The sequence below is a fragment of the Solanum dulcamara genome, chromosome 4 (genome assembly GCF_947179165.1).
Source record: "Solanum dulcamara chromosome 4, daSolDulc1.2, whole genome shotgun sequence".
Taxonomy (NCBI): domain Eukaryota; kingdom Viridiplantae; phylum Streptophyta; class Magnoliopsida; order Solanales; family Solanaceae; genus Solanum; species Solanum dulcamara.
Window position 1 is genome coordinate 73,026,637 of NC_077240.1, and position 72,089 is coordinate 73,098,725.

At 31.9% G+C, this 72,089-nt stretch overlaps 2 protein-coding genes, 1 non-coding gene and 1 pseudogene across 4 annotated transcripts; 1 reads left to right on the plus strand and 3 right to left on the minus strand.

The window, feature by feature from the left end:
* Positions 1-14,521: 14,521 nt before the first annotated feature.
* On the minus strand, positions 14,522-18,582 carry LOC129887574 (uncharacterized; annotated as a pseudogene).
* Positions 18,583-22,974: 4,392 nt separating this feature from the next.
* On the minus strand, positions 22,975-26,816 carry LOC129887575 (uncharacterized). The gene is made up of 2 exons (XM_055962730.1): positions 24,544-26,816; positions 22,975-23,106 (listed from the first exon to the last, which is right to left on the minus strand). The coding sequence occupies exon 1, from the start codon at positions 26,326-26,328 to the stop codon at positions 24,577-24,579; it is 1,752 nt and encodes a 583-aa protein (XP_055818705.1). The 5' UTR covers positions 26,329-26,816; the 3' UTR covers positions 22,975-23,106; positions 24,544-24,576.
* An 11,223-nt stretch (positions 26,817-38,039) lies between these two features.
* On the plus strand, positions 38,040-38,112 carry TRNAE-CUC (transfer RNA glutamic acid (anticodon CUC)). The gene has a single exon. It is a non-coding gene; the product is annotated as a tRNA-Glu (tRNA).
* Positions 38,113-39,157: 1,045 nt separating this feature from the next.
* LOC129887576 (beta-glucosidase 40) lies at positions 39,158-46,427 on the minus strand. 2 transcript variants are annotated; one of them, XM_055962732.1, is made up of 13 exons: positions 45,999-46,427; positions 43,237-43,303; positions 42,881-42,939; positions 42,678-42,753; positions 41,945-42,016; positions 41,538-41,625; positions 41,197-41,452; positions 40,841-40,956; positions 40,332-40,555; positions 40,160-40,191; positions 39,920-40,022; positions 39,591-39,699; positions 39,158-39,475 (listed from the first exon to the last, which is right to left on the minus strand). In XM_055962732.1, the coding sequence occupies exons 1-13, from the start codon at positions 46,137-46,139 to the stop codon at positions 39,301-39,303; spliced, it is 1,518 nt and encodes a 505-aa protein (XP_055818707.1). In that variant the 5' UTR covers positions 46,140-46,427; the 3' UTR covers positions 39,158-39,300. The 2 variants fall into 2 exon arrangements, with proteins under 2 accessions (XP_055818707.1, XP_055818706.1); XM_055962731.1 differs by having other exon boundaries at positions 41,945-42,025.
* Positions 46,428-72,089: the final 25,662 nt, after the last annotated feature.

Here is a 72,089-nt window from a genome sequence, read left to right on the forward strand (position 1 = left end):
TAGTACCCATGGTCGGGAGAGGCGACGGTAGAGGACGTCCACAAGGTGGGCGAAGAGAAAATCCAAAAGGCCATGAGGACCGAGGTAATGGTAATGTAGGTCGAGGAGTAGCCCAGCTAGGAAGGGAGATGGCCTGTCAGGATGACCGGACTCAATTTTATGCATTTCCAATCAAGACCGAGGTAGAGGCGTCTGAACAATGATCACAGGTACTATTCTTGTCTGTGACAAGATGACTACTATTTTGTTTGATCTAAGTTTTACTTATTCTTATATGTCTGTGAAATATGCCTTTGGTTTTGATATACTGTATGATACTTAATTGGTATATGGAATATCAGACTTGGGTTGACTTAGTGATTTTAGACATGATCGATTTTGATGTGATCTTAGGCATGACGTGTTGTCCCCCTATTTTATTATACTTAATTGTAATGCAAAAGTTGTGGCTCTAGAGATCTCGGGTATGGGCACTATGATTTTTTGGTGATGTCTTTTGGGCTGACAATGCACCTGCAGCCTTCATCGTTTGATGAATAAGGTGTTCAAGCCGTTCCTGAATTCATTTTTGATCATGTTTATATATGATATTTTGGTATATTCAAGGAGTGAACAGGAACTTACAGACCATCTCTGAATTATCTTAGGTGTTTTAGAAAAACAAAAGTTACATGCAAAACTATCTAAGTGTATTCAGTTGCCTTTTTAAGCCATGTTATTTCAAAGGAAGAGGTGATGGTAGACCCACAAAAGATTGAGGTAGTTAAAAACTGGTCTCGACTTAGTTTCGTGACCGAGGTTAGAATTTTTGTGGGACTGACTAGTTATTATCGTCAGTTTGTGAAGAACTTTGCTTCTATCGCTAGTCATTTGACTATGATGAATAAAAAGGAGGTGCTATTCGAGTGACTGACAAGTGCAAAGAGAGCTTCCAAAAGCTTAAGACTCTTCTGACCACAACACCAATTTTTACCCTGCAGGTCGAAGGTAAAGATTTCATTATTTATTATGATGCTTCACATTCAGGTTTGGGTACTGTGTTGTTACACGATAAGAAAGTTATAACTTATGCTTCTCGGAAGTTGAAGGTGTATGAGAGGAACTACCCGACTCATGACTTGGAGTTGGCAGCGATAGTATTTGCACTGAAAATTTTGAGGCATTATCTATATGGCATCAAGTGTAAGCTGTTTATGATCACCGCAACTTACAACATGTGTTCACCTAGAAAGAATTGAATTTGAGACAACAGAGGTGGATGGATTTGCTCAAAGACTATGATGTCACTATCCAGTATCATCTATGTAAGGATAATGTAGTAGAAGATGCATTAAGCCATAAATCGGTTAACATGGGCAGTCTAGCATGTTTGGGAGCCCACAAATGGCCCCGTACTAAAGAAATTCAGGCCTTGAAGGTCAGGTTCATGAGGCTATGCATCTCATAGAAGGGTAGGGTGATGGACATTGTTGATCTAAGGACCACTTTTATATAAGAGATTAAGATCAAACAGTTTGAAGATGTAACTTTGAATGAAATTAGAGAAAAGATGTTTATGGGAAAGGCCAAGACTCAACACTTGATGCAGATGGAGTGCTCCACTTTAAGGATTTGTGTTCCTCGAGTAGATGGCTTAATTTAGGAAATTATGTCTGAATCTTATGGTTCGCGATACTCTATTCACCTGGAGTAACTAAGATGTATCAAGACTTGAAACGTCTATACTGGTGGTCGGATATGAAGAAAGACATAGCTGAATATGTATCTAAGTGCTAGAATTGTCAATAGGTGAAGAATGAGCACCAAAGACCTGCGGGTTTACTTCAAAGAATGTCCATTCCTAAATGGAAGTGGGAGAGAATAGCCATGGACTTCGTGGTGGAATTTTCCTAGACCTTGGGAAAGTATGACTCTATTTGGGTGGTGGTTGACAGGTTGACAAAGCTAGCGCACTTCATTCCAGTTAGAGTGGACTATAATGCACAATAATTGACAAAGATTTATGTGAAAGAGATAGTAAGGCTGCATGGAGTGCCCCTCTCTATCATTTCAGACCGTGGTACGTAGTTCACTTCTAAATTTTGCGAAAAGTTGCATGAAGAGTTAGGAACTCAACTCACTTTCAACACAGTTTTCCATCCACAAACAGATGGGCAATCAGAGAGGACCATCCAAGTACTAGAAGATATGTTAAGGGCATGTGTGATCGACTTTGGGGGATATTGGGACAAGTTCTTGCCTTTGTGTAAGTTCTCCTACAACAATAGCTACCAGTCCAGCATTGGGATGTCACCATTCAAAGCCCTTTATGGGAGGGGATGAAGGTCTCCCATAGGATGGTTTGAAGTTGGAGAAGTGGAGCCATTGGGGGTGGACATGGTGAGGGATGCTCAGGATAAGGTAAGGAGCATCCAAACTAAGCTTCTAGCAGCTCAAATTCGTCAAAAAAAGTATGATGCTCGTAAGGTAAGGGATATGACATTCGAGGTTGGTGAAAAAGTGCTTCTAAAATTGTCACACATTAAGGGGGTAATGAGGTTTGGTAAAAAGGACAAACTCAGTCCTCGCTATATTGTCCCTTTTAAAAATTTTGACTGTGTTGGGCTAGTGATGTACAAATTGGCCTTACCACCTAGCATGTCTAGAGTACACCCGGTGTTTCATGTGTCAATGTTGAAAAATTACCATGGAGATGGATATTATATTATTAAATAGGACTCAATTTTGTTAAACAAAGATCTTCAGTATGAGGAAGAGCCAATTTCAATTCTTGGTCGTGATGTCTGAAAGTTGAGTACTAAGAAGATTAACACGGTAAAGGCGGTGGAGAAAGCTACTTGAGAGACTGAGAAGGACATGCAAAACAAGTATCATCAGTTGTTCATCGAAACAGGTACTACTCTATCTCTACTTTAGCCCTGTTTTTCCTAGTTGGTCACTCGGGGAAGAGTGATGGGTAAATTGATATCTAATATAACGACCTATTCTTGTCTTTATGGATAGACCAATGGGGAAAGATTTGAGGCCAAAAAACTCCGGGTAGTAACTTTGAAAAAATTTAGCCTAGGCCAGACTTAGACAAATTCTTAGTTAAATAAGGTCTAGGATGACCTTGTGAATGGTGGTGGATTGAATCCCTTATTTAATTGGGTAAGATGATATCCAAGACTATATGGAGCATTTACAGCTTCACAAAATCACATTCGAGCAAGGAAAACTCTTGAAATTAGACTTGGCGTAAAGGGTATAATTTAATACGTCTTGGAAAGGGATTATGTTGTGAAATGGGGGTTTGGATCTCAAGTTTCAAACTCTCTATTTCGGTGCAACCCGCCAGAGCAGGGCCTCCAAAGTAGAATGGTCCCGCCAGAGTGCGATAGTCGAGATTTAAAGACAGGAAAAACCCCAAAAATAGCTTTATTTTGAAAATACTGTTCCTAAAACGTTAGGAGGCGACCCATGGCGATTTTCATCATTTTTTCATGGATTTCCATGCTTAAGGTAAGGATTCTACTACTTAAACTCATCATTCGATTCCTAAAACTCATAAACTAGGATGGGTGATCATTGTGGGAGGGTTTTGGACTGTAGGTAAAGGTGGAAAATAGCCTTAGAGTGGGGTTAGGATCATGGGTTTTGGTCTAGGAAGGGAATTATGTTATAATTCATGTGAATTATGCCACTGTATTGATCCTTTGTATATATGTGACTTGTTTTAGATCAATAACAAGCTGAACGAATCTGGAAAGGGAAAGCTCTTGCACTTTAGAGTTGTTGAAGCTCAAATTCAAGGTAGGTGATGATTTTGTTTCCCGTATGTATTTCACGTACTTGATAAATTACTTCATGGTATGCATATTTGTATATGAATAGGAAAACATATTAGATTTTATGTGAAATGATCATTTGCTAACCTGTTTTGTAATGAACTTGTTCTTGGTGACATAATGTTGAATATTGAGTGTAATTGTGGTTGTTTTGTATGTTGGGATCGGGTGTCATGTTTCACATAAATTGGATCAAGTGTCACGTTCCAACACATATTTGGATTGGGTGTCACGTTTCAACACAAACTTTGAATCGGGTGTCACGTTCCGACACAAGCTAAGTGTTTGCAGATTCCATGAGAGGACCCTTATGTGAAATTGCATGATATTGAGATTGTTGAACTGTGATCTTGTTGGGTACTGTTTGAGGTGAAAGTGGTTAAGTTATTATATATATGTGTGTGTGTGTGCGCACTTATTATGTTGAATTTACTTGTCCATGAACCGCTTACTAGCTAGACGCATGATCCTACCAGTCTACTGTTGATTTTGTGTGTTGATACTACACTTGCTCTGTCTTTGTTGAGTACAGGGCATATTCAGACGGCTGCGGAGAGACCTCTAGAGGAGTGACACTTGTTCGAGTTCAAGGGTGAGTCGTTTCTTTCAAGATGCCGTGGACTCTTTTATTTCTAGAGCCCGTTTGGATTGGCTTTAAGTTGGTCAAAACCAACTTAAAGCCCCTTTTTAGCTTTTGGACGTGTTTGCCTAATGCTGACTTTAAGCCATAAAGTTCTTAAAGTCAGTCAAAAATGAAAAGTTAGGATTCCTAACTTTTTTTTCCAAAGTGCTTAAAGTCATTTTCTTTGACCATGGAAATTACTTTTATATCCCTTGTATTTTAACTAAATTCCCAAACTACTTTTTTTATTCTTTTAACCCTAAAATTCACATCATAAGCACTTTTATCCAAACACTCAACTGCTTATTTATAAAAATAACTTTCAGCACTTCAAAGTTCTAAAAGCACTTCATACATAAAAGTTACTTTTTAAGCCAATCCAAACGGGCTCCTAGTCTTTCTTTCGGGACTTAGACGTTTAACTCTGGTTTATTTTTAAATTAAATGACTTTATTTGGGATTGCATTCCCTTTTTCCAGACTAGATGACTTGTTAAAGTTTTGGTATGATAGACTTTCAGTTCCAAGGTATTTTCGCATGTTTTGGGGCTATTGACTAGATTTTATTGAGTTTATGGGAACTCAGCCTTGTTGTTATTTACTAAGCTGCTTCCGCATCTTTTATATTTCTTGCATCTCGTGAATATGATAGTTGGACTGTATTAATGGTTCTCCCACAGGAGAATTAGTGTGAGTGTCAGTCACGGCGGATCGGAGTCGCGATAACTTAATTGCAAGCCACAATTAGGAACAATGAGCTAGTTTAACATGTATTTTGTTCATGTTTAATTGATCTTTATTTTAAAATAAATTTTAATTTTTACTTGTCAGTTTTCACATATAAAAAAAGACATTCTTTTTGTTTGCCCTTAGTATTATTTACTTAAATTATTTTCTAACATCTAATAGTAAATATCAATTATTAGGGATAGTGTAATAAAATAATCATGTCAATCATTATTTTCTTAATAGGTGTGCCAAGTCAGGTGTCGTTTCGCCCCAAGTTCCCAAATATTTTTGGTAAGTTATTCTTGGGAGAAATTTTGGTGAAGTTTCACCATGCGTTTGACCACAAATTTTCTCAAGTTTTGGTGAAATTTAAAAAAATATTATTTTTTACCTATAAGTTCTACAAATTATTAAAAATACCCATAAGTTTGTGTTATACGACAAAATTTTCCCAAGCTTTGATTTTTACGCAAAAAATTATGTAATACAGCACAAACAACTATTATTTTTACCTGCATGTCTAAGTCATAGTTGTTCATGCCTTGTCGTAATATTCTGAATCTTCTTTTCCATGCACCAAATGTTCTTTCAATCACACTATGCAAAGAGGTATGTCTATAATTAAATAGTTCTTTGTCATTCTTAGGCTCTCTTTCACTTTCCCTGTAGTCTTGCAAATGATATCGCACTTCTTTAATAGAAATATGGTTGTTGGTTGATTGAGAGAAGTTTCATTAAAGAGGATCGGTGAACATTTTTATAAATAAGTTTTATTTAAAAGAGATTAATAGTATTGATTGATCATATTAATAGAATAAGTTGGTAGATAAATATTTAGTTGAAATTAATAAATGATTGATGTTTTTATAAAATATAAAAATTTGGGGTTATTTTTAAATTTTTAAAACTTCCCAAGTTCCAAGTTCTAGTTTTTCTTAGAACTTGAGAATTTTGCCAAATATACTCCCTCTGTTCCCTTTTACTTGTCAAAAATTTCCTAGTTTAAGTTTTCTTTTTACTTGTCAAATTTGACAAATCAAGAAAATGTATTTTTTTTACTTATTATACCCTCAATTTATTGAGAGAGTTAATATCTTTGGTATCAAAATATTTTGGAATTTGGATTATGGCTTTAGTGATTAATAAGGGTAAAATGGTAAACTCACCATATCAATAAGTGATTTCTTAATGGGTGTGCCAAGTCAAAAATTGACTAGTAAAAAAAATGGAGGGAGTATTTGCCAAGTAATGGCATATTGTATGAACAAACACAAGTTTCTAAATATTTTTCAAGTTTTTTCCAAAAACTATCTGGAGCTAAACGCTCACTAAAGGTGAACGACGAGATAGTTACAAAGGTTTCACTGAATACATGATTAGCACTTTAAATGGGACAATAATGAGGTTAATGTATTAGTTTTCAATTCTAAAGTTTTACGGGACACGCGAGTAAAGAGCCACAAAAGTCAAAACTACCCTTCCAAATAAATTAAATGACATGAAGCAACTCATGATACCCCTTGATATTCTGAATAACCGACTCTTCTAATGTAGTAGAATATCTGAAGAATCGTTATCTTCTTTTAATAATAAATAGTTTAATTTAAAAGGATTTTTTTTTAATAAAATAATTTACAGCTATAAATACCTAAGTTTTATTTGAGATCACAAATTTCAATTTTTTTTTATTAAATTTTATAATTAAATTAAATGATATCATATAAATTAAAATTGATAGAAGTAATAAAATGGACAAAAATTGATGATGTGATTGTACTTAACGCGTTTAATTTTGCCTAAAAATTGTCCCCATCATTATTATTAGTACGTATTTTCCGTGTTTGTGCAGTATGTGGTCAAATAACTGGACTTGTAATACGAGTAACTTATAAGTAGTCATTTTAGAGCTTGTTTGGATGGGCTTTAAGTTGGTCAAACCAACTTATAAGTCTCTTTTTAGCTTTTGAACGTATTTGTCTAATGCTAACTTTAAGCCATAAAATTCTTAAAGTCAGTCAAAAATGAAAAGTGCTTAAAGCCATTTTGTTTGACCATGAAAATTACTTTTATATCCCTTATATTTTAACTAAATTCCCAAATTACCCTTTTTATTCTTTTAACCCTAAAATTCAAACACTTATTTTCAACATAAGCACTTTTATCCAAAGAGATAATACTAAACTTTTCTGCGTTGTTCGTGAAAAAAGTTATATACCTATGTAAATTTCTTATCCATAACCTAATATGTGATAGTGAACCTTGTAATAAAACCACAATAATTTCTTGAAATAACAAGAACTACACTTTCAGCCCAACAATTGCGGTGCAATGTAACATATGTTGAAAACTTGAAATGAAGAGTATTTATTATTGACTATTTTTACGATAATTACTATTTCTAAATAAGTGATATTTTTAATTTGGGGATAACTCTTAAAAAAATTATTAATTTTCAAAAAATAAAGTGTTTTTACTAACTGATTCCTAATAAAAAAAGTTAATTAATAGTTCTTGATTATGTAAACAAGTAATTTTAAAAAAATAATATCAATTACTTCTTGAAATCCAAAACATTATTTATTTTAGAATAAAATAAAAAGACTAAAACATCACCAAAAAAGTAGTACGACATACACTCACAACACTGGTCATTTATATGTGCCTAGTCATTTGCCATTGTTGTATGTATTTATATAGAGAACTATAATAATTTAAAATTTGAGAGAAACACATTTTAGAAATTAAAGTAGTGTCAGGCGGCATACCATAAAAAATTCTATGTATGAGTTCTAGCAACATATAATCTTAAAAATGACTTGGGTATACTATTGTTGAATTACAATTGTGACGTTCAACGGTCCAACTAAGACTTATTTTACCAAAAAATAATTTCAAAGTAATATGAAAAGTATTATAAATTTTAAAATAGTTGTTATGGTGTGCTTTTTGAAAATTAATTTGATTAAATTTTAAAGATAAATTAGATTACATTAATTCGATATTTTAAAATTAAAATTTAGATATATGGACACTTTTAAAATTAAAATTTTCAACATAAGCACTTTTCAACAACCCTAAAATATTTAAATTATGGACATCTCAATGGATCTTTCACATTAGATTTGCTAGGAGAAAAAAGAGAAGATTTCCTACCACACAAATATATATATATATATATATATATATATATATATACCACTTAAAATCTATCAATATTAGTAATATTTATTAAATATTTATTTTACACTTAATGAGATGATTTAATATTATTTATTAGTATCACTTAAAAAAATAAATTCATATGTAAATATTGGACCTGTATACAGCACAGAATCTTCGTAACTAGTTTTAAAATAAGTGATGATTACAAAATCAAAAGGCATTCATTTTTTTCTTCTTCTTTTGCCTTTAATTAAATAAATAAACTTTTACATAACCTTAAAACCATTAAAACACTATTTTTTTCTAAAAAATATTTGATTAAGAATTAGTTAATTAAATAAAAATATTTTTAACTTTGTTAGAGTACATATTTTTCTTAAGTAACATGGTCAAACTAAAATATCACTTATTATGAAACAGAGGAAATATGAAATTTTTGACCATTTACGGTGTTGATAAATTCTTTTTACTTTGACAATAGCAGCTGCTAGTAATTTGAAAGGAACCTTCACTCTAATTAATCTTTACTTTTCCAGATGTATTTTCCAGAAGGAATTGAAAACTAGGTATACAATCATATTCAGTGCGACTCAATATTATTGGAGGCCTAAAATGAAATTTTAATTAGAGGCATAAAATTTATCAATTCAAAGTTGAAAAATATCATTTCACTAAGCCAATCATTATATGAATTGTTAACATAATTTTAACTAATCATTTGAAAATTTTTAGATAAAAATAAGAGTTATAACCATAGAATTTGATCAAGAAGTTGATAATTTGGTATACCCCCACTTTAACATGCTTATTGTAATGCTTGAAAATCTACGAAGATTTTTTTTTAAAAAAAATAAATTGCAATTCACTTGTTCAATACTTTTCGACTATTGATTCTTATTTTGACAGAGTATTACGTTATCTTATTAAAGATTTGAAAAAAAAACCCTACAAAAAGACAAAATGAAAAAGGCAAAATAATGTTTTCTTAATTTCTTCTATTTGAAAAGGGTTAAAAGAGAATAAACTAATATAAAAGTTATATATTTTTTTTATCATAAAGAATACTTTTTTTATGAAAATACTAAACATAATTCATTTTTGATAAAAAATTGAGGGCCTAAAGCATATGTCATATTTCTTTAAACATAGAGGCGGCACTATCTATACTAGATACACGTATATACAAGTGTATATATTTGTAAGTTGTATAATGTTGTGTGAGTGTAATGCGAAAATATAGACTTGTAAATGTAATTATTTTTATTAGGTTTGTATATTCTTATTAAAAAATTCCCTTTCTTTTATTTGCTGCAACATATACATTGACCATCCGTTGAAGTCCTTAACTTTTAGGCCTTAACCTAATTGTGTGATTTATTTCGTGTTTTTTTGTGTAATTTTGAGATTTTATCCTTAATTTTAGTTTAAATTGCTTTATAGTTTTTAATTTTCATAATTTATGTTCACTATTATTTCTGACCTCATCCTGAAGAATGAGTATGAAAATTTCGTAGCTATTTTGACTTTCACCTTTTTCTCCTTTTGTAGAATATAACAAAATTATTTTATAAATCTTCTTTAATTATATTTGATCTCCATTCCTTTTGTTTATGAACTAGGTACAACACCAATTTAAAGCAAGGTTTACCAAATAATAATAGTATTTTGCAAGAGTAGTTGCAGTAAATATAAATAAGATAAAGGAATGTAAAAATGAAATATATTCTAAACAAATTAAATTGCAAACATTTTTGTTACACTTTTTTCTAACAAATGAAAACTCTCAATATTCTTTTATATATTAAATTATTTCACTACTAAATAAGCATGAATTATCAACAAAAAAATTAAAAAAAAAAATTTATCGCTAATTCTATTAGCTTTGATAACGAATTATTAAAAAAAAATTCTTAACTACTAGTAATTTAGCAATAGATAAACAATGAAAAAGCATTTTCTTATTTGGCACAAAAAAGGAAACAAGAGAGGAAGTTTAAATCAAATCTTAAAGGTAGGTGTGTAAGGTAAGTGCATATATTTATTATTAGATGTGTCATGTGACCACTAATTAGAGCTACTAATTAGAGCTTTAAATTAATTAATCCCCATTCTAGTAAGTAGGATGTATTAATATTAGTGATAACAACGTCCGTGCCGCCGCGTTGAATTTTCCGCAAGAAATTGAGAAAGATCATAATCATAATTTAGTCGTTTTTTAGTATATAAAGAAATTGCTATAAATAGTCATCTATTAAAAAAATATATATTTTCGTATATTATTGATATATAATATTAATAAAATATAGTTTTGATACAAAATAGTACTCCCCGCATTTCAATTTGATTATCTCTTTGAATTGGCACGTAGTCTAAAAAGGTAAAAAGAAAGAGAGAACTTTTGAATTTTGTGGTTTTAAACTAAAGATATGTAGAATTTATCAAGTAACTTTTAATTTGTGATCTTAAATATGTGAAGTAAAAAGTTAGAATAAAGAGTTGTCAAAAAGGAAAAGAGACACTCTTTTCTACACAGATCAAAAAGAAAAGTAAGACAAACAAATTGAAACAAGGGGGAAACTATTAGTATTTCTAAGCTCAAACTAGTAAACCAAGAAATTGAAACAGACTGAAGAACATAAACTTTAATAAAATGTATCTGAGACAATATAATTTATTTTGTGTTCTTGAAGAATTTAATTCACTCACTGTATTCGAGGCGTTTGAATACATCCTCTGAGAATAAAAAAAATATTTTTCATAGATGTAGTGGTACCTCAAATGCCTATGTTTTCGTGGAACTCAGCTGCAATCTCAAATCATACGAAGACACTATTTCACAAAATCTAACGAATGGATACTATATAACTCTCGCCCTAAAGACAAAACATAGCTTAGGGGTTCAAAAAAATAATGCATGCCTCAGGTGTAACAATTTACATTAACTATTTATAACTTAAGGATACTCTATAACTCTTGTCTTAGAGGCATAACATAGCCGAGCAACTTTTTTTTTTTAAAAAAAAGTTATGCTTCATAGGGAACACTTTCAAAACTAGGATTATTTTCTCTATAGACTGCTCTATCAATTAGATGCTAACATACATCATTTTCCTACATTAGATACAATATAAATTCCTATCATAGATGGCATTAACTAACTTGAAAATAGAAGCCTTTAAGTTTACTTCCATGTCAAAGAAAGAAGATCCTCTTTGCTGATTACCCAACTTTCTGTTCATTAGGAAAAAGTAATATAGGTTGAGAGGCAAATGAGCATGAAGAATTGTTTAAAAACATCTAAGGTGTAGAGGGACAAAAACATATTTGTTTTGTTCATAAAGAGGAAGAAATGTTAGGCTTTAAAGACTTTTCTTATGGGACAAAAATCAAGACGACATTGGGGAACACCTTATATAATTTGTTGACTCTAGTTTGCATTAATAGCCTTTTTTTGCCTTGTAATAATGGAAAAGGGTCAAATATACTCATTTAATATTGAAAATAGTTTAAATATACTCTTTATTATACTTTCGGGCTAAATATAATCCTCTTGTTATACTTTCGGTTCAAATGTACCCCTCTCTTATACTTTGATATAAATTCGCCCTTAATTTTAATGGAATAACACTTGAAAAGCTCAAAATTAAATAATTCATTCCCAATTTTAAATATCTAATTTTTTAAAAAATAAAAAAATAATTCAAGTACTAATTTGAGTTTTTTTTTCTTAGAATTGACAATGCAGTACTAATCCATGAAATTTTTCAAAAAATTTATTTACTCCTAAAAATATCAGATATTTAAAATTGAGAATGAATTATTTAATTTTGAGTTTTTCAAGTATGATTCTGTTAAAATTAAGGGCGAATTTGTACCAAAATATAATGAGACGGATATATTTGAACTGAAAGTATAACAAGAAGGGTATATTTAGCCCAAAAATATAACGAGGGATATATTTAAACTATTTTCAATAATACAGCGGTATATTTGATCCTTCTCCGTTGTAATAAACCGTAAATCTCAACTACTTTCTCTGGCCCCAAAATGACATCCTTAACAAATTTCTTAGAAAAAGAACCTCTCAATTGGGTGGTAAAATGGTTAAAATTAGATAAGTGTCAAAAATACATCTAATTTTTTTTTTTGAGTTTCATATCTAAATTATTGGGAGTGTGAGTTTCATACATAAACTATCACTTATTAGTTTGAGAAACACATCTCTCTTTTGGGGATAGAAATACTTTAGTCTTTAACTTTTAATTAATATTTAATAGTTTATTTAATTTTTGTCAAAGTAGAATGTTTTATCCATGTGGAATGCCATGTGACAAGGTTTTTTCAAAAAATAGAGAGAGTGTATTATAACACCACCAAGGTGTGTTTCTCAAACTAATAAGTGATAGTTTAGGTATAAAACTCAGACTTTTAATCGTTTAGGTATGAAACTCAAAAAAGATGATAGTTTAACTGTGTTTTTGACACTTATCTCTAAAATTTATATTTATAGTTACTCATTCGATCCAATTCATGTAAATGAGTTGGGTATCCAATCATTTAACCTTTTTTTTTTGCCTTGTAATAAACTGTAAATCTCAACCCACCAATTGCATCTCCTTAGAGTAAGTAATGGTGTACACTTATTAAGGGTGTGTTTGGTATAAATTTTTTTAATTTTATTTTTCTCATATTTAATTGATTTAAATGTTTTGAAAACTATTTTTCAAAAGGATTTATTTTCATTTAATTTAAGGAAAATGATTTCCTACATAAAGTAGGAATTTTTTTTAAAAAAACTTCTCTTAAACCTCAACGGCCCAAACCCAAAACCCCACTCGAGACTCGAGACTTGACTCCTGACTATGACCCCGACCTGATTACGACCCCAACCCCTACCCTGACTGGGACCCGAATGAGACCCAATTCCCGACCCGAGAGTCTCAGTCAGCCTGCCAAGCCTGGAGTGTTGGCCCCATATATTAAGTTCAGGCCCAACATCATCTTCATAATAATGTCCATGTAACCAATACTATCTCCACCAAGGACATACCAAAATTTCTACTTCTCCGTTTGAATTTATTTATCGATAATTAATTGAGTACTAATTTTAAGATAGAGTTTTCCTTTTCAAAACTTGTATCTAATATCAAGCCATAAACATAATGTTATTAGATCTTATCTACTCATTAGTATTTATTTCTTGTGTTTATCCTTTGGTTTAGATAGGCATCTTGCTTAATATGTTAGTCCACAATTATTAGTTAGATAATTTTGATAGTGTTTGATTTGAACAAGTCTCCGAATACAAGGAGTACTCTTATGAAAACTTGTATTTAAATTCAACTTAATATTCAATATGGCATACAATTTTACATCATCACTCAAAGAGTTTAGTGAGGATTTTGAAGTTGGATTATTTCTAAAAAAAGGTATGACATTTTTTTTAGATAATTTAAAATGGAAGCATGATTTTTCTTAGGTAAACTAAAATGAAAAGTATGACACATATAAAAGTTGGGACATAAAAAATATTTTCATAGTATATGTAACAACTCCAATTTCACAATAGAAATATTCAGATATTATAATTACTCAACTCAAAATTACAACGGAAAAATAGAACTAACAAAGAAATTGCAGAATAACAATGGACTAGCAAAACAAGAGAACTATTGAACAAGATAGGTAGAAGTGAGATGCGAAGCTTAGACTTTGTAAGTAGACATTTTTCTCAACAATTAGCATAAACCGTTCTTTCTCAATCATCGTCCTTTTGCCATCGTATCTTAGACAATTATTTGCTATGTTGTTATTGTCCAATTTGATATCACGATCAGAATATATTTGGCAATTAACATGGCAATTATTATCAGAAGATATCACTCCATGAAGAAAAAGTATTACAGTCAAATCCAGGTACAAATTCAAAATTAAAAATAGTTAATATAACTAAAAAGTTATCTAATACCAATTTTTTTTATAAATATGTAAATATGATATTGTTATATAATATTATTATTTAAAGTTGAGCCTTAATTTTTTTCTTTCAGAGGCAGAGATGATGGATGGTGAATTGAAAATTCATTGTTTGCAAAAGTTGGAAAAAGTTGTGGAAGAAGTTTTCAGGATTTTTTAACTATGCCAAAACCTATTTACAATGAGGAAGAAGTGGACAATGCCAATAGATTAATCCGTGATGAATTGTATTATAACAAGAGGTCTTTATTGGAGGAACACCAACAATTATTAACAAATTTGAAAACTAAACAAAAAACAATTATTAATGAAGACAGAGGTGGATTGTTCTTTTTATATGGTCATGGAGAAAGTGACAAGACTTTTATTTGGAGGACTTTGTCTTCGGGCATACAATCTAGAGGAAATATTGTGTTAACTGTTGCATCAAGTGGCATTACATCTCTTCTATTATCAAGTGGCCGAACAGCTCGTTCGAGATTTGCAATTCCTCTTAATCCAACTGAAGATGCAATATGCAATATAAAGTAAGGTAGTGCTCTTGCAAATTTAATTGTCAAGGCAAAGCTGATTATTTGGGATAAGACACCAATGATGCATAGATATTGTTTTGAATCTCTCGATCAAAATCTTAAGAGATATTCTTAGGTTTAAGAACACATCCAATTTAGATAAATTTTTTGGAGGAAAAATAATTGTTTTTGATGGTGACTTGAGACAAATTTTGCCTGTCATTACAAAAGAAACTAGGCAAAATATTGTTAATGCCAATTTAAATTCTTCAGATTTATGGAGACATTGTGAAGTCTTAAAGCTAACAAGGTATGAGATTGCAAGAAAATCTTTCTAATTGAATTTTGACAATCGGTGATGGAAATATTGGAAGCTCTATTGATGGCATTGAAATAATTCAAATCCCTAATGACCTCCTCATAAATGATTGTGATGACCCAACATCAGCAATTGTGGAGAGTACATATCCTGATTTTTTAAATCATTCTAGTGATATAAATTACCTCCAGCAACGGACAATTCTTGCTCCGACTCTTGATATGGTGGAGTCAATCAATAAATATAGGGTTTCACTTAATCATAATCCTAAGAAGACATATTTGAGTTCAGATTCAGTTTCTATGTCTGATCAATCTTTTACACTGTTGGATCATGTACACACACCAGAATTTCTAAATAGTATTAAGTGTTCTGAAATTCCAAATCATTGAAGGTAGGTGTACCGGTGATGTTATTGAGAAATATAGATCAATCATCAGGATTATGTAATGGCACAAGGCTAATTATCACAAGACTTGGAAATCGGGCTATTGAAGCTAAGGTTTTATCAGGTAAAATGACAGGAGAAAAAGTGTTTGTCCCAAGAATGACATTGACTCCATTTGAGGCAAGAATACTTTTTAAATTCCAGCAAAGACAATTTCCTATCATTGTCTCATTTCCATGACCATTAGTAAAAGTCAAGGCCAATCGTTGACTCATGTGGGATTATTTTTAAAAAAATCAGCATTTACTCATGGACAACTGTATGTTACTCTTTCACGGATCACAAATAGGAAAAGGTTAAAGATTTTGGCTTACGATGATGATGGGAAAATAACAAATGAAGTCAAAAATGCAGTGTACAAAGAAGTTTTTCGTAATTTAATCTGAGAAGTTATTAAATAACCTTTTCAGTTGTCTTTTGATCTTCTGTTCTTTTCATGTTAGGCATTTTGCTAATAGATATTTGATAATGTGAATTGCTTCTTCTTAATGTACTTATATACTAATTACATCAGAAGTATAGAGGGTCTATCAGAAATAAGTAGCATCTAATCACCCGTCTCCCTCTAAAACTATCTACAAAATATGGTGTTGTCCCCCAAATTCTTAGGTATAGTATGCATACACCAAAAGTAAAAGGTCACTAAAGTTAACTGTTACAGTATGAACATAACTTCAAGTACTAAATATATCCAAATCAAACGCAATAAAAATACCCCAAATAAAATCAGAACCATCAAGGCATAGAACAAATCAAAGGACTCTTCATAATCAAATATCTTACAATTATGTATGCCATTAGAAAGAGGAGGTCACTGCACGTACCTTGCACCAGTGGACACAAAACAAAGAAAGTTCATCAAAGAGATACATAAAGGTAACAACGGAAAATTAAACCTAAGTCACAGAAAAAAAAAGTATTTCAGAAATGTGTAAAGAGTAAGCAAGGAAGATCAAATGAAAAAGTTGTGCATTAGAGAAGAGATCTCGAAGCTCATCCAGAAATATGGAGCTTCTAAACCTATTAAACAAAATGAGATACAAACTAATAAGATTAACATTCAAATATGTGATACAATTCATTTTGAAAAGTTCAAGATATTGCCCCAAACTCATATAGGGTCTTTAGCAGTTACTGTCCTAGAAAAAGTGCAAAAACATAAACACTAATATCCTATTTATAATTGGGTTCAAAGCTCCTAACACAATTACTAAAATACACTTTACATTAGGGGTTCTTGATCAAGCTTTGAAATTCCTAATCTCCATTTTAATATAATATGAGAGTCAAGTTGGGTGCTAACACCTGATGTAAGCTTATGTTTAATTTTCTATTATAAAATAAATTTAAATAATAAATTATAATATGAAGATACAGAAATAACAATAATAAAGACTCACCATAAAAAATAGGGATAATGCACAAGTAAGGTGCACGAAATTACAAAATAAATGAGTTCAGGGGAGCAATAGAACTTTAGTAAAATTAATGTGTGTAGTTGAGATTTTGGGTATAGTTGGAGGGGATACTTATGCCTTTTCCCTAAAAAATAATAGTAAAGACTTGTCAAAAATAATTGAACTATGTAAATATATAAGAACTACTAGGACATTGATGATATCACCAAATCCGGAAGATTCAAACTATATAAAGACTTCCAACCCTCAAAAAACAAGTAAAAAAACAACAAAGGGTAGCTCCACACCACCCTTATCAAACCTGGAAGCATCTCTTATCACCTTGACAGTGATGAGAAGATGAGACACAACTCTTGCTAAAACATAGATTGTCCAGTTAAGAATCCATTCCATTTTTACAATAGTAGTGCTGCCATTGGAATCACGAAAACTGACCATTTGCCACACTTTACGCAATGCAGAAACACAGAATGCAGCTCACAAATGAGAGTGAGAATAAGGTAATTGATTTTGACATTTCGATAAAAGACAAGTGTGAAGCAGATAAGGAGTAAGAGTTTACGCAATAGCATCGAAGAAATCCATTCGATGTACAATTGATGTGGTAGCATATCCAATTGATCATAAGCAAAATAACCACACGAAAAGCACAAAATTTTAAATGTCCATGGCCATGTATACTCAACAAGCTATGAGTGTTCAAACTATTGACCTACTTGAAATCACCCATTGATTAACACAAATGAAGAGTACTGAAGCAGATGTAGTGGATGCATGGAGGAAAGATACACAGGTTTTGAGAAAGAGAGGATCGCAATTTCGTAGCAATTTGTGAATGACCAAATTGGCCGATTCGTAGAAAATGAAACACACAACAAATAGATTTTTCAGAATTTTATTCCGCTTAGTGTTACACCCTTTTACTATTATCAAGACTTGGTATTTGGCTCTTGGCATAAATAAGGCTGCTATAAAATGCAACAGAAGGGGAACAACACTAATTTGGAGTTAAGCACATATGAAGGGATAGAGCTCCGAGCCTTAAATTTACAAAAATCAATCACAACAAAAACACCCAAAGGAACTATATCAGAATCATCAAAGTATACATACATCAATAGAGAAATTCATAATAACTATGTGAGAATCATGCATTCATAAAAAAAAAAAAAAAGAGGTCACCACAAAAGTTCAGAAAGGTGTAAAAAGCAAGCAAGCAAGAGCAATAAAAGAGTTTATCTTAATTTTGCAGAGAGAAGACAGATTTTCATATTAATCGGAGAAGAGATCTACAAGCTCATCCAAAAAATGGAGCATCTAAACCCAGTAGCTGCATCAAGATCAGCCAGATCAAGCTTGGATCTTGGATGCATGGTCAAATCAAAAAAAAAAACAATTGAACTTACTGAAAATTGCAAAGACCACAAAATCAAAGACAAAATAAAGACCAACGAGAAAATCTCTCAATCATCCGCCAAAATTTCAACGGCAGCAAGAAATTTTGAGAAAGTTGGAGAGAAAAAAAAGAGGAGAGAAATTTGATACTTTCCAGATGAAGTGACTTGGTACATTCCTACTTTCCTACTTTTCACATTCCTACGTGTCTTTATGCTTTAAAACAAGACTTGGTACATTTTATTTTATTTTGTATTTTTGTTTCTTTGTTTGGACATTTTTAATTGCATAAATAAAAATAAACTTGAACCAAATTTAATTTTTAAAAGAAATATTATATATATATATATAATAAATAATTTTCCCCACTATTTGTATTCAATTAATTAATGATAATAAGTATGAAATGCATAGATTAATAATGTATTAAATTGTATGTTCATGTTTGTATTATATATATAGTAGTAATTTATATATTACAAAATTTTCATTTTAAATTATTTGTCCTATTTTTATTTGGAATGAAATTTAAAAAAATAAAAAAAAATACTTGAATCTTGTGGTTTTAAATTAAACATATGTCAAATATATTAAAATGTGTTTTTTGATTTTGTGTCTTAATCATGTCGTGTGGAAAATTAAAATTAAAAAATTAATTTAAAAAAAAGAGATTTTTTTAAACGTCCTAAAAAATAGGACAAATAAATTTAAACAAATAGAATATTTGATTTTTTTTCCAAGGTAAAATAATACACTAAAAAATAAAAATTTGCCTTGATAAAAGTTTGAGGGTAAATATTGTAAAACTGAAATTGTAGCTTACCATAACTATATATAGAAATAATATTTTGATATTATAAGAAAGAAATTGTGTACTACTAATCTTAATTTAATGTGCTCAAATAAATAAGTAAATAACTTTTTGTAATTAATTTTAAAACTATTGACAAGTATATATGTTATTTAGTTTTAATTTAAAAACTTGATTACTTTTTTAATATCCGGGCATCGGGTACGTATACTAGTTTTCATAGTATATGTAGCAACTCCAATTTCACAATAGAAATATTCCGATATTATAATCATTCAACTCAAAATTAAAACTGAAAAAATAGAACTAACAAAGAAATTACAGAACAACAATAGACTAGTAAAACAAGAGAATTATTGAACAAAGTAGGTAGAAGGGAGATGCGAAGCTTAGACTTTGTAAGTAGACATTTTTCTCAACAATTAGCATAAACCGTTCTTTCTCAATCGTCGTCCGTTTAGCTAATTGTTAATTGGGTCTGAATCCCAAATCAACCTTTGTGAAAGCCTTCCTGTTTTATTGCTTCTTCTAGGTCCAATAACTAGTTGTGTGGCATTCGTGTAGGTATCAATATTGGGCCGATGATGGTTCATAACAATATACATACTAAAGCAAAGACGGTATTTCAAGATATATAATCCTTATTTCCAATGTTGGGTTCAATAATAGATTTGTGGTCCGGCACACTACTGATTCATTTCGAAATTCACTCTTTCAATTCAAAACTATAACGTTAAATTCTGGATCCACCATTGTATATTTTCCTAGAAGAAAATCAAGAACACCATGATCTAAAATGACATCTTTAACTACTTTTTCTTACAAGAACCTCTCAGCCCATCTAGCCAAACTTAGTATTTGGGCTTACTAAATTCAGGCCTAATATCATCTCCATGGCCCTTATCCACACTAAAAATCAACCCAAAACAATGTCAACACTCAACATAATTAACCAATATTGTCTCCACCAAAAAAAAATCTCTCCCTTTGCTACACTTGACAAATGCTTCCTCCAGTAGGGCCAACCCTTGTATGAATTTTCTGTACCAATGCTTCCTTTTCACCCTTTCCTACTGCCTCTCTTACTTACAACATCAAAGGAAACCACTGATAATTATCTCAAAATCAAGAATTTAGTAAGGCATAATAGAATAAAAAAGACTTTGTTACAAACCATGAAAATTAGTTGAGATTAATATTTGCTGACATTTACAAGTTGAATTAGTTTGAGGGAATCATAGCATGACAAAGTATTTGGTCCAGGACGCCTATTTAGGAGAGAAATTACATTTCAAGGTAATTTTTTAAGAGCGTGAGTTCATTTTGTTCTATAAATTATTTTATTAAAGGTAAAATGAGAAGCTTAAAGTTAAATTTTGTTACTAAATAAAGAAATGTATCATTTTTTTTTGTGATTGATTAAAAAGGGAAGAGCGTCACATAAACTAAGACGGAGAGTAGTAAATATGGACCCATAACTTCTAAAAATATAATGAGTTCAAGGCTAAAATTAAAAAAATCTAAAGATTAAACTCATAAAGTTAAAATCCTGAATATTTTTTGATCAAACAATGCCCCAAAATTTGAGAGGGATATATATTAAGCAATGCACCCATATACTTTAAATTCGGGTCATTTGCACTTTCGTCTATATTTTGTTGTTGTCTTTAAGTTTTGCACCTCAAGGCAGATAATATTTATGCGAGACATAAATTTATATTCTCACATCATACTATCCACAAGTTATGTCTCATGTCCTTAAAAAACTTATGCTTTGCTAGGCATAAGTTCAATTGCTAAGGGAAAAAATTAAAGACCAACTCATTTAAAGGACAAACTGCACAATTAAATGTTGAATTTCTGAATTTGCAAACATAAAGTAAATATAGTAGTACCTTGTTATCAATTGAAGAAGAAGTTCACTTTTATTATTGAACATATCCTCTCTAACCAATTCATAGTCCACAAACTTTATGTTGAGGGCTATTTCAACTCGATTTGAGAATGGACTTGGACTTGTACCTACCAAGAACCTTAATTTTACTAATTGCTTCCATATTCATCAATTATTGTTAATGACTATGATTGATTATTGTGATGAAACACTAAAGTAAGTGTACTTATGATTGGACAACTTTCATGACTTTGATTAAAACAAGAATAGGAGATTGTTCTATATCTTTGTCAACTTGCAAAGAGCATATGGCCTACAAGTCTGGTGGTGTCGACAGATACAAGGTTGAAGATGTTACTAATTAATTTGAACAAAAAAACGATCAAAATGAGGTTAAAAAAAAGACATATACAAAGAACAAGAGGAAAAAAAATCAAACAAAAAAACTAAATGTTGCTTAGACTCTTTTAAAATGTTGCTGCACACGTGTTGAATTTTTTGAAAATACACTACCTTTAAGTTTTAAATTAAATTTTAAGTTTTGTTATAGTTTTTATAAATAATAGAGTGAAGGGGTCAAAAGTATAATAAAGTATCCCTTTTTTGAGTTTCACACCTAAACTATCAAATGTATGAGTTTTCTACTAGGACTATCATAAAATATTTATCGAAACACACCTCGACAATCATCATACTAACTTTTTGCATACAATCGCTTCTAGGCACGTGACAACTTCATTTTTCCATAAAAAATTTCATTCACATATCATGTGTAATGGCTATATGAGCTGGCCCATCAATTTATTTTGTTTTTTTAATTAAAAAATTCAATTAATTCCTTTAAAATCCCAAGTTCTCCCCTTTTTCTTCATCATTTTTCTTCATTTCTTCTTCTCTATTGCACATTTTTTCAACCTCCTTCATTTATCATCATCCTTCTTCACTAAAATGAGAATGAATGTCTTTTGCAAATGTGGCCAACCTACAACGATAAGAACATTAAGACTAAATAATCATCCAAAAAGGCTTTATACAACAAATTACACACAACAAAATGTTTAATAAAAAAGAGATTGAGTGAAGAAAGGTGATAGTCAAAATCACTTTTTTGAATTGACAAAGGTCCTAACTATTATTCAAAACATTAACCCTTTTAATTTTTAGCCTAATAATTTATTTAGCATCTATCCAAATATTAGTCGAGGTGTATTTTGATAAACATTTGGTGATAGTTCATGCATAAAACTCGTACACATGATAGCTCATGTAGAGAACTCAAAAAATCATAATACTTTTAGATGTGTTTTTGACCTTCTTCACTCTAAATAATATTTTATTGTTTGAATATACTTTTCCTAAAAATATATAAAATATAATTTTTAAATATGAAATATAATTTTAATATGGTCATTTCTATAAAAAAATAATAATAATTAGGGTAGCATTTGAAAAAGAAAAATATAGTGACCGTTAAAACAAAATGTTGGATATTTTCCAAATATAACTTCAAATTGTATTTGAAATTTTTTAAATAAAGTGCAAGAAAAATTCTCTTAGCCAAACATGTCCCAAGTTATTTTTGAAAAATATCACTAAAATATGAACCTAGAATAATTGTTATTCATTAAGCAGTATAGGGTAAAGTTTAGAGGCACAATACATATTGATACATAGAAGATAGCGGTAATTAAGCAAAATAACCCTTTAGTTATAAATCCTTACCCAAGATAATCTAATTATTATTTTTTATTAAAATGGTCATTCGAACAATTTTCAATTGCAAGCAAAGTGCAATTCACTCTTTCTTCTTCATCTTCTTTTTTCTTCTTGTTCCCGACCATTAATGACTTCTTCTTTTAGTCCGGTCTTCTTTTCTCTTTTGAGTCAGGTTCTTAAGACAGGAAATCAGATTTTCTGATTCTCTTTCTTCTTCTTCTTCTTCCTTATTTCTTTGTTGTTCTCCACCTCCTCCTTCTTTCATGTTCAAAATTTGACTTTAATGACGTGCCGCAAATGTAAATCGTTTCGAGTGAATAATATATCAAAAGACTCAAAACATTGAGAGAAATTCATATCTAAATTTTGGAATTATTTAGAGGAGATTTGAGTTGGTTGGGATTGAAAAAAAAATCAGTCTGCAATGTATATATAATTATACATCATCTATACACGAGTATACACTACTTATACAATATCGATACATTATATATACATATCGATACCTTACAAAAACATATGACCATTTTGTTGAAAATATATTTTTTTCCCGTACATATATCGCTAATTTTGGCTATTTTTTTTATGTAAATGAAAACTTAGTTATATTTGGTGTAAATAAAACTATTTTATTGTATATTTATGAAATTTACCGTAGAAAATACTACTCGTACCTAGAGAAACTATCATTACAATTCATGTATTATGTTTCATTTATAAAGTTAGAGTATACGGATCAAGTGGGAGAATGTTAGCATTATATACATGACATGTAACATCTACATATGGTGTAACTGCTATGCTAATAATTGGAACTCCCTCCCCCTATTATGAAAAATTTCCCAGAAATTGTTGCCTATTTATCAGAGGTCTCTAAGTACCTCTAGAGTTGAGACATGAGGAAAACATTGACGAAGACATCGAAGCAATGGCAGGAGGTATGTCGATCACTAACAAAGATTGCATGCCCGTAGTTGCACTGTGAAAATGTTGATTACGATTTCTAAAAACAACCACCACCTAGTGTAATTCCATATAAGTGGGGTCTGGGGCCGTCTGTGTGTGCGCGTGCGAGTATGCAAGTGCTCGTGTAAATAAAATTAGACATATATTTTAGAACACATATTGTGAACTGAAGACCCATAACGTTTAAATTCTGGATTCATAGCTGCCAATAATCAATGTAGAAAGAACTAAGGACAATCAAATTAAGCTCACAATTGAGCTAGAAATCTTAAACCATGGACACAAAATGCTTCAAGAACAAAAGGAATAGGAAAACAACTAATCTTGAGAAGAAGCAAATTAAGTTAATCATAGAGACAAGAAAAGACTTTGATGTAAATGTAAATGTCCCAAAACTTAAAAAGTAGATGAAATTAACTAAGCAAAAATGGAAGCATGTTTTTGTAACATGCCAAAATCAGAAGGGAAATGTGAGAGTTCTCACAAGTGACCTATGTTGCTCGGACTCTGCAAAAACATTGTTGCACCCGTGTTGGGGAGCCAAAAAGCGCTCCATATGAGGCCAATCTGATATCCAGCCAGATTCTCCAAAATTACGCCACTTTTTGATGTATCCCACACACACTGATCGACATTATTGAAGAGTCGAAGCAACATAGCTTACAACTATGTAGAAAGAATGCTAGTCCTACCTCTGGCAACATTGACAATAGAAAAAAAGAGCATGAAAAATTAATGAGAAAAAGCACCTGCTGAGTGTATGTTATCTTGTTAATAATCAACTACCAAGGCATGAATCGGGCATGCTCTTCGTCCTCCTCATCGACTGGAGCAGGAAGATTAAGATCGAGTAAATCAGCAACTTCGCGCTTGACAGCTGAAGATTGTTGATTGAGGTTCTCATGATCACCACCATGAATAAAATGTGACCTTTTGTGGCCTCCTAAAGCTTGCCCAGACTTAAACATCCTGTAGCAAAATGGGCATTTGTGTCCTTTGGATTTCTTCAGTTTAACCTTTTTTTCAAGTTCATAAGGCAGATCTTGAGTAGGAATCACCGTTTTTTTATTGTGAAAAACGTCCTTATGCTTGCCAATTTTTGTGCATTTAGGATCATTCTGATCAGCACCAAGGCTATTCTCACCAGTTTCATATGTTGATTCAGAATAATCGTTGATTTTTTTGTGGCACGGTCTGTGTCCACCAAGTGCCTGATAAGAACTAAAGACCTTCTTGCAGTTCAAGCACTCGTATTTTCTTGCCTTATGAATATCATTTTTGCATCCTTCAGGACTTTTAACACCAAACTTCATCTTCTTGGAGTCATTCCTTATCTCTGGATGATTATATCGATCCGTGGTTCTCTTTCGTGATTCACATATATCCAAATTTGAGGTTAATCCATAGCCGCTGTGTTCAAGTTTCTTGCTCAAATCCTTCCTTGACCCTTTTAGATATTGTTTGATTCTGTTTATGCCCTTTTTCTCGTCAGTTCTATGCTCGTCTAACCAAGCTCCAAAACTCATTTTAGAGGTACTCCATTTTTCGTTACCATTTCCTAAGAACCTCTCAACAGAGCCATCTGATTCAACATTCCCATTTTTGCCTAAGTAGTAGTCTGAATCAGAGTTCTCGGATTGAGTTTCAGCTTCCAATATTTCAACCTTGGTGTTTCTATCTCCCTCTTTCTTCATTCGAGGCTTTTCATCTTGATTATAGACACGTTTAAGACCGTTCTTTCTAGCATTATACTTCATGTCACTAGACGATGGTTTAGTCTCTAAAACAACAGAATTATTATCAGAAGTCTCCACAAGTGAACTAACACCATTCCAAGTCCTAGAATCCCTTGACAACATCATCAAACATTTGGCTAATTCTTCTTGTTCTTGCTCTTGATCAATCTCAGACACAGACGACGAACAATTATAATTATCATTCGACTTAACTACAATTTTCTTGTACCTTTTAGTAGTCTTTGATCTACAACTCTGACTTATCAGCTCATCAGCTTCAGTATCTGAATGGCTATGATCACTACTAGTCCATGAGTTATCATCATCATCATCATAATCTTCTTTCAAGCCCCCTTTATCTTTTTCTGAGTGACAAGCCATATGACCACACAAGGCTTTCATTGATTGAAACACCTTCCCACATTGTTGACAAATTTTTTCTTGAGTCAAAGGGGTGGTATACTTATTACTCTGATTCAGGTGCGTGTCAGATCCTTTAAAAATAGTGTTCTGCGTCATTATTTTTGAAGAGTCCGACCAATATAGCTTAGAATCCTCAGCCCTCCAAGTTTTCTTGGGATTCTCTCTAAGAACATAACCAGAAGGAATCCCACCATGTTCAAACTTTGATTGATTCTTCCCACTACTAATATTCCAAGATTCCACCTTTTTCAACTTATTAGCTTCAAATTTTTCATCAAGTACATGAGACCTCATGTGACCCCCAAGTGACTTCCCATATAGATACTTCTTGTTACACAACTTGCCCATAAAATTCAAATCTTGATCTTCTTCCATTGAGTAACAATTCCTATAATTTAACCGAAGTAGAAAAGAAAATACGACACTGAGCCCTTTGACGAAAATTCTGACTCTGCCCCTAAAGCAGAATCCCCAAAAGACAGAGGAACCTTACAAAAAAGAAAAAAAAAACAGAATCTCAGATCAAAGGAAAGAAACAAAAAAGAACAAAACTTTGAAAAAGCCTAAATCTTGATCATGGGGTTGAGTGGTTTATTGGTCAAGTGATACAAATGGAATTGAACTATGGTCAAGTATAACACTTTTTAGGAAGTAAAAGATCTTAACCCACAGAGCACAAGGGTAAGTCTTTGTTTCCATATGCATGTAATCTCAGAGAGAGGAGGAAAAGGGGTGTTATATCTTTTTAATTAAGATTTCAAGAATCCTATTTGAGAAAAATTAAATTTTGAACAGATGGATCACTAGCAATAGCCATAAAAGTAGCCAATATTCAGGAGACTTAGAAGAATAAATCACAACAGAAAACCAAACCAAAGACTCTTTCCTATTATCCCCCCCACCCACCCACCCAATCCCAATTCTCTATTTTTTTGTGTTGTAGTTATAGGAGAATTCCATACATGGAATGTGACTTTGTGACACAGAAAAATAGCAAATGAAATAAAATAAAATGGGCAGAACGTGTACTATTACACCTCGTTTGGATGAATGTTACTTATATTTTTTAGGTCAAATATACTGTTTGTTTTGATTGTTACTTAAATTTTATTGTATCGTATCGTTGGTTAAAACCATTGTTAGGTATGAAAAATTTCATTTCATGTAACAATCAATTTGATGTGATCGCATCGTTACCTTAATATTTTTCTTTAGCTCATTTCATCTATACTTATTATTTACCCTACTTTTTCATAATAGCTCTAACTCGTACCTTACTTTTTTTTATAGGTTTATCATTCAAATTATTGATTTGTAATATCATGTACCAACAAAGAATAATATAATTTATATAAATATTATATTCATTAAAATAATACAATACAATATATATCATGATATGATATATATGAAACAATATGTAACAAACGTCGAAATAGAGTGTTAGGAATTTTCGTTCCTTCTAAATCAACGGTCAAGATCTGCTTGCTACTGTTATCGGAGGGTTGTGATTCAGGTAACCAAAAAAAAAACAGACGTGTCTGAGTTTGTGGGAATTTGAATTTGAGATTAACTTCCAAATAATGTGAGTGTGAAAAGAGTTTGTAAGCTATCACATCACCTCAAAATAAGAGTTTTAAGTTATATATATGCATTTGTCAAATTTAGAAATTTGTTACATTATCACACAAACTTAAAAGATATTTATAAACATGTCTCTTTAAATTTTATATAAAAAATCCAATAATTTTCTTTTTCTATAATTTACAACTCATAAACATGCATATTTTACCTCCTTTATTTTTAATATTAATAATGTATTTAATTTAAACAACAAAGAAGATAACAACTCACAATATGTAAATTTAGTTACCTAAGAGATGATGAAGTCCAATCGATTTAGCTTTCGAAGAATCAAATTAAATGAGACACTAAAATTTTCCTTTATTTTGCCTAGTATAAGTGTGTGTATGCACATGACATATCTAAACTTATTTTCTCCTGTGTGAATAAGGGTAAATAGTCTAAAAAAAATAAGTTGGAGAGGAGATAGGACCTCACATGATTAATATAGAGGGTAATAATACACACACAAGAAAGAAATTTGAGAAATAGTTAATATTAGATCAAAATTAGATTTTCTTAGCCACAATACTTTAGCTAATTAAAAGTCATGGTTATATTATTGTTTTCTATCAGATATATTTAATGTATTTTTTTTTATTAAAAGTGACTTCAAATATAAATACAATATTTAATACAATACATTAATTGTGCAACAGTAATATCTTTTAAAAAAGAAATTTAGCATAAATCACACTCATTGATATCTCAATATTCCATAATTAATGAAACTCCGAAGTCTATCTTTTCTATCATAAAAAAGAAATTATGCTACATTATCTTTTCTTCAATATTGAGTTCATTGTATCACTAACTATTACTTAGCTTATACGATATTGATATATAAATTTTTTTGATGTTACAAATTTGTTTCACTTGAATACATTATGGTGATAAATACACTATAGAAATACTTAAATACATTAATACAAATGTATAATAGTGAATAGATACACGCAATAAATGATAAAAATATAAAATTATAAACATATACACTCAAATACATGATACAAGTGTATAAAAAGGAACTAATACATTTGAATATATTTATACAAATTTATAACACGTTACAGATACACTCAATTATATTGATACATAATGAATAACAAGGGACACATACACTTGACACATTGATATAAATGTATAGTCAATAGCAGATGCAGAAAATACATTTGATACAAAAGTATAGCAAGAACCACATACGTACACTTGAATAGATTAATACAAATTCATAACCAGATACACTCAAATACACTGATATGTCATGAATAGCAAAAAACATATACACTTTAGCTGCTTCTCCAAATATATTTACATGATGAATACACTATAGCTACACTTAAATACATTGATACAAATGTATAACAGTGAACAAATACACTTAAATACATGAATATAATGCATATACATATGCATTGATACATGAATACAATGCATATACAAGTGCATTTGATTCCTTGAAAGATCCACCAAATTTTCTCAATTTTGTAAAATCGCTCAATTTTGAGATATGAATTCCTCGTGATATATACAATCTCTCAAAACATCGCTCAATTAAATTTACTAACAATTTCATGAATTCGCAATTTGAACTTAAGTTTCAAAGCTTTCTTTTATGGCTACCAACTGAACTATCACGAGTCAATGACAGCGATGCTTTATCGGAAGTTCTTGTGATGAATCATCATCGTCTCCCGGTATCATTTCATCATATGAAAATGCAAGGTAAGGCTGCGTACAATAGACTCTTATGGTCGGGCCCTTTCCTGGACTCTGCGCATAGCGGGAGCTTAAGTGCACCAGGCTGCCCCTTTAGTGGCCCTCTCACATTTTCTATTGAATTGTCACTTTTCAATTTTGATATTCCACATGATAGATTCTCCATAAAGTACCTCTCCTCGATCTTTTTTCATTTCCCTACAAACAAAAAGAACCAATTTTACTTTGGTATTTCAATCAAACTCATTTGTCAATTACTTCTATTCTACTAATACTTGTAGAATACTAATATAACAAATAATAGGGTCCCATCCCATATACGATATTGTTTGTCTCCATATCTTTTACCTGTTAGTATAATGAAATATCGTTATACAGAACACTACTATAAATAAAAGTTTCAATCATGAATCAGTGGAAAATTAGTATAAAATATGATTTTCCCACTCATTTTTCATTGAATCGATCAGCTCACTGAAAAAATGCATGGTGAAAAATAAATTCTCCTTGAAGAAATCTCTTAATTTTTCCGTATAAAAATATTAGTACTATTTTTTCCTTTTCTTATCGATTTAGTGAAAATAGCCATTGTTTAGTTAGAAAAATAGTAATTTTTTAGTAGTAGAACATATAATACAACAACAACAACCCAGTGAAATCCCACAACATGGGGTCTGGGGAGGGTAGAATGTACGCAGACCTTACTCCTACCAAGGTAGGACGGCTGTTTCCTGGAGACCCTCGGCTCAGTAAAACCATAAATGCATAAAAATGTTAGATAAGAATAGAAAATTAAAAGCTTTATGAGAAAAACAACAAACAAATAACGAATAGATAACAAATAAATACAAATAAATAAATACAAATAACAAATAACGATTAAATAAATAATGAAAGCGTCACAAGTAAAAAAAAAAATAAAAAAAAATTGAGTAATCTAAGCATAGAAAGCAATAAATAATAACAGAAATAACAGAAATCAGAAGTCAGAAGTCAAAGCGCAAGAGATCGTAATGCACTACTACGCCTATGAATAGAGAAGAATAACGAGACTATGAACTAGCCTTCTACCCTAATGTGGGTCCTCCACACCCTCCTATCTAAGGTCATGTCCTCCGTTAGCTGTAACTGCGCCATGTCCTGTCTAATCACCTCTCCCCAATATTTCTTCGGCCTACCCCTAGTGGAACATATAATATATTAACAAAATATGAAGATTGACTCGAAAGAAAATGTGATTGTTAATAGAGAGATTTGATTGTACAGTGTACACGCAACTACAAAATTAAAACGAAATTGGTCATATGTTATCAAAATACAATTTCTCTGGAGTTGGTATAATTAGTTAGATGTGAGAGGACTTTACATAATTTAGATGTGTAATTAACAAATACATCATAGTTTAACTATATTTCTATGCCTACTTATCCCAAAGATTTCAACACGTAAAAGTTTTGACATTCATCTTACAAGGGTATGAGGGAGTTGATTCTTAATGAATTTTTGTTGCTATTAAATCGTGTAGAGGAACTGGTCTTCCTCGTGACTTTTTATTGATAATAAATCTTGTACTTCATTATGTAAAGTTTAGCTTCTCGTAATAATTACTTAAATATTTTTATTTGTGAGAATTAGTAGATTTAAGAGAAATAAATTGAAGTATTTTTCTCAATAAAGCAAATATATATATAGTAAAGTTTCTTGCAGCTCTTCGACTAATTGAGAGTTTAGTTTCTACTACTTTTAAATATTCCTCTAAAGCCTTTTTTAATTGTTCAGTAGTTTGTAAATATCCTTTATGCTGTATTTGTTTTAACTCTTTTTCAGTTTTTATTACTTCTGAGTTATAATGTATTTCTTCTTGAAGCCAGTTATGAACTTGTTTATATCTCTGAAATAAAAGTAGATTTTGCATTAAATTATCCTAATTGGTAAGCTTTGTCTCTTATGCGCATATTACACCATCTTATTCTATTATTGCTATATCTTATATCGCTTTCTTGACTTTGTATTTCCCACTTTAAGACACTTATAAGATCTCCTTTAACTATTCATTCTTGGTTATACCAGTTGTATTTGTTATCCAAGCTATCTATAGTTTCTACTATTTTTAAATATTTCTCTAAAGTCTTTTTTAATTGTTCAACAGTTTGTCTTATCTTGTATTCATGATAGAGTAACCAATATCTAGATCTTATGTCCTTATATGCAGGATGTCTTTTCATAAATTTTTTGGTCTTGCTCGTGCTTGAAGCTATTTAACAAATTTATATTCTAGTCGAGATATTATATCAATTAGCTCGTCTAATCTACCGTTATCTTTTTTGGTTTGGTTCAAACGTTTATATTTCCAATATAAATTTTTTAACTTCCTTTTGGTTTCTTTGAAAGCCTGAATGTTTTTAAATGGTCGTCGCATTTAGAGTACACAGAAACTTCTTGCTCTGATACCAAATTATAATGATTTAGATAAAAGGTGATTTTTTCGAAATGAACTGATGGTAAAGTTTTTATCAAATAAGTTTAGTCAAATATGTTGTAAATCCTACTCAGTACTCCCTCTCTCATATAGTCTCATCATCTATGTCTAGTGGTTTACACCCTGTTTTCCCCAATTTTTACTTTTTTTTAACTTACCCTGTTCATCTCTTCCTCTTAACTTAAGTTCTTAATAACTTCATCTTTAACCACACCCCGGACAAACATTTTGGCAACAATTTTGTCCTTTGTTCATTAATCAGACTTTCAAGGCCAATAATTCTAGGAATTTACAGGTTAATTCATAGTCGTTATTAAGAAATTAAGAGGTAGCCAAACACCTACTGTTGGGTATAGTACTAAAAATATTTCAAGAAAAGCTTGGCCTATACCAGCCACAAAAATAAAAGAAAACATCAAGCTAGTAGGTAGGAGAATGCCACTAGAAGAGCCCATTAGACTGCAAGAGGGAGGTAATAAAGGAAAGATACCTAATATAGCCGCCCATGATCCACAAATGTGGATACAGTTATAGACATATGAAAAAGAATAATAGTAGCAGACTTTATAAAAAAATTACCCTGAAACAGACGCAGAAACAATGTATAAATATTCAGAAACTTTCTAAGGAGAATCGTGTAAAGCAGTATGGGAAGCATATAAACAGACTTACCCCCATGAATTCCAGAGTCTAATAGACTTAGGACCAAATCCATATAACTTTGCTAGTAAAATACATGTATTATTAACAGGTGAAGACTCAAATAGTGGCCTAGTTGCTTTACAAAGAAATGCTATTATAAAACTAGAACAACTATGTATTACAAACTTGATGCATATAAAAGACTTTCTTAAAGATTATTTTTATTATTGCACAGTTAGTGAAAATACTTTTGATGAACAAATAGGTAAAAAATTATTTCATAAATTACCTGGAGCTCTAGGAAGAGAAATAGAAGAAAGATGGTACAAAAGAAAAGGTGTAGAACAAAATCCTACATCTTTATGGTCAATAGGATAAAAAATACAGCGTGTAATGAAAATACTACAAATAAAATGTACTAATATACAAATACAAAAACAGCCCAAACAAAATGAAATGAATTTCTATAAATCTGTAATTTATACAACTCAAAGTTATGATAAAGAACCACGTAAATAGAAAAAATACAAAAGACGATCTTTGTATAATCAGAAGCCATACAAACGTAAAAAGTATTACTTAAAAAGATCCTCAGCTAAAAAACCATACTTGAATAAAGATAGACATGTTAGAAGATATAGAAACGATAGAAACTACAAAAATAAATTAGAATGTTATACATGTGGTAGTATAGAACATTTAACTAATACCTGTCCTAAAAGAAACATAATAAAACTAGAAACTCTCAATTAGTCGAAGAGCTGCAAGAAACTTTACTAAATGTAGATGAATACATGTAAGACACAAAGATTATATATTCTATAGTAAGTATTGAAGTAGCAGATAAAACTCAGTCAGAGTCCTCTGATTCTGAAGAAGATAATCTCATAAATGAAATAGGATTAGAAAGAGGAACGTTAAATCTAGAAGACTTACAATTAAGTACTATGATGAATATAGGCCAAGAATGTCCTTATACAGTTTTATACCCGATTTTTCCCTAAGCCTGCAGAACGACCACCACAGAAACACACCACAGTTCGTGGAGGGCTCCACGATCCGTGATGGTCATCTGTGTCCCTTGCCTTGGGAAGTTTTCTGAGAGCCTTAGGGAGGGGTCACCCCGGAGGGCTTCACATTACTCCATCACTATAAAAGTGTCACGATCCAACCCCATAGTTCGCGATTGGATTCCGACTTGGACCTCCATATATGTATTTATCAGCTATAGTCAAGTTAAGCTATGTAGAATATGATACTTCTCACAAAAACCCCCAATGGGTCAATACTTTTTCATGTACATACAGCCTCATTCATTCGCACCATATCATGAAAGGGCACGCAAACCGACAAGGCTGCCATAACATAAAAACATTTACAATGCGACATATAGGCACAATTGAAACGACTTCTAAACAACCCACACACAAATGTCTACAGACCTCTAAGAATAGTAATGGTAACATATGGCGGGACAGGTCCCCCGCCGTACCTTTGAACAAATAAATATATACATAGAAGGACTAGTACCCAAAAATTTAGGCTCCAAAATAGTGGAGCACTTCCAACATGGCTGAGCGGAAATCCTAAGCTGGTGGATCTCCAAAATGAACATCTATACCTGCGGGAATGAAACGCAGGCCCCCGGAGAATGGGGGGTCAGTACGACATATGTACTAAGTATATAAAGCGTAACATAACATAACTGAGATAACAACTGAAATAGGGATGCAAGAAACAAGTATAACATTTAATGTTTACTTGCATCTTATAAAATGAGGGCACGTATATCATCCTCACATACCACTCCCGTCCCGCTGTTACACTATGAGCACTTGTTGCCTCATTCATTAGTTTTTTGTAGCTTATTAAAGATTCTATGTCATCTAAGGATTCTATGTCTTCTAAGAGGTCTATGTTATTTTTTGTAGAGCTCTTTTTTACACATTCTGTGTCTATCCGATATGCTAAATTATCATTTCTTTCTGGGCATAATCTAAAATGTTCTATTGTTTCCATAATATCTAGTTGACCTTTTTTACAACCTTTACATTTAAAGACACTATATTTATTTTCTTTGTATAATTCTTTTGTTGTTTCGATAGCATTGTCTACCTCGCAATCTTCTTGTATTATTTTGATATTCATAAACTGTCCTTGTTCTGTGGTTGTTGTGCTCTCCATGTCTGTATCATCGATTTAATTTTGACTAGTATAATTATAGTCTGTAAATCTTATTGAGGTTTCTCCTTTAGAACTAGTATACATTAGATGATTTTCTGGTACAAATACTTTTGGTTTGCTTAGTTTATCTAAGTTCCATTCTAGGTTTTATTAGTTTTATACCTTTATTACCCATTACTTCTACTACATCATTTACTTGAAGCTTAAATTTTGTGTTACTACTTAGAGTCATTTTTTACTCCTAATTCTTTAGGTTTTTCTATAATTATTTTTACTAACTTTTCTATTTCTGTCTTTGTAGGTATTTTTTCAAAGTTAAACTTTGTGTTCAAATATTGAATCTTTCTATCAATTTCTAATTGTTGAGATTTGAGAAAATCAAAGTTTTGTTCTAATTTAGTAAGTATCTTATTTTGTTTAGTTATACTAATTTCTACAGTTTCTAAGAGGTGTATGACTCCTTTATCTTTTAACTGAATGTTGTCACTAAGATTAATAAGTAAATCTACTAAAGTATTGTGATTTTTATCTTCAAAATGTAATACGTGTTCTTTCTGTGCAAAATTACACCTAATTGTATTAGTTTTATGTAAAACACTGTATTCTTCTTAGGATGTATTCTTAGATCTAAGTATTCAAGATGTTTTAATGAATCTATTTTGTTTATCCTAGTGAGTTAACTTTCCAGAGTACTTCGTACAATTCTACTCTATAGGTACTAAATCTAATAACTACTTGTATACTACTAATTTCGCTAAATAACGCTGCTCACAGCTCAGTTTGTTCTTTGTATATAGCTTTTTTCGTATACTGTTGTATCTGAAACACTGGTTTATCTAACTGTTCTTCTAATCAGGAAAGGTTTTTTCTAAGTTTCGATCTAAATTTTCTTTCTTGGTGTATCCAATTTTTTCTTAATTTAATCTTCTTTACATATTCTAATGGCATGAATATTTATCCTAACAGAATAGAATGAAGTATCTCTTTGTAACATCTTATCCTAATATTAGAGTAGCTAACTTTTTACATTTGTATGGCTTCTGATTATACAAATATCGTCTTTGTATTTTTTTTATTTACGTGGTTCTATATATATAAGATTTGTTTTTTTTTCTTTTACGATTGTGAAGCATAGGCTTTTTTATTAGTATTAGTTAAGTGTACGTGGTTTGCACGTGTATTGTGTTAATTAATACTCCCTCCATTCCATATTAAGTGAATAATTGAATTGTTCAAAGTTCAAGATACATGTTTGAAACTTTTTCCATATTTGCCGTTTCATTTATTGAAGTTTTATATTTTCTAGGAGATAAATCACATTACTTGCAAAGTTATATTTATGATTTTACAAAGAGCAATAGTGGAAAGTATGGTTCAAATTATGTCCTTGAATCTTTTTTTTAATATGTGTGCATTGCCAGAAATTCACTTAATATGGAATGGAGGGAGAAATAAATATATATTTTAAAAGATTATTGTGTATACTTCATATAATTAAGTACAAAAATTTAAAAACAATGTAGAGCTTTTAAGATAAAAAGGGTACTTAAATATCAAAGTCCTTGGTATTAGGATAATAACTAAATAATAATTCTTCGATTAAAATAGTAAATGGCAATTATTTAATGAAAATATCATTATAACATTAACAAAGGAGATATTATAGGTGTTCAAAAGATATGAAAAAAAATCAATGACAAGCAAAATACACATTGTCAACCAAAGCATATAAATTGCCCCTAATGTATTCGAGAGTGCTATTTAGATGGAATTAATACAATATATAGTTTGACAAATATAAAAGAGAAATGTACAATGAAGAAGGTTGTAAAATCCCTGTTCTTATACATTACTTGCAAATGATTTATTATTAATTCAAATCAATTGTATTTCTTTAGCCTCTCGCCTCTTTCTCACAGATCTCTCTCGCCTCTCTCTCTTTTAGGTCTCACTCACCTCTCTCCTCCCTCTCCCAATCTCATTCGTCTCTCTCCTCTTATTTGTAACAATTTTAATGACTATAACTTTAATTAATTTTAAAATTTTCAATATTAGAATAATAATTAAATAACAATTAGTTAAGAAAAATAGTAAATGACAATAGTTAATGTCAACCCACATTGTGAGCAAACAAATAACAATTAAAATGAAAAAGTAAAAATTCAATATTATATATACATATATATTGTTCAGTGATTATTTGAATATCATGATACATGCTATCAAGTAATCAAGCCACAATAGAAAACATAATAATTTAACACAAAATAATACGCCACTCTCCTTTGATAATTGAGGTGACGATTTTGTGCAATTTTTTACCTCTAGTTGTCAGCAAAGTTGCAATCTTTTCATAAGTTTGTATATATAAATAATTGTGTGACAGCTATTATGGCTTCAGGCTCTTGTAGAGGGATAACAAAGTACTACCCAACATATACATGTATATTATGTCTTCCAGTTAGGAGAAAAAAGATAAAATTCTATTTTGAGGTCTAATTAATATGTACGGTAAAAAGAAAAAGGAAAGAAATAAATCTTTGATATTTTTCAACTACTTCATTCAAGGTAACATATTTGTTTCATTCAATTTTTAATTGAAAGAGAGACATGAGAATTTGTTATATAATAGTAAATTTAAAGAAGGCAAAAATAATGATGATAATAAATGTAAAGAATACTTGAATTAAGATCAATATAAGAACAAATCGTAGACGTAGAAGCAAGTCGGATGTTTATGTTTGGAGAAAGGCCGTATGTTTATGTTGTTTATGTAGAGTTTGATTAAGATATTAATTAAATAGAATTGTAGACAATCTTTTCTTGGTAAAATTCTAATTGATTTAGAAGTGTTAAATATTATGATTTCTTACTCAAATTTTTAAATATCAAAATAGAAGCTAAATAACAATTATTCGAGGAAAATTATGAAAAGACGATTTTATCTAAAGCAAAGCCTTTTAATAAAGGACAAAAAGTTCAATCAATATTTTAAGAGTTTTGATGCATTATTCGTTATTTGCTTTTCCATAGCTCGCTTTGAACTTCTTAGTCTTATCTGACTTCGTTTTATGCTTCTTTTGAGCCGAGGGTCTCTCAGAAACAGTCATCCTACTTTGTTAGGAGTAAGGTCTGCGTACACTTTATCCTTTTCAAACCCCATGTTGTGGGATTTCATTGAATTGTTGTTGTTGTTGTATGCTTTTAATATAGTATAGATAAAAAGTAAATTTTAGAAACAAAAAAATAAATATTATGAAAGCATACATATACATATCTCAATAGCTGAGGACATGTCTCACTGAATCAGTCTTTTTTGTCATATGACCACATCATCGCTGGTGGACTATTCTTTTTTTTTTCTTTTTCTTTTTTCAATAGACAATAATTTCCAATGATTAATGGTCTTAAAAACTAATGATCTACATCTAGATATCAATCCGTTGTAGTCTAGTTGGTTAGGATACTCGGCTCTCACCCGAGAGACCCGGGTTCAAGTCCCGGCAACGGAACTTTTGCTTTTGGTCTTTTACTTTCTTTTTTTTACCTTTCTCAAAGCCACATTTGTTTTCTAGTTTTCTTTCCAAACTTATAGAAATTTTCTGTTCTTTGAATGGATAGGTAAATTTAACGTGAAAAACACTGAAACAATTTATTCAAGCATAAAGGTAGATCTAGGATTGAGTGGGGATACAATTTCGTGGACTAGTTGTCGGAGCTGATAAATGATAATATCACACCCTTCTCAAAGGAACACTATGCGACACTCTCGCGCCATACGACCGTCCCGGAAGCAGGATTTTGTAATATGTCACTAGTCACGACTAAAAATTACTATTTTCCATTAAAATTTCCTACTAAAAATGTTAGCGTGAGAAAAGAAAAAATAGTAGTATTTTCACATACAAAAATTAGAAAGTATTTCAGTGAGAATCTGTTTCTCATCATGTGTTTTCTCAGTGAGCTGGTTCGGTGATAAATGGGTGAACAAATTATGTTTTATAACACAAATTACCTATCAATTTGCCGTGGGAAAAGCCTTTGTTTGTAGCAACGTATTGAGTTGTGTTCTAAGTATGCCAAAGATTATGGTGAAGTCTCCTTCTCTGGCTATTGTCTCAAGAATATTGCATTGCTAATGAAACAACAAGTAATCAAACATATCTGTTTAGCTGAAGCAAAATAATAAGCAGCATGGAGTTTCTAAACTATCCAACGGAACCAATTGTCCCTAACAAAGCCGCCGCACAATGAAAGCAGCAGGGAGTGTGCTGGAGATCTAGTCAAAAGCAGAATGCAGGGGTTCAACATATACTATATAAACATTAAAAAAAAAAACTTTTGACCTTGTATATATAACATGATTTTCCAAGTGATGGAAGAAAATGATATGAGAGGCATAGGGAGGGCTCAATTAGCATAACACACAACTTTGAATTCGATAAATTTGATCCTCATTTCTAGGCTGTCTCAAACTCTGCCTCCTAAAACTCAAAACTAGCCGGAGATGCCCATTTTGAGCTTGTTTAAATGGATGTTCCTGCTAAAAGGAAGTGATCGAGCAATGGCAATTGGTTTTTGACATTTAAATTGAATGACATTAAGGTACTGTGAAAGAATAAATGTTTGTATACATCACATTGTGCCTTTTACGCGTGGAATGTATGTATATACGATGCTTGTAAGTAACATGTATCAATTTAAGCAGATCCTAAGAAATTCTTGAACCAGTTTACAGAATCTTTAGGATATCTCTTGAGGTTGTCCTTGTAATCCACGTAATAAAGACCAAACCTCGAAGAAAATCCAGCTGCCCATTCCCAGTTATCCATCAAAGACCACACAAAGTATCCCTTAACATTGCAGCCATCTTCTCTGCATATTCACCAAAATAGATATCAAATGAATACGTTGTGTTTTTAATTTGTTGATCAAATAGGATTCTAGACGCGAAAAAGTTGGTTATATAACTGTTATTCGAATAACTTACTTGATAGCAGCTAACAGATTAGTAAGATAGTCATTGTGATAATCGATCCTTTTTGTATCCTTGAGAGTATCTTGTCGCGATTTTAATATGTTGTTTGAATCATCCATTCCTGTAACAGTTGCATAAAAAGGACTCAAAATCAGATGAATGGCTTCCATTGGACCATTTGTATCTATAGGCATCGGGATCCCGATTCATGGATCTCTCAGTTCAAGAAATCAAAATAAAGAGGCTCGAACCCTTTTCTTCTTGATTCTTTTTTCAAATTCAATAAATATTGGTTGACTGTATATTTTAGTAGCTACAATATTGCAGATTTAGAGACTTACCATTTTCAGTGATTATGATTAGAGGGTTCCCATACTTTTGCTTGATGTAGTTCATTAAGCTTCTAATACCATGAGGCACTATGTACAACCATATTGAACTTGCCTGCAAGAGAAATGTAACATGTTATAGAGAACGTATAATATCACATAACATGAAAATCGATTCCAATGAAAACTTGATTGTAATAGTGCAATGTTGTTACAGAGAGGTTTAACTGTATATTGAATCAAATTACATACCCTGCCTGCTATTGGCTTTATACCTTTGAATGCTGCAAGATACAAAAGCACAATGAAAAAAATGCTTAGTTCTAAATGCACAATGAGTTACGCAATAAGTAGAATGAATGATAGATTTAATAGGACGTAAATTCAATCATGTAATAAGTTAATAGAGCTGTCAACAACATACGGAGGGTAATGGCACCAGAGTCTGAGACAGAGTCATTGAGCAGAACACCAATTATGTTGGTTTTGTTCTTGCTGGCATACCATGTAGTATAGTGATTTATGCCTATGAAATCATAGGAACCTTTCACGAGTGCAGACTCAGATGGCGTAAATTTAGGCAACCGGCTTCCCACTCTATCTACCATCGAACTCGGATACCTTCCAAGCATCACAGGCTCAAGATACCTGAATTTAGTAACAGAACATTTCACCATCAAATTAAGTCTAAGTTTGAATAACTTCAAGTGTTTTACAAATTTTACTGTTTCATTAAAAGGAAAAAATGAGGAGCATTTTTCACTACAACAACAACATACCCAGTTTAAATCCCACATTGGGTCTGGGAAAAGTAGAGTCTACCTAGACTTTAACACTACCTCGTGGAGGTAGAGAGGCCGTTTGTGGAAGGCCCTAGGCTCGAGTACAACAAATTAGAGTAAGCATTTTTTACTACTACAACAAAATCCTTACCAGTCTAAATGAAACTCAATGGCCCTTTGTGTTGCTTCAATATCATCTTTGGAGTTTGTTAAAGGCTCATACCAAAAGCTATCTAGTGATATCCCAATTGATCCATGTTGTGTTGGCTGCAACAACAATTAATCATAAAGATTAATCTCTTTTGAGCACAATGAAATTTATGGGAAGATTTAGCCTAAACGGTCGTCCATCCAACCGCTTAAACTAAAAATAGTCGGTGTATGTATAATATATGTATATTCTATATATACTATGCATATATAATCATGTATAATCTATGTATACTGTCTAGGAAAAGTCCTAATTTATTGCTTGTTCTTCTTTTTTCAAGTTGTTTTTTTTTTTACCTTGTACTTCTTTTTGTAAATGTCAACAACAGTGGCATGAGCAAGGAGTAGATTGTGAGTAACAATGTAAGGCTCAGTTGCAGAGTTTCCGGCCCTGCATAAAGCTCGTAGGAGGATGGAACATCGCCCCGGTGCTTGTAGCCCAACATCAAAGCCTTGGACGGCAACAGTATGAGGCTCATTGATAGTGATCCAATTCTTCACTCTATCTCCAAATTTCTTGTAGCATGTCTCCGCGTATATCGCGAAATCTTCTCTGTTAAAATGACCAAAAAAAATGTTACATGACATAATATCCAGAAAAGTTCAAACACATATAATTAACTTGTGGTAAAACTTACATGATTTGTGGGCTTAACCATCCATTGTACTTGTCTTCTAAAGCTTGAGGAAGGTCCCAATGGTATAGTGTTACATATGGTTTAATTCCTAAAGATTCATAGACATTGCAACACAATTTGTTTATGTTGAATGCAAAAATAAAGTTTAACATAAATGTTGAAGAAATGATATATACTCCCCCCCAATTTATGTAAAGGGGTTCGGAATACCAAGGATCAAAACACTTAATTTTGACTATGAATTCAGCTATAGATTTTTTAAGTTCATAAGAAAAAAAAATTCATATTTGAAAATTGCATAAAAAGTACTGCAAATCAACATAATTAATGTCGCAACATATTTTTTAAAAAAATTGAAAAAAATTATAATCAAAGAAAATCCGTTCGAGGGATGAAGGGACAGGTACCATTAGCTAGTAGAGCATTGATCAACTTATTGTAGTGGTCCACTCCAGCCTGATTGATTTCTCCAGTTCCATCTGATAATGCTTAAAAACTGAGTTAATTATGTTGGAATATGTACTCATGTTAATTGGTCTATTAGCCCTAAAAAGGATAGTTGATTGGCATGTCTTTAAATAAAATATAAGGTATGTCCTAATTAATTATTATACTAAGATAAATAAGGATTATACTTTAGTCGTGTATAGTTAAACCTCTTTGTAAGATGGTTATTTGTTAGGATATTTTTTTGATTGTTATAATAAAATATTATTATAAAAAATAGCCCTATGATATAGCATAACATGAAAAGTCAATTCCAAAAAAAATAAAATTAATTGTTATAGTGAAATATTTTTTTCCGCAAATTAAAGTGAAATGTTTATTACGAAGAAATCTGATTGTACAACTAGAGCCCAATAGCTATTGGCCTGTTTTTTCTTTGTTAGCATAAGCTTACAATGAAGTGTTGTATAAATACAAATAAATTTTTTTTATCTACACTTAATATTTATATCAAATCAAATAATTTTAACTTGATAGTTAAAAATTAAAGAGGAAATGGACATCAATTAACCATAATTGAGTGATAAAAATTTATAAGATACACGTCTTATATTTATTGAATTAGTGTAAACATCAGCAACACATAAGTTTAATTTAAACAATTAATGTTATGTTAATTTAACCAGTACTTACTAGGGAAAATTCTGGCCCAAGCAATAGAAAATCTATAGGCATCCATTCCCATATCCTTCATAAGCTGTATATCTTCCTGTTTGTTTTTTTTTGTTTTTTTTTTTAAAAAAAAAAGAGTATTGGCATTATTTGATGGTTAATAATTTTTGTCTAAAAAATCAAAAAGTGTAGAAAAAATTAATTTTAATATTAAATAGATTTACCTGGTACCGGTGATACTGATCCACGGCTACATCGGCATTGCTAAAATCAATTACTTTACCTGCAAAATCCATCCAATTTAGCAATTGTATTTAGTTAGCTTGCTCGAACACGTCAAAATTGTTATTTTTTACTTGTGTTGAATTCTCCAAATAATAATATTACTTTTGAGTTTTAACTTTGTTAACCTTGTAAAAATACAATTTAGACCATTGAACTTTTAGGAGCTGTTTGGCCATAAAAGTTATTTATTCATTTATATGTAAATTTCTAATTCAAACTTAGAAATTGAATTTCAAATTAAAAAAAAAACAATTTGTCTCAATATTAGTGGGGAAGTGAATGCACAAAATTTTACCAAAAGAATGAGAAAATTTGTCCCATATAGTTTGACCTCTTCCATCCTCTTTCACAGCTCCTTCAAACTGCAACCAACATATTACATATCATATCATAAATATTAATGAACTAATTATCACATATGTAATAGTGACGGGCTCATGACAAAATTATCAAAAATAACCATTTTTTAATCATTATTGAAAATTAATTATCATCATTATAAAAATTTATTCATATCGGATGTTTACGTCAAAGTTCAAACAATATAATTTATCACGGTGAAGCAATTTAATGAAATAAAAATCTATGCTAACTAATCATGATTAATTGAAGGAAGTATAAGTGGATTCAGAATTTAAATTTTATGAATTCAATCTTTTAAGGTTAATAATTTTGTATACACAAATCTATATTTTGTATCGAAATGAATTCAATTGAACTTGTACCTAATATATTACCATCCATCCATAGAAAGAAGTTACATGGCATGCTATATTTATTTGGTATTAACATTTCATGCAAATTAAATTTTGTCCTAAATTTTTATTTGATGTGGAATAATAAAGACTCAAAAAAATGGTTGGTGTAAAACCCCCCAATCAAAAAAGTGGACTTTGTTGAAATATTGACCAAAACAAACTTCTATCTAGTGGGGTGGGGGAGGGAGGACTTCAACTTGATGAGTTTTCTTTAAAGCTTTTGTGTTTAATTTTCTGTTTAATAAGGAATATTTATCTTTCAAAAATTAAAATTTGACTTGGCACACCTATTAAAAAAAATAATGATTGGTATATTGAGTTTATCTTTATTAATTGATAAAGTCTTAATATATTTACTCACTATATTTTTCAAAGACATTAACTCAATATTAATAAATTGAGGATATAATAAGAAAAAAAATATATATTTTTTTTGATTTGTCAAAAATGACAAATAAAAAAATAAATTAAATTAAAAAATATTTAATAAGTAAATGGGGACTCTGGAAGTATTGAACAATAAAGTCACATCAAATGGGGACATATTTCATAATTTATGATTTTAATAGCATTTATAATCAATCATATATCCACACGCTTATCTAATTATGACTCCAAGCTTCCAATAAAGATTGTTTTTTTCCTTTAATTTTATGTTTTTTCCGTCTCAAAATATTTATAATATTTTTTATATTTATACGCTTCTTAGCTTCACTCCTATGTCCAACAAGCAGGTGCGGAGCTAACGTTATTTGTATTTTCCTTTATTAAAAAATTACATTATATGTTAAATTTTTATAATTTTTTTATGTATCTATATATATTTAGTGAAAATTTTAATTTTGTTAAAAAACTTTTATTTAAGTAAATGATGTATATATATAAAGAAAAAGAAACACACAATGTAAAGATGGTTAGTAAAATTGCTACTTTCTTGACGCAATTGAGCTGCTCTTCCTCATCAACTAGCGGATTCTGTTGAGAAATTAAACAAACCAACTTTTTTTTAATTATTTTTATTTTATTTTTTTGCCATTAGCATTTTTAGTTTCTCAAATATCAACAAATATTATTTTTAAATATCAACAAATATAGGCGTGTCTATTGATCCTTCAAATCGTGAATCTTCACAAATTTCACAAATTATTAAGTTACTAAACTATTAAATCGTCCATGTACTTTCAAATTATATTATTATTCCATAATTGAGGATCATCATGTTCTAAAAATATTCTAAATATCACATATTTCTTATATAAAGGGACAAACAATTCACATTTAATTACTTAAACATTAAATGCGTTTAGCCAAATATTGTAAGAATCAAAATCAGAATTTAACAAGAAATGTGTAATTTTTTTCTTTTAGATGGAACAATTATTTATTTTTTGATTCTAGAATAGTAAAGTCACATCATTGGTGGATATTTCATAATTTATTAGAGGATTAAATAACTACTACACGCTTAGCTAGCTAATAAAGGTTCCAACAAAATTTGTTTTGTTCCTTTTACCATTTTACTATTTTGTTACCTACTTAATGCACTTTACGTTGCTTACTTGGCAGGAATAAAAAATGAAAGTAAAACAAAGACATTCTAATAGAGAATTACTTTCATGGAAAGCACCAATGGGATTTTTCTTTTCTTTTTTTTTTAAAAAAAGGAATAAGATATTTCTAGATTTTACTCCTTTTTATGCCAAAATTTATACCAAACTTGAAGTAAAGAATATGGATCAAAACATCCAACAAGAGCTAAGTAAATTATGTACAAAGGGTTTGTGTTGTAGTATTTTTAATTTTAAAAAAAAAAGTAATCTTAAAGCCATGAGAAGACACTGCAAACCAAAAAAACAAAAATAGAAACTTGCTAAATTATCTATAACTAACAAAATTTCTTTTGATAATCTATCGCTAATTTATCGTCAAATGTGATTAGCAACAATTTTTTGCTCTGTCCATCCCTAATTGCTAATTATTATTTTTATAGTGAGACAATCTTAATTAGAAACTCTTGTTTCTTGAAAATTCCTTGGATAAATACCTACTTAGTAGAATAAGCAGCGGATACAAAATTTTCATTACGAGAGGTTATTATTTCCTATATATACATTAAAATACATTTTTTTTTTATATACAAAAGAAGATAAAAAGGAAGAAAAAAAAAGATAATTCTTTGTTATGGTAAAGGAGAATAATATACAAGAATATATTTTTTTAAAATAGTGGATAGATATAAAATGAGTGATTCACATTCACATGCATGTATAGAAAAAAGAAATTAAAGAAGAAGACAAACCTGATAAGCAGAAGAAGCAGTACCAAAAACAAAGCCCTTTGGGAAATTGTTTCTGCTAATATTCTGTGCTGAATTTGTATTAAAACTAACAATAAATACCAAAAATATTGCCCAAAGCTCAATGCCTCTTTTCTTCAACATTTTTTTTTTTGAGATGGCTTCTAAGTATATATCAAGAAGATAAGGGAGTTAATGAATTCTATGTTTTGGTTGGTTAGTTTTAGTTTTGATGTGTATTTATAAAGGCTCCCAAAAGGAATAATGGATATATTTTTTTTGTAATGTATTAATGAAGAGGAGGAGGATATATGTTGGTTGTTGAGTGAAGCAAAAAATGGTGGTCTGGCTACTGAGTTATTAAAGAGAATACAAATTAGAAGAAGAAGTCTAAAAGATTTAACTTTTTTTCCCTGCAAATAAGGGAACTCTCTTTTACTCCCCGTCTTATATTAATTGATCAATTTTTATTTTGTAAAAAATAATTTTATTTATTCACACTTTCAAAAAGAATTAATTGCAAAAGTAATATATAAAAAAATGATTAATATTTTATTGATTTGATAAGGTAAACAATTAATATGAGACAATTATTTTTAATATAATAATCAACTAATATGAAACGAACTGAGAAATTAGAAATAGTACTTCACTTTTTTTTTCCTTCGTGGGGATGGGTGTTGTTAATGTTAATGGGCATGATGGCTGTTTCCACACTTATATGAGTGGGTGGGGGTGGTGGAGAAAGCGTGGGGTGGGGGGTTGATATATAGTGGGAATGGTGGTGGGGTATTTCTTTAATATATAAAAGTTTGTTTCATCATCTATTATGGATGCAAATATAGTTAGATTTCTAACGGTATCCTAAGAGATTTTGACTTTGAAAGCGTGAATTTCAATTAGTCGAGTCTCGAAATGAATATTTAAGTTAGGAATGTGAAATCGAAAGGTATAATATTATTGGCTTCAACAATAATATTTATGTCCTCTAATTTTAAGTATGGACAAGTAGACATTTAAATTTGTATATAAAATTAAATAAATAACACATTTACCTAATATGATATCTTACATAGCAATTTTGTTTCCTACGCATATTATGTCATGTATGACATGCATGTCTACAACAACAACATACTCATTGAAATCACATAAGTAGGACGTGTGTGTCTACTTATTCAATTTTATACAAGTCTAAATATCTATTTGTGCACACTCAAAATTGAGAACAAAAATATTAATTGAACCACGTTAAAGGGTATATTTATAACACGTAATGTGTCTGATTTTTTTAAACAAAAGGTTACGTCATTAGTGTATAATCTTCGAGGTAATCTGATAATATAGAAAGTTCTTTACATTACATATATACTATATATAAGTTAAACTCAGGTAGTTATAATTTATGGGGAAAAATTATGAGCAGTTTGAAATTTAAACAAGTTCTAAAATGTAACACTGTTATAAAATAAATTAATTTAACAAATTGATAAGAAAGAGAAATAGTAATAAACAATAAGAGAAAGCGAGAAAGAAGAGAATTATTTCTGTGTTCCAATAAGAGAAAGCGAGAAAGAAGAGAATTATTTCCGTGTTCTAAATTGCATAACATAGCCACTGCGAAAGAAGAAATTTAGCAAGTTTTTTTTTGGGGGGCGGGGGGGGGGGGGGTGCAACTTTTGGTGGAGGAAAAAGGAGAAGGAAAGAATGAGAAGAAAAAGTGGAAAAGTAGTGGCTTGACATGGACAACCACATATTACGTTATAACACTTTTCCTTGGATGTTCATATGTAATGTGCCTCATTAAAAGCTTTATAATGAACAATAGACATAGTTATCCTGAACACCCATAAATATTGTGCCTCGTTAAAACCTTATTAGGAAAAATCTAGTGGAAAAAAGCCTAATGAAGAAAAAAGAGTACACACATCTGGTAATACGCCTTCAGTGCTACCTCATTAAAAATCCTACAAAAAAAATCCAGTGGGACAAAACCTTGGTTAAGAAAAAAAGAGTGCAACGCGTATTTTACTCCCCTTGGTGAAAACTTCATTTGATATTTTGGAGACGCTGCATTCCAATCTTATACCTTAGTTTATCAAAAGTTGATGTTGGTAATGCCTTTATGAATAAATCTGCAAAATTATCACTCGAACGAACTTGTTGTACATCAATATCACCATTCTTCTAGAGGTCATATGTGAAGAATAATTTTGGTAAAATATTTTTCGTTCTGTCTCCTTTTATGAAGCCACCTTTCAATTGAGCTATGCACGCAGCATTGTCTTCGAATATAATCATGGGTACTTTAACATCATTTCCAGGCCGCATCTTTCTTTGATGAACTGTATCATCGGATCTCAACCGCACACATTCTCTACTTGCTTTATGAATTGTTATTATTTCAGCATGATTTGAAGAAGTTGCAACAATAGAATGTTTTGTAGATCGCTATGATATTGCAGTTTCTCCGTGTGTAAATAGATAGCCTGTTTAAGATCAAGCTTTATGTGGGTCTGATAAATAAACTGCATCTGCATAACCAATAAGGTCTGCACAACCTTTGTTAGTATAAAACAAATCCATATCAATGGTACCTTTCAGGTATCGCAAAATATGTTTGATACCGTTCTAATGTCTTCGCGTTGGGGATGAACTATACCTTGCCAGCAAATTAACTGAAAATGTTATATCAAGCCTCGTTGCATTAGTGATGAAACTTTCCACGCAATTTCTATTTCGAGTTTCTTTTTCTCTTCCCCTAATTGCGGAAAAGTTGTTTCATCAAACCGACAATCTGCAAATCAAGTAGTAAATAAGTCTCCAGTCAACGGGTCAAGGTAGCAAATTATGGAGGGTGAGTCAAACCCAACATATATGCCCAACCTTCGTTGAGGGCCCATCTTAATACGTTGTGGTGGTTCTACAGGCACATATACCGCACAATCAAAAATTCTTAGATGATCTATATTTGACTCATGATCAAATACTAATTATGACGGAGAGTATTTATTATGATTTATCGGTACCCCAAACAGTGATCGACAATTTTATTTTCATAAGTAGTGGTCTTGCTATTAATTGTAGGTGCTTAATAAATGACTCTACAAGGCCATTTTGAGTATGAACATGAGCAACAGGATGTTCAATTTTTATCCCAATTGATAAACACTAATCATCAATAGCTTGAGATGTAAATTCTCCAGCATTATCAAGGCAAATAGTCTGAATTGGATAATCTGGGAATTGCGCACTTAATCTTATTATTTGTGCTAAAAACTTTGCAAACGCCAAGTTGTGAAATGATAAGAGGCACACATGAGACCATCTAAATAATGCATCTATTAGGATCATAAAATATCTAAACAATATACTAGGTGGATGAATAGGTCCACATATATCCTCATGTATATGCTCTAAAAAGGAAGGGGATTCGATGCCAGACTTCAGGGTTGATGATCTGGCAATTAATTTGCCTTGATAACAAGCAGCACATGAAAATTCATCATTCGTAAGAATCTTCAGGTTCTTTAACAGATGTTCAGTTGAATTTTCAAAAATTCATCTCATCATTATTGATCGAGGATGGCCTATTCAGTCATGCCATAGCACAAATGTATTTAGATCAGTAAACTTCTGATTTACGATCAAATGTGCTTCAATTGCACTAATTTTTGCATAATATAGGACAAACAACAAAGTTGGTAGTTTTTTCAAAATATATTTTTGGCCTGAGACACTCTTGGTTATACCAAAGTATTTAATATTAATTTCATTTAGTGTCTCAACATGATATCCATTTCTGCGGATATCATTAAAACTTAACAAGTGTCTTGGGGATTTAGAAGAGAATAGTGCATCTTCTATAATAATCTTTTTTCCCTTAGGCAGAAATATAGTAGCTCTTTCGGAGCCTTCAATAATTTTTGAATTACTAGAAATTGTAGTAACATTTGTTTTTCTTCTAAGCAAGTTTGAAAAATATTTCTCATCTTTAAAAATGACATGAGTCATTCTACTATCAATTACACAAATATTCTCGTGATTGATTATTGATTCAAATAAAATTTGAGGCATATCCATATTTTTTCTTCAAAAAGAAATAAAGTAAATATTATAATTAAAACATGTCTTATTATATAAATTTTATTTATTTACATAAATTATAAAAACATAAACATATTATTTAGTACAGATAAATGAAAAGAAAATTATTTAAATATTATTAGGCTTATCAATATTCATATTTTCTTCTGGAAAATTAAAAAAATCGACTACATCCAGATGCATAAACTCAATATTATCTTCATAGATAAAGTTTGTCTCTGAATTATTTTCTATCCTCTTCAAGGATGCCTGATATAGCTGAACTAGACATTTTGATGATCGGCAGGTCCGTGACCAGTGCCCCAAACCTCCACATCTATGACATATACTTTCTGATTTTTTTTGGTATAGCTTCTTGCTTTTCATTCTTCTTTTTATTTTGCTAATCATTTCTCGGTGTCATCTAATCATCATGATTATAATTTTTTCTTCGACCACGACTGGAGCCATAACCTCTTTCTCGTTGATTATAGTTTGGCTGATTCACTTCAGGTAGTGGCAAATAACCAACGAGATGACTATCATGATTTTTCATTAACAGTTCGTTATGGCGTTCAGCAATAAGAAGGTGAGAAAGTAATTTAGAATATTTTTAAACTCCTTTTCGTGATATTGCTGCTGCAGGAGCATATTCGCAAGTGAAAATGTGGAGTATATTTTTTTCAAGTTTGTCTTGCTCAGTGATTTCTTCTTCGCATAAATTTAACTATGCTATAATTCTAAACAAGATAGAATTATATTTAGTTATATTTTTAAATCTATTAATATCAGATTGAGCCAATCATGACGTGTCTGTGGAAGGATGACCAACTTCAGGTGGTCATATATTTCTTTTAGATTCTTCCGCAGTTTAAGGGGGTCTTTTAATGTGAGATACTGTAATTTTAACCCCTCGTCAAGATGGTGACGGAGAAATATCATGACTTTGATACGGTCTTAACTAGATGTCTTATTGTCATCTTTGATGATGTCTGCCAGACCCATAGATTCTAGGTGTATTTCGGCATCCAGTGCCCATGATGAGTAGCCATTTTCAGATATATCAAAAGCAAAAAATTCAAGTTTAGAGATATTCGATATTTTAAAAAAATAAAATTCTTACCCTTTTGTTACCTTTTTAAAATAGCTCAAAGTGATGGAGATTCGTGCTGATAACGTTTTATAAAATAAACTAATTTGACAAATTAATAAGAAGAAGAAATAGTAAGAAACAGTAAGAGAAAGAGAGAGAGAAAGAGAGAAAGAAGAAGGAAAAAATGGAAAGAAAAAGTGGAAAAGTAATGGCTTAACATTGGACAGCCACATATTATGTTATAAGTACAACATAATTAAGAGTTGTTACTTAAAAGGGAAGAGTATATGAACGCCAATTAACCTTTCTATTTGTTTAAAGTTTATAATTATATGCACAATGTATTTCAAGAAAATGAAAATAAAAATATTATAATCTAAATTAAAGGATGAATGTAACGTGGAGAAAATTGTTTACTTTTTTTTTTTTGGGTGGGATTAATGATTATATTCTTTACTTTTTACGAATTATGACCATTGTGTTCAATCATGAATCATTAGCTATGAAAAACAAAGCATTGTTTTTGTTCTCTTCACACTTGAACTATATTTTTCACTTGCCGACTAGCTAGCTAATATTGCAATCTTGATTCCATATATAATAGAGTATATAATATAATATATAGCCAAAACAATTAAATTTTGTAGTATTAGATTATTAGTCAAAATAAAGAAGAATACATGGTGTAGAATTATTGAAATAATTAATATAATATGTATTTTATCTATCACGATTTATGTGATATTTTTTTTTCTAGATTTATACTTCTTAATTTTAATTGTGCATTAAAATAGAGATTTTTTTTTAATTTTTTAAAATAAAATTTATATATTTACAAATTATATAAAAAAAATTATTATAAGTTATAATAATTAACAATTTAAAATATTTAAAAACATATAAAAAAATTATAAATAAAAATTTTATTTGATTCTCGAAATTCAAATACCTTAATAAATTGGGACAAGTGGAAATATTACACTATCCAGCATGTGAACTATTGGTGTTTTTAGTTTTTGTACACATCTTAATAAGGGACCCCCGATATTTGACTTAAGTTTTGAATATGTGATTTTGTAATCTTATAGAGTTGTAGGCTATATAGAGTTAGAATTTTATCAATTAGAATTAACGATGAATTTTGTTAATTTATTATTAAATAAAATTAACGATAAATTTTATTATTTAACTACTAACTATATAGCTAAAGTAAAATACTTCACAGATTAATGGAGACACGTTTATTTAGGTGTCGTTATTAAGGAAGAGACACCTTTATTTAGGTTTTATGTAGAACATTCACTTGAAAAGGATACAAATTAAAGTCACCACCAGTTACGTAAATTCTTATACGACTACTCTTTCTGTCTTATTTTAGCTGTCATAATTTCTTTTTTGAGAGTCAAATTATACAAACTTTGACTAATATTTTAAGATATATTTTCTTATCATATAGCTATGAAAAAAATTTGTAACTTATAATACTTTTCGTATAGTTTTTAAATATCTAATTTTTTATGTTATAATATTGAGTTTAAATAATATAATTTAATTTTAAAAATTAATCAAATTAATTTTCGAAAAACGTAATATAATAACTAAAATAGGACGGAGAGAGTATTATTTTGTTTTTAGTTAGTGGAGAAACACTTGCAACCAAAGAAATTATTACATGCTTTACTAATTTGAAATTTATTTGGTTAGATGATTCCAAAACCAGTGTCAACTAATTGGCTAGATAGTGACAATAAAAATAAAAATTGTCAAAGTTAGATAGCTAGCGCCCATGCTACTAGAAGAATTTTTTTAAAAAGGCCATCATCTTTCATATGGTGGAACCATGATCTTGAATTCCATATCACATGATCTTGGATTCATATTATAATATACCTATTTGATGAAGTCATAGTATTCACATTTTGCCTCTTTTTTGTCTCCAATGACACTAGATAAATCCTTTTTTTTTTAAAAAAAAGGAAAGAATAACAACAAGTCAAATTAGTTTTGAAAAGGCAGAATAGATCTAGACTCTCTTATATTTATCGAGTTTTATTGAGTATGCATTTAATTTTTGCATTGACTTAATTATCCGCCTCAACTGGATAATTCGATAGCCACAACTCCTCCTGAATGATAACTATCCATGGATGTGTGACATACACGTTGTCACAAAATAAAATATGTAAAGTATATTATGAAAAAATATAGAGAAATACAATTGTAATAAACAAATTATTATATTGATTATGTGGTAATTAATAGTTGAAAATACTTATTTGAACGCTAAATTTTTCATTTTTTCTTCCCTTCCATGCTCCTAAATAAGAGTGCATTGACTCTTTTTGCCACATCAACATCTAGAAAGGTTGATACTATCAAATTATCAAGTTTAGGTGTGCACCTAACAAAATTCAACAAGTTTAGAGGAGTCTCGATCTTGGGAAATCCTCCTCCATTGGATCTAGCTTTTGGGATGTGAGTTAGGCCTAAAACCTAATTTAACATGGTATCAGAGCAGGATTCGTTTCACACAATGTTGGGTCCCCAAAATTAAAATTGCCCACGCACCAGATGCTAAGCACTGGGCGTGAGGTGGGTGTTGAAAAATGACAAAAAATCTCATATTGATGGTTAATGAGATGTGTGAACTCCTTATAAGGCTTGGGAAATCCTCCTCCCTTTGAGCTAGCTTTTGGGGTTTGAGTTAGCCCTAAGACCTAATTTAACAAAATCACATAAAGTATGTTGTTGTTGGAGTTGATTCCAATTCAGAATAAAGTTACGTTTTCTATGATAGCTACTTTGAGAATGTTAGATACAAAAGAGTTGGATGCAGTTGATTCAGGTGATGAGACTAACATGTCTCATTACAGAGGATGAACCAACTAAAACTAGTTGTTCTACTGGAAAAGCTGTTGAGAAAGTTGTGGCTTGGGTTGAGAAAGTTGTGGCTTGGGAGGAGAAAGATGTGTTGCTAAGGAGTAGGATCTCAGGCAACTTGACAAAACAAAGCATGCACCTGATTGTGGGCTTCTCAAATGCAAAGGAGATGTAGGAATTCTTGGAAGAAATTTATCTTCAAGCAATAAAAGATAAAGAGTTTCAGTTCAAACACCACCATCAAAGTGTTAGGGTAGGAACCAAAAAGATTGATGAATATATTAAGAAATTCAAAGGCATATGTGATGGCCTTGCAGCCATACACAAATCATTGGATAAAAATAGCAAAGTAATCAATTTTGTTAGAGGTTTAGGTCTCAAATACAAGACCTTCAGGATTGTCATGCTAGGTAAGATACCATATCCCACTCTTAATTAATTTGTTAATAATCTCATGGGTTTTGATATAAGCTAAGATGAAGAAGAGGTGTCACAGCAGAATCCTATATGACATTCTTTGCCCAAAGAGGCAGGGGAAGAAGAAACAACAACTTCAACTCCGGAGGAAGAGATAATAGCACAAAGAAGAAACTATTAGAAAACTGGAGAGAAGCTAATTCAATGGTATTATTGAATACTTCTGAAGATTATCTTCCTCAACAGGAACAACTGCCACAAACGTATTACATGGGTAAAGGCAATAATAGTTGGTATACAACTTCTGGAGTGAACACTGAATTGGGTTGGTATGTGCTTCCGAAAGATTAACAACAACTAGGCTACAATTCATATCGAAGTGTTGATAAACCATGTCTTTGCTGGATTTTTTGGTCCAAAGATCAACTAGGCAGCTATTCATATCGAAGCATTGAAAAAACAAGTCTTTGATGGGTTTCAAGGCAAGCTAGGAGTAACCGTTCCTCCACTCTCTAGCTTGAGGGAAAGTGTTGAAGATAAGGAAAGCTGAAGATATATATGTGTCATGACCCCGACCCGACGTGACTGGCACCCACTCTAACTCTCCGGTGGGAGAACCATTCTAAACAACCCGACAAATATAATCGCAAGTATAAAAAATTTAAAAATTACAAAAGAAGGTTTAGGCCAAAGTTAAATGTTGAATCCCCATAAAAATCAGAAACCAACTAGTTATAAGCTCAAAATGTGCGGAAGTGAACACACCCTAGGAACTGAAAATCATCATATCAAAACTCTAAAAACTAACAAGTCTAGAACAGAAGTACAACTCTAAATAGAAACCAGTAAATAATAACCATTGTTTGAACATCTATGTCCTGGAAAAGAAAAGGACTAGAAATAATGATAGAGTCCACGACAGCCTGAAGGAACAACTCACTGTTGAACTCAAAAACACAATCACTCTTCTAGACGAGGTGTAACATCTTGAAAATTTCTATGCCAAGATTTAAACCATTCTTTTTAGGCGTATAGGGTCTAACTCATCGAATTTTAATTGTATATATGAGTTAAGATTAATTTTTAAGTATTTGAAGAGTATTAGATGTGGTTTAGGGTCATAAGGGATCTCTAAAACTAAGTCAAGCCCAAAGAATTTCTATCGACTAAGTTTTTGTATGAGACAGTAGAAGGGTCAACTTCAAATAACCATATCTCCTATAATATAATAAATTGGGTGGACCATAACCTATACAATTAAAGGTCTTTGAGTCTTTTTCCAACGCTATCAAGATTATATTTTTTAGAGTTCGGAGTAAAAAGTTATGCTTTATCGACCAGAAGGGTGCGCAACATGTCCGCATCGCGGACCTATCGCAGACTTGCCCAATTTTTCCAGATTCTGTTTTTTTTGTCGACCAGAAGGGTGCGTGACATGTCCGCATCGCGGACCTGTCGCAGACTTGCCCAATTTTTCTAGATTTTGGTAAGGACAACTTGGATAATTCCCTATATATATATATATATATATATATATATATATATATATATATATATATATATATATATACGAACTTGGAATATTTTGGGGTCAAATTTAGCAGACTTTCACCTCCAAAGAACCCTAATCTTCATCCTCCCCTCTCTCAAATCATCTCCAACAAGATTTGCTCTCAAAACTCAAGGATCCAAACTCTCAAATTAGGACCTAACATCAAGATTTCTTCAAAATCTACTCTAAGGTATGTGGGTTTTCATCCATGGGTTCTTCCACCCATGGAGTCCAAATATTTTCTCAACTTGATATTTCAAATCCTAAATGGTGAATCCTTATGTGCTTTTACATGATGAGTCAAATTGCATATATTATGGTATATTTGAAACTTATTATGTTTAAATTAATGCATTGACTCTCATTCATGAAATGAAATTTTTTGTTCGTGATCTTATATGAAGGCTTGAAAGGTAGTTTTAAAGTGTATATGGTGGGTTGTTTTTAAGATGTTTGACTTTATACATTTATATTACTCTCATGCATACAAGTATTTTTCTAAATGTATTTGAAGTTTTATATGAATTGAACCCACCTAGTCTCCTTATGTTGAATGAAGTTGAATTGAAAGTTTTGACTCCAAATGAAAGTTTATGAAGAAAATGCCTATGTTTAAGGAAGTCTTGTGAAATGATTGAATGATAATGAAAGGGCTTTTAGACAAAGGATGGATTCAATATGAAAGGATAATTCTCACATATTTGAATCAAATAAAATGTTTTAATGAGCTATTCTACCGATGATGATTTGATGTCTAAAGTTATACAATGCCTATGTTATTATGATATTTAATTGTTATTCCGTGGGATTGATCTAGCACCGAATGTAGCATGTAGATGGGGACTCAACCTAAGGGGTCCTTAAGTAAAGTCTCATGTTGCATTACCTATGCACTAACATAAGAGCCCTTGTAGGCTATTTAGGCTAGTGGATCCACAATAAGCCAATAGCGTTAAAGTTAAAGAACGCTAAAGTTGATGGAGTTCTACCCGACAAGTAGTCTCTCCGTGCTAACGTAGGGGGTTATGTTGGATTTCATGTAATAGCTCGCATGGTCTTAAATGTCGAATAAGGTCACTTTCCCACAAAATGAATGTTTTAAGGTTTCTTATGATGATGTTTAATGTATGCATTCATTATGCACATTGCTTATTGATGTTCCTCTTATGTTCTTCATTTCTTAGCATACTCACATACTTAGTACATTCAAATTATTAACGCATACTTTTGCCTACATTATATTACTATGTAGGGATCGACGTCTCTCCTCGACCTCCTTCAGCGGCTAGCTCAGGTTAGTTGAAGGTTACTTGTGGTGAGTTTCCATGTTTTGGGAATAACCTCCTTTATATTCTAAGCTCATATTTTGTAAAACATTAAAACTTTTATGAAGATATTTCTTGACACCTATTTTGACGGTGAGCTAGGGATATGTCTTAGCCCCCGCCAAGTCTATTGGTAAAGGTATGTTGAGACATAAATAGAAAATATTTTGAAGTTGCTAAGGACTATTGTTCCATGATATTTTTCTTAGTCCCGGTTCCCTTTTTATTTATTTACTTTCCGCTTGTTATCGTATGTCATTACTAATGAAATGCTTAACGAATGCTAAGAGGCTTGAGTGAGGCACCTTCGGGTGTCTCATTCATCGTGTCACGTCTAGGCCCTAGGACTGGGTCATGACACGAGGTCTCTCTCCAGCCGACTGAATATGTCATGTACTTACCAAAAAGGCAGAGCAAGAGTAGTATTAGTATACAAATATAACGGTATATTGGTAGGATCATGCGGTTAGCCAGTAAGTGGATCATAGATAAGTAAATTCAACATAATAGGTGTTATACCTCGTATTTTTTAATATTGGAATATTTTACGCAAATCGAGATAAGTTTAAGGACAAGATCATTTTGAGATATGAGATAGAGACTTTTAATTTCTGATTTTAATTAAGTGTACGAATTGCTTATAAATTTTATTTGGTATAGAAATATTAATAGAGACTAGGAATTAATTAACCATGATTAGATTTTTAAGTGGAGATTAGTGGTTAATTATAATTAATTAAGCTAATTAAGTTGCTAAGTGGGCCCCACTACTAAGTGGTAAAATCTGATTGGTCTTAGATGTTAATGGGACACATGTCAAGGGATGGACATGTGTCACCCTTATGTGTTGCATAGAAAGGACAAATGGATGACTAATAACCTCATTTCATCTTCTCCACAACATTAAACTATAGAGATATAGAAAGAAATGCTCAGGCTATGGATGAGTCAAATCAAGTTCACCAAGCTTGATTCAAATTAATTTTACATGATGTTTTAAATAAAAAAAAGGCCTATGGTAATGTCAATTGGTCCTTGAGGACAGCAAGGGTGGTTATTAATTGAAATTGCCAAATTCAGCAAATTAAGGACTCAAGTTATTAAGGTAATATTTGATCATATTCTACACGTTTTAGTAGGTATTTGGACTTGTTATAAATTGGTAGATATGAATTGAATACATGGAATTATGTATGTTGATGTTGAAGTGTTGTTGAGCCATGTTAAGGGGATGTTCTAGTCGGAATTGATGAATTAATTTTAAGTAGTATTTTGGGTTGTTATTATCATGAATTATGTGATGAGAGTGAAGGAATTAAATAGTTAAAGTTGAGGTTGAAATTATTTTGTGGGTTATTGCAGAACTTGTGGTGATATTAACATGGTTTTCTTGCATATGAATGAATGATGTTGTGGTCATGTGTGGGCTGGTATAAATCACGAATTTGGATGAAAATATTGTATGATATAACATATGAGAAACATAGGTGGTTTGCTTAGTGTATTCGAAGGTGTTCATAAGATTATCGGGCATCTCTTTATGTTGTGGTTAGGGGCTATTTTGATATGTTGTTGTTGTTCTTGTTGATCTTGGAAGATTAATGGTAATTAAGACTATACGTTGTGTTATATGTTGGTTGGGGTTGTTCTAATCTAAAAATGGTGTATTAATTTTGATTAATATTGTGGTTATTATTGTGGCTAATTATATAATGAAAATGAAAGAATTTGATGTGTCAAGTTGGAGTTTTAATTGTTCTAAGGGCTGGTTGTAACGTGTGGTTGTTTGTGTTGAATTGAAGGATTAAGCGTAGTTATAATTTTGCATTGTATGGTTATAATTATTGGGATGTTATAAATCCTTTCAATAGGGTGTGGTGGTTGTGACCTATTAGGAGTAATTCGATAGCATCGTAGTCGTCATGTTGATTATTAATGGAAGTCAAAAGGGTATGTGAGCTGTTCGGAGTATTTGAACGTGTGATTGTTGATGCCGCTTGGTGAATGTATGGCTGGTTTGGGCGTGAGGAAAGTGAGCGATGTAGGGGAGGTGCTGTCCAATTTTTTAGAAATAACCTACTAATGATAAAGTATATTTTATGCCTTTCCATAGCTTAATTGTAGTGCTTAACGTCCTAATATTGGTTGAGACGCTATTGGGCAGCATATACGTATTGTATACGAATAAACGCTAAAGGTATGTTAAGCTAACCTTTCTTTCTTTTGGCATGATCCATATGAAATAAATGAACAACGAATTAATAAATTTCAAAGAAGCTCTTATTCTTAGATACACTAGGATGGCTATATTCTTGATTTCCAAAAATTATATCATTATGTCTTGATACATGTGTATGATTCCAGCCATCCTAGTTTGATATAATTTATATTTTGGTATACTCCATGTTTGGTATAATTCATAATGACAATCGAAGGGTGCTTAAAATGACTACTGTCTTGATTTTCAAATGATGTTTCATTTTGATTATTCTATTGAGTCTTAGATGATGATACAATTGTACATGGTTGCTAATGATACCCTATTCGTGCATATTGTTATTGTATTATCCACCGATTCCTACGATAGGTCAGGTATGTTATCATGTATGGATTCCACTATATTATTCACCGAGTTTCTTACTAGAGGGTCGGGTACGTGATATGATAATATGATGTTATGATGATATGATTATGGTACTGAGTCCCATGATGGGCTGGGTACGGTATATGTGTACATAAATTTATTCACCGAGTCCCATAATTGGCCGGGTACGGCATATGATAATGATATGTATGACTTCATTTATAAAATATAGGTACAGTGATTTTTTGATTATTATACTTGTCTTCTGAATCTCTATTTCAGATGTGATCTTCTTTATGGTATTTTATGTTTTATATACCTATTACATATTTCGTACTGACCCCCTCTCTTCGGGGGGGGGGGGTACATTTCATGCCCGCAGGTACAAATACTCATTTTGGGGATCCGCCAGCTTAGAATTTCTATTCAGCTGTTTTGGAGTGCTCTATTGTCCCGGAGCCTAGATTTTGGTACTCATCCTTTTGATGTATATATTTGGTTATCCAGGGGTACGGCAGGGCCCTGTCCTGTCATATGCTACTGTTGATACTCTTAGAGGTCTATAGATATGTATGAGTTGTATATAGCTGTTATCCAGTTGTATTAGTATGACTTATGTTTGGGACGTTCCCATTCGTAGTGGCAGCCTTGTTGGCTTGCTCATATATATATATAGTTGGGACGTTCCCACACCTTATGATAGACTTGTCGGATTACGTACTATGTTATCTTTTGACGATTGTGACTCCTTAGGAGATAAGTGGTTTTGGTGTGTGTGTGTATGCATGTGACAGTTTTGAGATGATGTTCTGCCCATATAAGTCTCATATCATGTTTAGTTGCTGATCGATTATAGATAACATATGTGTATACGAGTATCCAGTTTGGATACTAGTCATGGCCTACGAGGTTGGGTCGTGACAATAGGCACATACATATACAAAATAATTCAACTAATCTCAAGTTCAACCATATTCAGTAATATCATAACTCAATGTCTTCCACATGTTATAACTTCACGCAAGGGTCCTCTCAAGGGACCTACAAAAAATTAACTTCTTATCAGAACGTGATACCCGATCTCAATATATGTCAGAATGTGACATCTGATCCAATTATATGTCGGAACGTGACACCCAATCCAATTATGTGTCGGAACGTGACACCAATCCAATTATGTATCAGAATGTGACACCCAATCTAATTATGTGTCAGAATATGACACCCGATTCAAGCATACCACAATCACAAATATATTCAGTACTTACAGTTTTTATATCACCAAGAACAGGTTCATCACAAAAATAGGCCAGCAAGTGATCATTTCACACATAATCTAACATTTTTGCTTATTCATATACATACATGCATGTCATGAAGCAATTTAACAAGTATATGAAATACATACGGGAAAATAGACCATCACCTACCTCAAATTCAGGCTTCAACAACCTTACAATGCAAGAGCCTTCCCTTTCTGGGTTCGTTCTTCTCATTTTTGGTCTAGAAAACAGTAAATACATATAAAGGATCAGCACAATGGCCTAACTATCAGAAATTATAACACAATTTCACACCTTAGTCCAACCCATGATCCTAACCCCACCTTAGGGCTATTTTCCACCATAGGTTTTCATTTCAAACCCTCCTCCAATGATTATAACCATACTTTATATATTCTAGGAATTAAATTATGAATTTAGAGATGAAAATGCTTAACTTATGCGTGGAAATCCATGGAAAATCAATGAAAATTGCCTTAGGTCGGCTCTTGAAGACTTAGGAACTGTTTTTGCAGAAAACAAGCGTTCTGAGGTTTTTCATGACTTAAGTCCTATGACAGCCCCGCTCTAGCGGCAAAAATCCCATTCTGGTGGGATAGGTGGAGACTGAGAGCTCGTAAAGAGTCTCCAAGTCTCCCCTTTTACAATATACCCTCTTCCCAAGAAGTATTAAAATATACCCTTCACGCCAACTTTATTTCCGAGAGTTTCTCACCTGAATACGATTCGGCGAAGCCGTAAATGCTCTGTATTATCTTGGCTATCAGCCTATCCAATCAAATTAGAGTTTTGACCTCCCATCATTCACATGATCACCCTAGACTTCGCCTGACTCTGAATTCATCTAAGTCTGGCCTAGGCTAAGTTTTTTCAAAGTTACTACCTGAAGTTTTCTAGCTCGAAATCTTTCCCTATTGGCCTATTCCTAACAATGGAACAGGTTGTTGCAATAGTTACCAATTTATCCATCACTTGTCCCCGAGTGACTAACTAGGGAAAATAGGATAAAGTAAAGATAGAGTAGTACCTGTCTTGCCGAACAGTTGAAGATACTTATTTCGCATATCTCTCTTAGTCTCCCAAGTAACTTCCTCTACCGAACTATGTTTACATTACACTTTAACCATACTGATCTTTTTAGTCCTCAACTTCCAGACATCACGATCAAGAATTGCAACAAGCTCTTCCTTATACTGAAACTCCTTGTCTAATAACACTGAGTCCCATTTAATGATGTAGTCCCTATCTCCATGGTACTTTTTCAGCATAGACACATGAAACACTGGGTGTACCCCTAAAGAACTAGGTGGTAAGGCCAATTTGTACGCCACTGGCCTTACACAGTCAAGAATTTCAAAAAGGCCAATATAGCGAGAACTAAGTTTGCCCTTCTTGCCAAATCTCATCACCCCTTTAATAGGTGACATTTTTAGAAGCACTTGCTCACGAGCATCGAATGTCATATCCCTCACTTTTCGGTCAGCATACTCCTTCTGACGAATTTAAGCCGCTAGAAGCTTAGCTTGGATGCTCTTTACCTTATCCCGGTCGTCCCTCACTAAGTAAACCCCTAATGGCTCCACTTCCCCAACTTCAAACCACCATATGGAATACCTGCATCCCATCCCATACAGGGCTTCGAATGGTGCCATATCAATGCTGGAGTGGTAGCTATTGTTGTAGAAGAACTCACACAAGGGAAAAAACTTGTCCCTATGTCCCCCAAAGTCTATCACACATGCCCTCAACATATCTTCCAGCATTTGGATTGTTATGTCAAAAAAAGATGGTTTAAAATTAATTTCAACTTTATAGAGAAAAAATTAATTTTAGAAAAGAAGAATCGCCACTTAATTTATTTAAAAAATTAAGAAAACTTAATTTAAAAGACCCTAACAAGTTTAAGTCTTAAAAGTTGAGAAAAAAATGTACGAGGTTCTTATTTTCACTTTGAGAAGCTGTTAAACATTCAAAGTGGCCGCTAACGCACGGTTATCCGACGATTTAAAAATTTATTTGACTAACTTTTGAAATTATTAATTTAAAAGGAAATGAAGAATTTAAAATTATTTTTTAGAAAAATGATGAAACTTAAACATTGAAAATAATATACATGTATATAAAAAAAGTAAAAGTTTATCAAATGACTAAGTAACGGTAGAAAATCATTTAAAGAGTAAATTAACATGAATTGATTTATCTTTAAGTGAATCTAATTAAGTTAAAATAAATTAAAATTAATATCTAAGCAAACATAAATAACATAAGTAAATAAATTATTACAACCCGAATCAATATAAATAAACAATACATAACACATGAAAATATGGCCCGACACTTAGTTTCTATATGCTTGGACTAAGCTGTTGGGCTATCTGTGTTTTGGGCCTTAAGCACAATTCCACTGTATATCGCGACTGTATATATAATATATATCGGACTATATATACCCTGTATACAGTGTATATAACATTATTTATGTATATTAAGCTGTATACACAGTATACCACCTATTTGTTCCATGTATGTTCTATATATTGTTGTATATCAGATTGTATATATATTGTATATCAATGTATACAATATTATTTTCTTACATATCGGAATGTATAAATACTGTATATCAGTGTATACGACACTGTTTTCCACCTCTATTCTATGTATACAACCAATATCAATAGTCAAACCATGTACATTAGCTTCCTTTCCATGTATCAACTTTCCAGCAATTCGAGCAAGATGATGGGAGGCTCAAAACTCAATGATATGCAAGCATGGAGTCCAAAGATGGACTCGAATGATATCACATTCACCAAAACAAAATTACATAAGCATTTACTTATTTTATGTTAAACCAAGGAATATATCATGATATTTTAAATATCAAATTGATGGATATCCTAGAAGTGACTAACAACATGCATATATGTAGACAAAGGAAAGGAAATAAGAAATGTATTCAAGTAACTAAAGAACACGAATTTAATATATACGCTATACTAGCGCAAATTTTAAAAAAAGATTTTAAATCAATTAGGCAATGAACGTTCTAATTAAATAACAACATTAAGCATATTTTTGTTATCTAAATCATGTTAAAAGAAGAAATTGAAAACATGAAAATCTATATTGTCAAAGAAAACTACTTGAAAAAATAATGAACAAAACCATAACACATGATAGCTAATTAATCCTAACACATGCTAACTATAAAAAATTTCTATCATTAGTATAATTATTCTTAATAAGTGCTAACTAAAAAAACAAGACTACGAATCAACTAAATATAAAACATGAAATAATTAAATAAAATAAAGCTGAAAAAGATTTTTCCTCTTTTCAAGCAGCGAGACGGAAAACAACGAGCGGAAGATAACTTCACCACCACCCAAGAACTTGATGGAGCTACAATCCACAAAAAGAAAAATTGAAAATTTACACTCGAACCTTCATGGGTTCGATGTTATAAGAACGTTGTTTTTAGCCTAAATTTCAAATTCAATCTCCTATTTTCCTCGAGGAAAAAGATAGATTGAAAGCTAAAAATTTTCATAACTTTTAGGCTGGGACAAGAGTCCAAAATCCTAGCCAAGTTAAGAAAATTTCTAACTTTGGAATGGCTAAAAAATATCTCACTTTTCTCTCTTCTTAATAAGAATATGAGCCTTTATATAGTCTCCAAATACCCAAACTTTTTTTACTTTTTTTCAACTCAAAAATTCAAAAATACAAACTATAATTAAACTAACCTAACTATTATTGTATTTAGTTAAAAATAAAATCTTTCTGAGATGATTTTCGAATAACCACTTAAATAGTAATTAAAGATATAGTTATATATAAAAATATGTATATTATACTAAAATTTATAAAAAAAATAAATTAAAATAGTTAAGAATAACATGAAAATATCTTTATTTTTATAAAGCTAATTATTTCAAAATGTTTAAAATTCAAAGAAACTCGATAGCTAATTTACGTTTTGGAGGGTCAAAATTGGGTGTCAACATTGATAGTCCTTTCTGACTGTCCGTCTTTCTGTGGATGGAAAGCTATGCTGAAAGTGAGTTGAGTACCCAACTCTTCATGCAAATTACCCCAAAATTTGGAACTGAACTGTGTACCACGGACCAAAATGATAGAAAGGGGCACCCCGTGTAGCCTTACTATCTCCTTCATATAAATCCTGGCTAGCTGTTGTGCATTGTAGTCCACTCTAACCTAAATAAAGTGTGCTGACTTTGTTAACTTGTCAACCACTACCCAAATGGAATCATGCTTTCACAAAGTCTTGGAAAGTCCCACCTCAAAATCCATGGCTATTCTCTCCCACTTCTATTTAGGAATGGGTATCCTTTAAAACAAACCTGCAGATCTTTGGTTCTTATACTTCACCTAATGGCAGTTCTGACATTTGGTTACATATTCATCGATGCCTTTCTTCATACCAGGCCACCAATATAATCGCTTCAAGTCTTGATACATCTTAGTAACTCTCGGATGAGTAGAGTATCGTGAACCATGAGATTCAGATAGGATCTTCTGAATTAGTCCATTTCCCGGGGAACACAAATCCTTCCCCTGAAGTGAATCACCCCACCTACATAAAGTGTTGAGTCTTGAGCCTTACCCATCAACATTTTTCCTCTGATTTCATTTATGTTCACATCCTCAAACTGCTTGGTCTTAATCTCTTCTATAAAAGTGGGCCTTAGATTAACTCTGACCATTATCCCACCTTTCTCCGAGATGTCCAGCCTTATGAACTTGGCCTCCAAGGCCTAAATATCTGAAGCCAGGGGCCGCTTAAGAGCCCCCCAAACAAGCCAAACTGCCCATGCTTATCGGTTTCCATCTCAACGCGTCAGTTACCACATTAGCCTTACCTGAATGGTATTGGATAGTGACATCATAGTATTTAAGCAACTCCATCCACCTTCGTTGTATCAAATTCAAGTCTTTCTGGTTGAATACGTGTTGTAAGCTGCGGTGATGAGCAAATACCTCATATTTGACACCGTATAAATAATATCTCTAGATTTTTAGTGCAAACACTATCACTGCCAACTCTAAGTCATGAATCGGGTAGTTCCTCTAATGTACCTTCAATTGTCATAACACATATGCTACAACATTCTTATCCTGCATCAATACAACACCCAAACCAGAATGTGAAGTATCACAATAAACAATGAAGTCTTTACCTTCTACTTGCAGGGTCAGAATTGGTGATGTTATCATAAGAGTTTTAAGCTTTTGGAAGCTCTCTTCACACTAGTCAGTCCACTCAAATGATACTTCATTTTTAGTCAACCTAGTCAAGTGAGTAGAAATAGAAGCAAAGTTTTTAACGAACCGACGATAGTAATTGGCCAGCCCCACAAAACTTCTTACCTTGGTAATGGAACTGGGCCTAGTCCAATTCTTAATTGCCTCAATCTTTTGTGAGTCCACCATTACCTTTTCTTTTAAAACAACATGGCCTAAAAAGGTAGCTGAAGGCAGCCAAAATTCACACTTAGACAATTTTTCATACAACCTTTGTCTTTCCAAAACACCCAACACAATTCGAAGATAATCTACATGTTCTTATTTACTCTTTGAATACACCAATATATCATCTATAAACACTACCACAAACGAATCCAGTAGTGGTTTGAAAACCCGATTCATCAAACTCATGAAGGCTGCAGGTGCATTGGTCAACCCAAATGATATTACTAAAAATTTATAGTGACCATCCCTAGTCCTAAAAGATATTTTGGGCACATCTCCAGACCTAATTTTTAGTTGATGATACCCAGAATTGAGATCAATCTTTGAGAAGACTAAACCACCTTGCAACTGGTCAAAAAGATCATCAATATGAGGAAAATGATATTTATTTCTGATGGTGATCTTATTCAGTTGTCGATAGTCAATACACATTATCATACTACCATCCTTTTTCTTGACAAAAAATACCGGAGCATCCTAAGGAAAGCACTAGGATAAATGAACCCCTTGTCAAGAAGCTCTTGAATCTGAGCCTTAAGCTCTCTAAATTCTGCCTGAGCCATACAGTAGGGAGGGATAGAAATTAGACAAGTACCTGACTCTAAGTCAATGCAGAAATCTATATCTCGATCAGGAGTCATACCACGCAAGCCTGACGAAAAAACTTCTAGAAATTCACATACTACTAGGATAGACTTAATAGTAAGAGATTCTACATCCAAATCTCAGGCCAAATATGCCAAACAACCTTACCCTACTATTTTTCTAGCCTAGAGAAAGGATATGACCTTAGTTGGCTTAAGCTTGTACACCCCTTCCCACTCTAACCTTTCCCTCCTCGGGATCTCTAGAGCCACAGTTTTTGAGTTATAATTAAGTACAATAAAGTAGTGGGACAACCAATCATGCCTAGTATCACATCAAAATCTGTCATGTCTAAAATCACTAGGTCAATCCAAGTCTAGTATCCCATAATACAACATAACAAGCACGATACACATAAGTGACTATGACTGACTCTCAATCAGGGGTAGAAATATAAACAAGGGCATTCAATATATCACATTGTGCATCAAAACCCAAGGTATATCTCACAGACATATAATAATAAGTAGAACCCGGATCAAACAAAATAGTAGCCATCTGGTCACAAATAAGAATAATACCAGTGATAACTGCATCAGACGCCTCTAACTCGGTCTTACACGGAAATGTATAAAATTAAGCCCGATCATCCTGATGGGATACCTCCCTACCTGGCTGGACTGCTCCTCAACCTGCACTACCATTACCTCGGCCCCCATGGCCTCTCGAATTACCTGCTCGCCCAACTTGTGGATGTTCTTACCATTGTAGGGATCACTACTCTGGCCTGCTAGAGTGCTGAAGTTGTCTCGTGAGGGTGAGCGTACTTCCTTCATATATGGCCCGGCTCTCCATAATTAAAACAACCATGATCAAAGGACAGACGACTACCTAGGAATTATGCTCCCTGACCCTCCTGGGTTGGATGCTGCTGTGGAGTACATGAAAAGCTGCCAGTAGAAGCAGGTAGCACTGACTGAATTGGCCGGACTGCAATCATCGTCCTTCCTGACCCTCTAGAATATGATCCTTGGCATTACATATACTCTTGGGCTTCTTAGCCAAAGCTTTGGCTTGCCCATCTTTCCTCACACCTTCAACCTTCTTAACAAATTCTGTGACTCTGGTCCAACTAAGAAAATAAATTTTCCCAAGTTGTCGGCTGGCATTTCACTTTCAAAAGCAAGTCTCCACTTTCCAAACACCAGTGTAGCACCGGATCACCTAAAATGTTGCTAGGTTTCTAATTTAAAGCGGTGCTTGAGTCAGTGGCTTACAATTTGTCATATGTAAGACGTCGGTCCAACACCGGCCTAACTTCAACTATAACTGCTTGAACCTATTTTCGCTCCTTATTTTTCTTTCTATCTCTTCGGCTACTATATCTCCCTACTCACAAAACTAAGAACCCATAAATTTTTGGGGATGAAATTTTCCTAACATACTTTGTTATAGATAATGTCTCCTCGAAGAAGCAAGTCAGATAGATAATCAAATAAAGTTGCTTCATCGGCAAAGGTTAAGGATAAGTCACCTGTTGTGCAAGTCAATGAGCCATAACTAAAAATTCTGCATTGGAGGGATGAAGGCACACTATGAATCATTCAAAAACCTACTAATACTGAAGAAAATGGGTTCAATCTTTTATGAATGGGGAATGAAATTTGATGTATTGTGAACCAGTTCACCATTAGGGTTTGGTTACCTCTTCTTGATGTACCAAGGGTTATTTCAAAGAATTGGTAATTGAGTTATATGCTTCCAACCAAGCTAGGAAGAATGCTATGAATCACAAAGGCCATGTAGACAAATGTCTCAATTTGCCATCAGTGATGGCTAGAGTTGTTAAGATCGAAATGACCCCAGCTACTATTAATTCTCTTTTCTAGAGCGAGCTGATTGGAGATGGAGATGAGTACACAAGAAATATAGCTTTCAAACACAACCAAATGCAATGGATATCTAAAATTATTTCTTTAGGCTATCCTACTTGTGCCTCCTTAGGGGGAGACATCAGCCGTCAAGATCTAAACTTTGAGGAAACTCTATAGTTGGACTTCATTTATACAGGAATCATGACATCCTAAGATTACCAAAGTGTTACCCATGAGGCAGTGATTCGCATAGATGTCTGGCTTTCATGTTACCTATAGTGAAATAGTGCCAACCGAGATGCGAAGAAAAGCCCACCAAAATAACCTGACAATGCCTTCCTCTGTGTTGGTAAGTAAAATGTGTGTAGTCATAAATGTCCCCTATTTCATATCAAATGCTATGATAGAGGTTGTTGGTATGATTGAGCTCAGTCGAAAGCGAGACATTGAGGCCTCCCAAATAACAATGAGATAAATGCAAGACTTTCAGGCATGTAAAGAAGCACCACCCTCAAGCACCCCACTCCATGTAGAGTTAGAACCAGCCACTCAAGAGGAAGAGGACCGGTCACAGCCTCAACCTCAGGAAGAGACTCCAAACTAAGCGATTATGAGATGTTAAGAAGAAGAACATACTCTAATGAAAGCTAGCTATACAAATTGGCAAAAAATCTCCCCACCAAGATGTTGAACACATCGAAGCATGCTTTGAAAGGTCTGAATAAGCAGGTGAATATCTTTTCAACACGGTTTGAAATAATAGAAGGGGTAGTCAACATATTTCAAGACGATATACATAAGTTGAAAGAGCAAGTAACTAGGCAATACAGATAAGCACCTTGTATGGAGGACATTAAAGATGTTCAGCGCCCGGAAAAAGGTCTGATTCACAAAATGTTGAAACAAATGGGCGTCAATCTAAATAAGGTAGGGAAAGTATGTGAAGATTCAGAAAAAGAGAAGAAGAACGTGCAGCAAGCGTTGTATGAGTCCTTATTTTCTGCTTACCAACATCATGGTGGAGCTAGACCTAGTGCGACAGGCAAGGCGTAAGTGGCTATGTCTTCTCTTGATTTTGATGGTATTCAGGGCAATGCCTTTCTCAAGTTTGGGGGTGCACAATTGATATGGTTTGTAGGTAGCTAAGAAGTTATAAGAAGTTTTTTTTTACAAGTGGTTAAGTTTTTATGCTTTTTTTGATGATAAATAATATTTTCACATTCAAGTTTGTATATATTTTAATGCTATTTCAGTAATTTTAGAAGTTCATTGTATTTTGAAGCTGAGTTAGTTCTACATTTTTCTATTTTCTTACAACTCATGCTTGATTCATGCTTAGTGCCTTTCAATAGGCCTTGGTCTCACAATAATATTATGGCGCATGATTTAAAATCATCTCGGTAAATAGTAGTGAGTCAAATGAACTCCAAAGGTTTTCTTTATACCGCAATTCTTTCCCAAGGAGCAAAATAGTTTTTTTATATTTTTTTCTCTCCTTGTGTCTTTTTGTGTTGAACTGGATTGGTGTTTTCCAATGATAAAAAGTGAGATAACTTCTTTCGGAAAATACCAAGTTTTAGTATTTAATTGAGTCTTTTATCGCACCTCTTACATGAGGGACCATCAAAAAAAAATGATTGGCAAAGGTAAATGTTTTCAAATAATTTTTTTGGGAAAAGCAAATTGAAAGGCAATATCATTTCATGGTTTGTACATTCTTGAGTTGACTTTATGACTTACAAATGGGAATATCCTCGTTCGTGTTGTCAAAAGCCATATGATTCAATTGATTTTGAGAATAACTAGTGAATTTATTGGATTGAAATGACTTGTATGGAAAGGATTTGATTCATTCATGTATATTCGTATTGTCTAGAACTTGCCCCAAAATGTACTTCAAGGAGAAATTCTATATTTGACATGGCTTAAAAGATGAATCGAGGCTCTTTTTGAATAGCCACTCTATTCCAATTTTTTTCTTCCAAATGACATAATCCTAATCAGCCCCTTTGAGTCTAAACTCAACTGTTTGTCCACTTTGTCACATACGTTGAACCTATGTAACTCTTTTTCTGGATAAGCTCATGTCTCCTTATGTGCTAAAGATTATGATATAGGATAAAAGTATAAGTTTGGGGTAGAAATGGAGAAAATATGAATGATGAAAAATATAGGCAAAAGCCTAAGTTTGAGGGTTGTGCAAAAAGGAAAACAAAAAAGCTGTGAGCTAAAGAAGTATAGAGCACAATAAGCTTCATAAAAGATTGCTAAATAGAAATGAAAGAATATAAGAAAGAAGCAAAAATGAATCGAGGCCTATTCAATGTATGCACATACCTCAAATAAAAAGAGAAAAAAGGAAGTTGAAGTCAGTGACCATCATGAAAAAGGAGAAAAAAGGTGAATGGAAAATCCAAAAATATGAGCGGATGCTCAAAATGAGGAATGAAGGCATTATGAAGGCATATTAGCCACTTGACCAAATGATACCCCACCTTTTTCCCAAGCCTAAGTTAATCCCGCAAGTCCTTCAAAATTTTGAATCTTGTCAATCTTCATTAGTGGCGATCTACATACAGGGCAAACCTATGGGTCAATGTGTATATATTTGAAGTCATTTGTGAGAGTGAGCCTTTTTTTGCATAATTTATAATCCCGTGAAATCATATTCATAAATTGTGAATGGGATTCTCTCTTTTATGAGTGGCATTGCATCCTTTATATGAATAGTGAAGTCTTGATCTCAATTGAGTTGCATGAATGTGACAAGCTTGCGTGAATATTTAGGTAAACCAAGAAGGTCAATGCTATTGACTTGAGATGCTTTGAGATTGTTCTTAAAGTATAGATTGTCCCAAAATGATGCTTTGGGTTTTGATTAATATTTTCTAAACTTAATTGTATGACATAGATCTATGG

What these genes read in the sequence shown, in the direction of transcription:
- LOC129887575 (XM_055962730.1), bottom strand. Translation starts at nt 26,328, where the DNA reads ATGGAAGAAGATCAAGATTTGAATTTTATGGGCAAGTTGTGTAACAAG.
- LOC129887576 (XM_055962731.1), bottom strand. Translation starts at nt 46,139, where the DNA reads ATGTTGAAGAAAAGAGGCATTGAGCTTTGGGCAATATTTTTGGTATTT. An exon ending in CTCTGGTGCCATTACCCTCC is followed by an intron (nt 40,192 to 40,331) that starts GTATGTTGTTGA and finishes TGTATCTTGCAG; the next exon opens with CATTCAAAGGTATAAAGCCA. An exon ending in AATCATAATCACTGAAAATG is followed by an intron (nt 39,700 to 39,919) that starts GTAAGTCTCTAA and finishes CAACTGTTACAG; the next exon opens with GAATGGATGATTCAAACAAC.